At 52.1% G+C, this 70,163-nt stretch overlaps 2 protein-coding genes across 3 annotated transcripts in view; one reads left to right on the top strand and one right to left on the bottom strand.

Annotated features, from left to right (window-relative positions):
- The window catches only part of Cyth4 (cytohesin 4), a 23,952-nt gene extending 4,052 nt beyond the window's left edge, over positions 1–19,900 (bottom strand). The window contains exons 1-9 of one of the 2 annotated variants that reach the window (XM_052160556.1): positions 19,763–19,900; positions 14,190–14,272; positions 12,277–12,341; positions 11,187–11,253; positions 9,881–9,999; positions 8,835–8,915; positions 6,969–7,081; positions 5,265–5,413; positions 1,196–1,307 (exon numbers count right to left, since the gene is read on the bottom strand). In XM_052160556.1, coding sequence (XP_052016516.1) covers positions 1,196–1,307; positions 5,265–5,413; positions 6,969–7,081; positions 8,835–8,915; positions 9,881–9,999; positions 11,187–11,253; positions 12,277–12,341; positions 14,190–14,272; positions 19,763–19,781 — 808 coding nt within the window. In that variant the 5' untranslated portion in view covers positions 19,782–19,900. The remainder of the gene's footprint in view (positions 1–1,195; positions 1,308–5,264; positions 5,414–6,968; positions 7,082–8,834; positions 8,916–9,880; positions 10,000–11,186; positions 11,254–12,276; positions 12,342–14,189; positions 14,273–19,762) is intronic. The other variant, XM_052160557.1, reaches the window with a different exon arrangement.
- A 24,636-nt stretch (positions 19,901–44,536) lies between these two features.
- Positions 44,537–56,907, top strand: Rac2 (Rac family small GTPase 2). The gene is made up of 7 exons (XM_052160560.1): positions 44,537–44,696; positions 46,621–46,692; positions 51,220–51,337; positions 51,760–51,822; positions 52,259–52,418; positions 55,716–55,848; positions 56,274–56,907. The coding sequence occupies exons 1-6, from the start codon at positions 44,662–44,664 to the stop codon at positions 55,844–55,846; spliced, it is 579 nt and encodes a 192-aa protein (XP_052016520.1). The 5' UTR covers positions 44,537–44,661; the 3' UTR covers positions 55,847–55,848; positions 56,274–56,907.
- Positions 56,908–70,163: the final 13,256 nt, after the last annotated feature.

The raw sequence follows: 70,163 nt of genomic DNA, 5'->3' as shown, positions 1-70,163 counted from the left end.
TCTCTCTCTCTCTCTCTCTCCTCTCTCCTCTGTCTCTTCTCTCTGTCTCCTCTCTCTCTGTCTCTGTGTCTCTGTGTCTCTGTCTCTGTCTCTCTGTCTCTCTGTCTCTCTCTCCTGCTGCTTCAGGGACACCAAGGCTGCTGCCCTAGATAGGATGCTTGCTGTCTGTGTGGTCTTGGAGAAGTTGCCCTAACCTTGCGACTCTTAGCTTCCTGAGATTGACCACCCCAAGGTCCTGCTGCAGTTCAGGGGCCAGCACCTCACAGTTAGTAGTCCTGAGCAGAGCTACTCTGCTAGTCTCTTCTCTCACCCCTCAGGGAGAGAAACATCCATGGAGCCTCTGTCTCCACTACCCCCGAGCATCTACCCCTTGCCCCCTGCACCCCTAAGACTGGAATGGGTGGAAGGGGAAGTGTTTTTTATGTATTTATGTGTGGGTGGATATATGGATGAGTAGATACACGGATGTGTGGCTATATGGATGAGTGACTATATGGATACATGGATAGGTTGATGGGTGAATGGATGATGAACAGGAGGAGGAATAAGGAAATGTGTGGATAGATTGAAGGGTACATGGATGGAAGAATGGATGGATGGATGGATGAATAGAGGAGTGGGTGGGTGGATTGATGAACAGATGGTAAATGGATAGATAGAGACAAAATGGATTGGTGGACAGATGAGAGGATGAAGAGGGCAGTGGGTGGGTAGAGGGATGTGAGTGGAGGGGTGGGTAGATGGATAGATGAACGGGATAGGTAGATAGAGGATGAGGTGGGAGGCTGGACAGATGAGTGGCTAAGTGGACGGATGAGTCGGCAGATGGTGGATAGAAAGACAGTGGGTGGGTGGATGGGTGAATGGGTTGATTGATGGGTTGGTGGATAGATGGGTGGGTAGACGGATAGGTGGGTGGGTGGTTCGGTAGACAGATAGGTGGATGGGTGGTTCGGTAGACGGATAGGTGGGTGGGTGGGTAGATGGATAGGTGGGTGGGTGGTTCGGTAGACAGATAGGTGGGTGGATGAGTGATTGAGAGGAAGGATAGAAAATGTAAGCAGACTGCTGGGTTGTAGGTTGAGAGACCCAGAAGCTGTGCAGGTCCACTCCTAAGGTAGGTGTGTGTGTGTGTGTGTGTTCCACATGTGTGTAAGCAGGCAGGCGTATCTGAGTATGTGCACAGAGGTCTCACCCAATTTGAGCAGCCAGCCTTCACGATCGGGGTTGAAGAAGGTGTGGGTGAGGTCGCCGCCATCATCCTCAGGGATGGAGAAGGGCTCGCTCTTGATGCTGTCAAACAGGTTCTGCGAGAGGAGGAAAGAATGACTTCAGTCCACTGGGTCCGGGGCCTGGGCAACCAGGCTTGGGTGACCTTTGGTAAGTCAGCCCTCTCCTGAGGCATGCTTGTGACCTCTCCCCACCAAATCCCTGTCTCCTCAGGTGACTGTCACTCTCCTTTGCATTGGCCACACCTAGACGCTTTGTGCCTTCCCCGGTGTTGCCCTCGGGCAGAGTAAGCAGGGTGGGTGCCTCGGGCACCCACATGCCTACCCTCCCTGGGCACAGCAGCTCAGGCAGGAACTGCTTTGGGCAGGGCTCATGATGGGAGATGCCCCTCTTCTTCTTAGGCAGACAGTAGAACCTTCTAGATAGCACATGCTAGGGTGAGGCTGGAGGTGGCCCAGTGCTCGCCCAGCTGAGTGATTGAATCTATGGAGGTGGGGGCTGGACCATCCTCCAGCCCAGCCTTTGTGCCCCCCTCAATCTCACTGTGATGTAGGGGTGGAGGAAAGTGGGGACCGATTTTTTTGGCTGGAGTAGGGGCAGGGGTGCATGGGGGTGAGGGTGGCAGGCTTTATGTTGGGGACCCCCAAGAGGCCTGGCCAGCGGAATGAGCATCTGGGACAGGAAGGCCACAGATGCTGAGCTGTCAGCACAGACAAGTATTAGTGAGCCCAAGGAGGCTGCAGGGCGGCAGACAAGGTTTCAGCCTCTGCTAAACCCACAAGGGTACCTCGAAGTTTCTGCGGTCACAGTAGCGATGTTTGTATTCTGCCTTGCAGAGACAGTGCAACACGCCCACGCTTCCTGTGTTTTGAAAACACCCTGAAGCCCCTGACTCGGAACAAACCACTGCATAGAGAACTTTCAGGGCCCTGGGTGAATCTGTGGCCCAATTCCTAGGATCCCCTCTCCTCTCGTTTTTGTCTAGGTTTGCAGTGAGTTGGATACCCCACTCTATCCCCAGGTTCCAGGGAGGAACCTCCAATTGGTTATTTAGAGCCTTGTATCCTATATGCTATACTGACTAGTTTAGACAGAGACACATGACCCTGGCCAGTCAATAGGAATTAACTCCAGGAGGTTAGTTTTCCAGGAGAAACTGACAGCCTGGACCTACTTGGGTATCTCTGCAGAAGCCAGGGTCTAGAAGTTAGCCAGGGTGTGGGGTGGCCTTGATGTGACAAACCATCAACCCCTGGATCTAGCCACACCTGAAGCCAACCATCTGAGGGAAAGGGAACCCTCTGTTTTTTAAATTTTTAACTAACTAACTAACTAATAAATTATATGCATGTGTTGTGTGAGGGTGTTGTATCCCCTGAAACTGGAATTACAGAGAGTTGTGAGTTGTCATGTGGGTGCTAGCAATCGAACCTGGATCCTTTGGAAGAGCAGTCAATGCTCTTAACTGCTGAGCCATCTCTCCAGCTCCATCCCTGTTCTTTCTAGTGATACTGGTTGTGATTCTCCCAGCCAGTGTGGCAGGACAGGAAGGCATGGAGAAAGAGGTATCAAGATTTACATATGATGGACAAGCAGGATGGCTCAGTGGGGAAAGGCGTTTGCTGGCAAACCTAATAACCTGACTTGGATTCTTTGGAAGGAGAACCAGCTTCTGCAAGTTCCTCTGACTGTCACATGTATACTGTGGTCACATGTAAGGGACAGAACTCACAGGAGACGAACCTCCATTTCCAAACGCTGAAGAGGACATTACTCTGTGAGGGCCCCGGAACGGCGAGCACTGGGGCCTGCGGCTTTTGACTCTTGGTCCTGCCCCAGATCTCTAGCCCTCCTCCCTTCTCAGAAATGCCTTTTTCTTCCTTAGGAAACTTTATTTCCATCACTGTCCATATGTCCCTGGTTCTGTTCTTTGTTTTAGGACACGAGAGTCCAGACACCTCAGTGGGTGTCCTCTAGGACCAACCTCTCATCTGTGACGGCTGAAGGTAGCCGGCTCAAGCCCTCTCTCCACAAAACCTTCTAAGTCTTTGCAGGAGGCAGCCTCTCCTATCAAACATGAAGCCTCCGGTCAGCTAACTCCTGTGGTACCCTGTGACCTTAGCTTGGCCCTGGGAACGGGGTGGAGGGTTTGGGGGGGGGGGAACACAGCTGCAGACTAGGACACTGCCTGCTCTGACAGAGAGGCCTGGAGAATGGCCCAGAGAAGAACTGGTATCGTCTCCTGCTTGTGTCCAGCCCCTACCTCTGCACCTAGAACCTTGTAAGTACTCTGTCCCAGCCGGTCCCCTACACACACAATACACCTCTCATAGTCTTTCCTATAAGCATAGGCTCCGGGGCTGTGTGACCTTGGGGTGACCTCTCTTGGGGCTTGTCTCTGTGTAAATTCACTTCTGTCTCTTGGTGCACTTAAAAGCATTTTGTGGCTTCTTTGGCAGTTGAGCAACAGAGGTCCAGGGAGAATTCACTTCTGCAAAGAGACAGTGTGGCACTGGGTTCTTGCTTTTTAAAAAAAATATTAAAATGCCAGGCAGTGGTGGCTCACACCTTTAGTCCCAGCATTTGGGAGGCAGAGGCAGGTAGATTTCTGAGTTCGAGATCAGCCTGGTCTACAGAGTGTGTTCCAGGACAGCCGGGGCTGCACAGAGAAACCCTGTCTCGAAAACCCAAAAAAACAAAACAAAACAAAACAAAAAACCCCTAAAACCTAAAACAAGGCCCGGGAGAAGAGGAGCGGAGCCTGCGTCCGTGTGGCTGCCCACGAAAACCTGGGCTGGCTCTCGGAGTGGGCCCGAGTGCTCTGGGACACAGCTGGGGAAGATCTGAAATCAGCACCCTGTGAGCTCCGCTCACTCCTGCCGGAGGGACTCCAGAGCCCAGCTGGGCTGAGACCGCTCATGCTCACCCGTGAGCCCTGCTCTTCCCCTGGCTCTGTGCTGCTGACCAGGGTCCCTGACCCCTCCCAACCTCCCAGACAGACTGGAAGCTATCATTTCCAAGAAAGTTCCAGCCTGGGGGCATGAGGAGGGGGAGGGGATGGCACAGTAGAGGGAGGAGACCCCCTCCCCCTCTTAGGAGGCTTGCTGGTTCTGCCCCCAAGCAGACGTGTGCAATGTTCCTGTGTTCCAGCTAGAGCTGAGGGCTGGGTTTGTTTGGTTTTGTTTTGTTGTTGCCTCCCTTTGCTTGTTTGTTTTGAAACAACATCTTCTCTTACCCAGGCTAGCCTCAAACTTGCTATGTAGCTTTTGAACTCCTGTTCCTCCTGCCTCCGTGCTGGATTCTAAAAGCAAGCACTAGGGACTGGGCCAAGGGCCTTGAGCACACTTGGCCAGGTTGTTTCTGGGGTGACATCTTTGCCTCCCCTCCCCCACCCCCAAGATGGCAGCATCACATCACTCTGTATCGAATCTCTCGAGGTCATCATGGGTGATGTTAGTGTGCTGTGTGACTATAGACGTGAGTCACGTGTGGACCCCTTTCCACCAGACCTTGGACCTCTAGGCAGGACCTGTGTGGAGTTATCCCTTGTGCCAAGAACAGGTTTCGGTGCCGTGTGTCAAGGACACCATGTTGGGGACAAGAGGCTTGCTGTAGAGCCAACAGGGACTTGAGGGAGACTGGCCTTCTCCCTTTGCGCACTCAGCCAAGCATTTCGTCCCCGTGGCTTGCAGAGAGGCTGGGATTCTGAGCTTAGGAGGTACTGTCCCCTGTACTGGGGTGCTGGGGACGGATCCCTGTAGCCTGTGCGCGCCTTTGAGCCACACGCTGGGCCTAAAGTCCCATTTGAGGCAAGCGTGCATAATGGCTGGCCAGGGTCCCCCCCCCCAATCTAAATCTGACGGACTTCCCGTGGTCCACCGGCTGACATCCTTGCTGAGAGGAGGCCGGGCTAATGATGCCCACCTAGGAGAGCCCACCTCACAGTAGTGACCAGCGCGGTGGACCGCCGCGCCCTCTGCCTCTGCTGTCCTGCCGCCCCCTGAGGTCAGGGAGGGAGTGGTGAGCTCACTCACCCGCAGCTGCTCCTCAGGCAGGTCACTGCCACTGTTGATGCCGCGATTCATGGACACGAAGCGCTCGAAGGGCGGTCTGTCCCGCACGTTGGGGTTGTGTAGGCCGGTGTTGAGCATGATGACGGAGAAGGACAGCACGTAGCAGGTGTCTGTGGAACCTGGCACTGGTCACAGTCCTGGCCCAGGTTATTGTCCTGTCCTCTGTCCCAGCCCTGGCAAGGTCCAGCCCGCCCCTCCCTGGCTGAACTTGGCAGATACTCGAGGCCCAGCCTCCCACTCCCACTCCCGAAAACATCAGCACTGCTCCCCCCTTCCCTCCCTCCTCCTCCTTCCCTTTCAGATCCTCTTTGCTGTCAGCTGCAGCCCTTCCAGGCCCGCCCACTCTGTTCTCTGCCTCCTGGGAACTCGTTGTTAGCCGCCCTGTTCATTAGTTGGTAGCTTGTTCTAAGCTGCTTGGTAACCTGGGCGCCTTTTCGGGCCAAGCTGCCAACAGCCTGCCATGATGTACAGATTTGTGTGCAGGCTTTGGGGCTGACTGCTGTCCTGGGTCTCCTGAGGATCTGGAACCTGACGGGCCTAGTTCCCAACCCCTTGACCTGTGCCAAGCTCTCTACACCCCCAAGGCCTGTCCTGGGAGACAGGTGCAGCTGCACCTCCATCTTGAAGACCAGATACTGAGACAACAGGAAGTTGAGTCTAGGTGACACAGTGACAAATTGATCGGATGATTGAAATACCTTCCTTTCTATGTGGCTTGAATGACTGGATTGATTGAGAAAGGGTCTTACATGAAACCCAGGCTGGCCTTGAACTGACAGTGATCCTCCTGCCTCAGCCTCCCTAGTGCTGATATTATAAATGTATGGCCTTCCCATACATTTTATTTTACACCCCTGGCCAGCCTTCCACCAGTGTTTATTGAGCATTGCACTGTTCTGGGTTCTGGGAGTCGCAGGTGAACATGGGGCTGATGATGTGCTCCCTGCCCTTGCTGGGGCTGATGTGCTCCCTGCCCTTGCTGGGTGTTTAAGTGTATAGAAATCAGCAAGTTAGCAAATGCAAGTTCACAGGTCATGGCCAAGTACAGCAAAGGCTTCTGGGGACCCTTGTCCTAAGCGCAGCAGAAAAGGAACAGTTTGACATAGGGCGAAGTTGCTTCCTGTCTGTCTCTAGCTCTGTGCTTCCCCAGGGACAATGTGCTGCTGGACTTAGATCCCATGCTGACTTGGGGATCTGAGGATGCTGATGAGAGGGTCCAAAGGCCTTGTACGTATAAGGCACCAGGAACACAGGGACCCCCTCCAAAACTTAGCTTGTGGTATGGTGGTTCCGCCCTCACCGTGTCCCTATCTCAATATCTGGTAACCCTTGGAGACACAGATATGGGTGACAAAGATCACCTGCTCTGTCCTTTGCCCCTTGTCTGCCTTCCCAGGATGTTATATGCACTGGAGCCTTTGTTTAAGTGGAGACGTTAAGGCATTGCCCCATTCTAACTTCTTAGAGAACTCCTACTCATCCTTCAAAACCTCACTCGGACTTTGCTTTCTCTGAGCAGCCATCCTGTACCCCCACATCCCAGTGCTGCTCTGTCTTTCTCTGTTCCCTCTCCTCAGACAGACACGGAGTTGGTGCTCAGTGAGGGGTCAGGAAAGGCCTGATTGGGTGCAGTGCTTCGGGGGACATGAGGAGCTTGTCTGTCACCTGTGGACCGGAAGACTCCGGGGTTACAGAGGCAGTAGCGAGCGGCGAAGGCCTCCATCATGCGGTCAATCTTCTGGGCCTCGCCTGGCAGCCTGAAGCTCCACAGGAACTGCCTGGCGGGACAGGACAGTGGTCAGTGAAGCAGGTATCACCAGGTGGTGAATGGGAATCCGGCGACCGCGGGCCCAAACATGGGGTGGTGAGGTCAGGTGTGAAGATGCCAAGAGCACAGGAGGACGCGGAGTCTCACAGAATACGGTGCGGAGCAGCAGGCTCTGCCTGTGGGGCCCTGGGCAGCATCTCTCCCCCATGGGCCCCCCTCTTCCTGGGACCTACATTACCCCTACATTCTGGAAACGTAGTGTCAGCTAAATTCTCTTATCTCCTCAGGTCACTAAAAATCCTGCTCAGCAGAAGCTTATTGAGTGAGAGAGAGAAAGTAAGAAAGAGAAAGCAGAAAGAAGGAGAAAAGAGACAAAAAAGATTGATAGATAGATAGGTAGATAGATAGATGATAGATAGATAGATAGATGATGGGTAGATAGATGATAGATAGGTAGATAGATAGATGATAGATAGATAGATAGATGATGGGTAGATAGATGATAGATAGGTAGATAGATGATAGATCGATAGATAGATAGATAGATAGGTAGATAGATGATAGATTGCTGCTAGACAGACAGAGACAGACAGGTAGGCAGACAGGCAGACAGACAGATGAGTGATTCTTAAGCCCCTCCTCCAGGAAGCTTATACAGCTAATAGTGTCCTCTTCTTAGCCTTGCAAACTCCTACTCATCCTTCAAAGCCCAGATTAAATCCCCCTCTTGGGATCTGACTTCCAGGCCTTCCCAGCAGCAGTTTTACGACTTCCTAAGTTGACACGAAGTCTCAGCAAGACTTAAAGCTGACACGTGACACCAGCTGTGGCAGGTTACAAGCCCTTCCTCATCTAGTCCTCCTGCCCTCCCAGCTTGGCCCTGATTTCCACGTTACAGATGAGGAAATAGAGGCCTAGGGAACCCTCCTTCCTTTCCTGGTTTTTGTTTCATTTTTTTGTTGTTGTTTGTTTGTTTTTTTAAGAGAGGGTGGCCTGCCAGCCAGGCGGATTTCTGCGTTTGAGGCCAGCCTGGCCTACAGAGTGAGTTCCAGGACAGCCAGGGCTACACAGAGAAACCCTGTCTCCAAAAAACCAATAAATAAATAAATAAATAAATAAATAAATAAATAAATAAATAAATAGAGAGGGTGGCCCACGTTAGCCTGGAACTCTCTGTGTAGCCCATGCTGGCCTGGCGCTCACACAGTGTCCCTGCCCCAGACTTCCAAGTGCTACGATGACAGGTGTGAGCGCCAGGCCAGCTTTGAGATTTCTTCTTCGTGCCTTGCTCTGGGTCACATGGGGATGGAGGGGCAAAGCTGGAGTTTGGGGAGGATGTTATGGGGTACATGCTGCTCAGGGGGGTACCACACCGTGCCCATGGACGGGAAGACACACATGGAGGCAAGATTACTAGAGTCAGGCAGCCACGAGCCATAGCCATTGTATTCTACCCAGAGCTGGACACAGGAAAAAGTAAGTGTGTGCTAGCCTAGAAAGTGCTAGAACACGGTGCTAGAGCTGTCAGGTGAGGCCAGCGCCTGAGGGGTGGCAGTTGCAGATATCACAGTGGTGGGGCAATGAGAGGCAGCTTCAGGCTTCTATGCCTGGAATCCTCCTGCCTCAGCTCTACAGGGCCATGGGCCTCTCAAGTTTCCTCCTCTGCTTGCAGCCCTGGGTAGGACCCCACCCTTACCCTACCCCCCACCCCTACCTCAACCCCTACCCCCACCCCCACCCCATGCCCTCCTTACTCCACTCACCGGAGGGCCTGGACGAGGTTGAGCTCGGCAAACTCATGGCAGTCCACAAAGGCCTGCAGGACCTGCAAGTTGATAGGGTCCCTGGGGAGGGGCGGGACAAGAGGGTACACTTGTCAACTTGCCATGTCCACCTTCTAGAGAGGGAGGGAGAGATGACAGCCTCCCAGCCCAGTTATACAGTGGGGGCACGCCTCTGTCTCTTTCCCTCTGTCTCACTCTCTTGGACACACACACACACACACACACACACACACAGACAGTGGGCAGTGGGCTCTGGGCCACTGAGTCAAGTTCTTCCTTGGTCACTTCCTGCCTGGTGACCCTGCTCCAGCTCCTGCACATAGCCCCCACCCCACCCCACCCCTGCCTCCCCATTTCCTCATCAGCGCAGGAGACGCAGGCCTCTCCACTTCCTCTCTCTCCCCGGCTCTCAGGTCAGCAGTGTGTGAGAAGGGCTGGTGACTCACTGAGCCGCCTACGCTGTGGCCCACCCCTCTGCCAGCCAGAAGGTGGTCCCAGACACTCCCTGTCTAGAGCCTCCACGGATCCCCCTGCCTCGCACCCTTTCTTCCTGCCTCCCTCTCAATCCTTCTTTTTGACCTGCTGCTGAGTTGAGCTGTTCCTGCCTGAGGGCCTTGGTGCTGGCTGTTCTCCCCGCCTGGAATCCTCCTGTGTCCACAGCCCTCGCTTCCTCGCCAACAGAAACCAGAGCCCCAGCTCAGAGCCCTTCTGTTTGCCTTCTGTGTACCCAACAGAGCTCATTTCTGTCTCTCTCCCATGCAGAAAGCACCTGTCCCCGAAGACAGGCATTTGACCATCTTGTCTTATACAGCCAGCATTTGGAAGAGATCTGAGAGCACAGCAGGCACAAACAACATGCGTGCATGCATGAATGATTGAATGAATGAATGAATGAATATACCAGAGCCTGGGAGCCAGTGCTCACCTCGAGTCCTAAGCATGATGACTTCCCAAGCACTGTGCACCCTGAGCGGTATGTCCACCCCACACCCTCACTTCTGCTCCTTCTCTGGGGATCCTCTTACTTTTCCCCCAAGTAGGTGCCAATGGCTGTCTTGTTGAGACCGTCACCCTTATACAGGAACTGGGCGATGTCCTGGACATCGGATGTCAGCAGCTTGTGCTCAATGAGATACTGGATGCCCTGGAGGTGACACAGAGTTCATGAGCAGCCCCTATTCCATAGGCCCCCCGGTGGCGGCGGCGGAGGGAGAGGGAGGGGGACCCGGTGTGTGGACTCCCCACAGCCTGTTCTGGGATGGTGTTCTCAAGCCGCCCTCGGGAGGTGGTGATCTCCCCGTCTCTGGAGGCGTGCTCTGCTCGGGGAGCTAAGTGCAGCAGTGCTTCCTGGGGTCCCTCCAGCCTGGCACGCGCATGCGCACGCTTCGACTGCAACCTCCTTCCAGTGGTTGCTGGAAGCCGCAGTTCTAAGCCTCGGTGAGTCACCCTCTTATTTCATTAGCTCCCCACTCTTATTATTCCAAATAGTTTCATTTCGCCGCAGGAGCAATCGACGCTCATTGTGTGAAAGTCACACAGAACCAGCTGAACCATAAAGGGAGGGGACTGTGTGAACCCCACCTGGGAGGAAGTCAGCTTCCACGGCAATGACCTTCGCTGCTCCCCTCCAGTGGGTGGGAGGGCACACCCCACCTCCCTGCACCTTGAAGCCAGCTTTGCTGGGCGCCCCCGTGGCCAGAGCTGGCGACGTGTGCATGTTTGTAAGAGGCCGGATAAGTGAGGCAGTGGTGCAGGCCCTGTGGGGGGTGAATGCACAGCCAGGGCGGTCCCAGCCCGAGTTCCGCATTCCCTGTGGCTGCCTGGACTCTTGCCCTGGTGTGGTAGGTGGCTTCTTCCTATGGCTGCCCCTGGTAGAGAGGGAATCCATGGCCACCTGGCAGGGTGAAGGGCAGCTGGCTGGCTCTGAAGCCATGGGCGACAAACATTCAGAATGAGTTCTTGCAGCCCCGGTGTGCTAGGGACAGGGAGAGTTCAGGGTCTAAGAGCCTCACAGCCCTAAGCCGGTTCCCAAGTGGAGCCGGGAAAGCAAGGGCACTGGGCCAAGTCAGGGGACTTCACACCGTTCCTGTCTCCGGGCTGCAGTGTGAGGGAATGAAGACGCCAGCCCTAGCTGGGGACCAAAGGCTTGTCCCTGAGGGGTCTCAGCTCTCTCTTCTGTTGGGTGGTTGGTGGGGTCGGCCACAAAGGTGCTCAGAAGGCAGCTCCCTCTCTTAGGTCATCTGTGCACCTCAGTGAGGCCCATGTCCTCCTCCTGTGGCCACCTAGATGCCTACTCCGGTGGGATCCATGGTGCCTCCCCTGGATACGAACCTTTGCAGGGTCCATGTTGAATTTCTTTCTCCCGATGCACATCTCTTTCTCTTTCTGCGCCATCCGGCTGTGAACAGAGGAATATCAACATGGTGGCTCTGGATACCACTGTCCCCCATAAGCCCCGAGGGAGGACCAGCATGCCCTTGGAACTCCATGTGTGGCCCCGCCCCTGGACCACCTGAGAGGGCAAGAATGGGCGGGGAGGGTGTCAAGGGGCAGGGCAAGCCGTAAGCTGAGCACTGAACTCTGGGCCTCTCCAGAGCTCAGCAGAGCTTACTGGGAAGGAGACAGGGGCCCCAAGGGCTGCTCCTGAACATAAGTCTTGCTATATATATACTCTTGGGCCAAGCCATGAGACTAAGTCCTTTCATTTCTCCCCCTTCCCCCAGGTCTCTGTTTCCTTCTCTGCAAGAACCACCTGCTACCTTCATGCAAGAGGTGTGTGTGTGTGTGTGTGTGTGTCCATGTGTATACATGAATATGTGTGTGCATGATTTGCTTGAGAAATAGGGATTTTGGAGGCTGGGCAGGCTCAATACTTCAGTGCCCTAGAGTCCTAGTGCGCATGCCCAGCCTGCTGGCCGCAAGTGGTTGCATCTGGCCCAGAAGACCTATGAACGCCAACCAATACATAACTTACTTAAAACGTTCAAAGATTTTTTTTTCTATCTGTAGCTCAAATGTCACGTGTAGTTTTACAATGTCAAGAGTTTGGGGTCTAGGAGATTGTGTGGGAACCCAACCTCCTCCTTATACAAATGGGGAAACTGAGGTCCAGAAAGAAGACTCAACCCTAGGGCAAAGAGCCAGCAGGAACCTTCTTGTGTGAGGAATGAAGTGGGCCAGCAGACGTACTCCAGGCCAGGCGTCTGGTGCCCAGATACCAGAGCTCCCTGACCCTTGTCCAGGGTCGTGGGTGTGTGTGTGGAGAGGTCATAGTGTGGGGGCTGTTTGAGAATCAATGGGGAGTGGTCCAGACAGTGCATATGTATGAGACTGTGGTCAAATCCTTGGGTCCTCCACCATCCATGGCACACAGGGAGCTAGATGTGCCCGGGAATCGTCTGAGATGGGCCAGGCCCCTCACCTCTCCTCGGTGCTCTCAAAGCAGTCAATCTGGGCAAACACATCTGCAATTTCATCCTTCAGTTTCTGTGGACGGACACACGTGCAAGGGTCAGCCTGGAGGTCCCGCTTTGCTTATCGTTCCCGCTCTTCCCTCAGCCTGCTCAGCCCCACCCCTTTCCTGTGCCTTTTTAATCTTCAAAGCAGGAGCTCAATACCTCCGTGTGCTCTTGTGCGGGTACCAGCCCTCATCTCAGGGGTGGGAGTCCCTGTGCACACACCCGACCCTATTCTCAGCTTGCGTTTTCCTCCCGTGTGACCAGGAAGTCTCCTGCACGCTGTTTGCACCACCAAGCCCTCACTCCACCTGGCCGGCAGCTTCCCATAGAAGCTTGGTGCTGCTCTTCCCTGTTCAGAAGTCCTCTGTGGCTCTCCATGGCCACCTAGGGCATGGATGCCACCTCTTGTCCGGCATCACATCTTCCCAGTCACTTGTCAGTAAGTGCCTTTCATATGCCCAGTGCTATGGGTACCCCAGGGCCAGGGCAGCACAGGCCTCTCAGGAGCTGTGTAGTTCATTGGAACAGAGGGAACAAGAGACGGCCACAGCGGATGGGGCATTCACATGTCAGCAGAGCAGATTCCAGGCCTGTGCTGTTCTCGATCCCATCCCAGCATGCCTCTGCCTGCTTCCGGGGCTTGCCCAGTACAGAGGAGGTCCCCTCTCCAGCTTGCCCACTAACCATATTTGCTGGACTGCTCAGAGAGTAGCTGTCCTGGTACCACCCTGCAGGTAGTAGATCAACAGGGCAAATGGCCCAAGAGGCAAGCACCCTCTCTCTACAACATGAGGGGTACTGAGACGTGGTACTCCTGGATTGTTCCTAGGGATCAGAACTGGCACGGGACCCCTTGCTCTGAGGGCTGACAGACCCGGTCCCCAGGGATCTTGGCTTTGCTTCCATCCACAGGCATAATGGGGACACTCTCAATAGTATTAACTGAATACCTATATGCTATAGCTATGGGGCCAGGGGCCAGGGGTGAACAAGGCCCAGGTTCCGTTTTCATGGAGCTAGAGTTTGGGGATATCAGGGCCATGGGTGCATGGCAATAGGGTGAACTATGCAGAAAGTGACCACAGGAATGTCAGAGAAGGAGTCGGACATGTGTGTACTCAATAGCTGTGTGGGTGCTTTTGTGTGGAATCATGTGTGTGTGTGTGTGGTGTGTGTGTGTGTGTATGTGTGTGTGTGTGTGTCTAAGTGTCAGGCAGCCTGAAGGATGAGGTAGAGCCTTGTTTGGGAAGAAGAAGGTGTGGGAATTTGAGGAGAGCTGAGAGGAGCCCTAAGTGGAGGTAAGAAAGTCTGCAGAGGCCCAGAGGCGGCACTGAGCAAGGCGAGGAATGGACTCCTGTCTCTGGAGGTCACTGATAATCATGGAAGTGATCATCTAAGAAACAGGTGAGCTCCCCAGAGCTGAACCCAGGGTGGGTGTGACCTTGTCCAAAGGGCACATGAGGGAAGAGTCCTTAGCTCGTGCCTGGCTGCAGAGCTGGTGTGGGCAGTCCCTGACAGGTTCAGCCCATTTTCTGTTTTTGAGGTGGGATTAAGACTGGGGCTCTGGGACCTAGTATTGAGCTGAGAGGAGCCAGGGATCTAGGACTCGGGGTGGGGGAGCTAATGCTTGGATCTTGAGGGGACGGGCAGGTGCCTGGGGCTTCAGGGAGGAGAAGACTGGCTTTCTGAACTTTTGGTCAGGAGAGTAGGAGATAGTGTTGAGGGCTGGCTTGTGGGCATGTGTAGTTTAGCCATTAGTATGAGGGTATGTAGGTCTCAGTGTGAGCATGTGTGGATCTGAATGAGATCAGGTATGAGTCTGTTGAGTGTGAGTGTCTGTAGGTCTATATGAGTGTGAGCATATATGTGCACATACCTGAATGTCCTCCAGTAGTTGCTTCCTATGCCATTTGATCTGCTGTAGCTCCTTGGTCTCCCCACTGCTAAGCTCAGATGGATCTGGAGAGAGAGGAGGATTGCTTGGCTCTGCATCCCAGGGCTCCTCCTAGGGAGACCCCTGAAACAAAGTGACACCCATGGTGCTGGTGACACTTGCTGGTACCACTGGAGCCTGACTGGATGCCACCGCCACAGAGAGGCATTCTTGGACATCCCTTTCCACAGTAGCCCTACTTCTTCATCATAATTCTTTTTACTCCCTGGAGAGAGATTTCCTGTGGCTGTTGTGGGGTCACCTGCCATACCTAGCTGCAAGGGAAGCTGGCAAATGAGCGTTACTAGGATGATTTGTAAGAACGGAAAACAGAGCCTTTCCAACTTGAGCCTGGCAGAATGGCTCCCACAAAGAAGGGTGGCAAGAAGAAGAAGGGCCACTCTGCCATCAGCGAGGTGGTGACTCTGCCATCAGCGAGGTGGTGACTTGAGATGTACTGTCAACATTCATGAACACATCCATGGAGTGGGCTTCAAGAAGTGTGCCCCTCAGACACTCAAAGAAATCTGGAAATTTGCCATGAGGGAGATGGGGAGTCCAGATGTGTGCATTGATATCAGGCTCAATAAAACTGTCTGAGCCAAAGGAATAGGGAACGCTTCATATTGTATGTTTGTCTAGAAGACGTAATGAGGATGAGGATTCACCAGAGGCTCTACACGTTGGTAACTTATGTCCCTGTAACCACATTCAAAAAATTCTACAGACCACCAATGTAGATGAGAGTGTGAAACCTGCTGAATGTCAAATAAAGTGGCAGAACTGCCAAAGAAGGAGGACGAGGAGGAGGAGGAGGAGGAGGAGGAGGAGGAGGAGGAGAAGGAGGAGGAAAGAGAAGGGGCAGGGGGTGGTTGGCACGCCATCAGTCTGCACTCCCAGACACTGTAGCTCTGAGAAGAGATGTAAACTGGGACCCTGGAACGGACTGGCTCCTAATCCTGTGCCATCCATCAGCTCCCAAAACAAAGTGAGGCCCCTCAGTGCTGGAGCCACAGCAGGACACTGTGCACTCACCCAGCCTATCACACTCCAGTCAGAACCTCCACAGAGCCAGGAACAGCAGCTCGTCATACTTGTAACCCTAACATTTGGGAGGTTGAGGCAGGAGGATTACAAGTTTGATGGCAGCCTAGGCTATAGGGTGAGATGCAGTCTCATTGACAACAACCAAAAAGCCAACCAATCAAAAGCAAATTACAATCGCTTCTTGGCCTTTTGGCTAAGATCAAGTGTAAAAGCAAATTACAGCCAACAATGTGGGCAGCTAAGGATCTCCAAGCCATCCCAGGAAGACCACCGTGGAGAACCGGGGTACCCGATTCACCACTTCCTGTGGTTCAGGAACTTAGCAGTGACTCGATGAGACCAAGGCCAAGTGAAAGGACGGTGGAAAGACTGGGGGGCAGGCACAGGTTGAGAGGAGACCTGGGTGGTTTTATAGAGGATGGTGAGCAGAGATTTGCAGGGGTCACCAGCAGGCAGGCACCAGGAGGGGCATGAAGACACAACATGACCAGTGACCACCTCAGCTGACTCACCAGCCTCCTACAAGGCCACCTTGGCCCTGGCACAGTGAAGGAACTAGCCATATAGCATGGCAGGAAGCTGGAGTCCTTCCTGGGTCCCCTGACTACCACCTCTTGATGTCTAACCAGGCAGGTGCAGATACTGGCACTGGGCCACAGTTTCCCTTGGACTGAAACCTTTGCTGTAAGAAAGATCAGCCAGTCCTTTATTTTTATTTTTGTGTTGCTAAGGATAGAACCAAATGCTTTGAACATGCCTGACAGATTCCCAACCACTGAGCCCCATCCTGGCCCAGCTATTCATGTTGGCTGGAGCGCACACAGGTTCAGAGAGATACCGTTCCTCTACTCAAGGCCTTTCAAATGCCACAGGACCATGTGAAGCCAAGATCCCCTTCTTAGCAAAGGCTGTGTGCAGTAGGACCTGAATGTCCCCACCCTTTGTCACCATCAAGGCCTGCTAGAGAATGGAGAAGCCTTGTGGGGATGCAGAGGAGCAGGTCTCCTGATTGGACGGTCCCTCCAGGACAGAAAGCGTCCCTTCCCATTGCACATGCCTCTGGGTGCCGGGCTCCTTAGGCAGGAGGGCAGGCCCGGTGCCTCAGTGGGACTTTCCCTACAGGGGTAGAGATCCTGTTCTGAGGGGGAGAAAGGAGTGTGACACCCAAGGGATCCAGTCAGTTAGTCCTCACAGGTAGTTCTCAGTTTAAGACTCTGGGACTCAGGAGGTGAGGTGACATATCCCAGGTCACACCACTGGGAAGGAACAGTATGGGATTTCAGCATAGTTACTGACACAAGGCTTTGCCCAGGAGAGCCAGGTGTGTGTGTGTACATGTATGTGCATGTGTGTGCGCACATGTGTGTGTGCATGCATGTGTCTGTGTTAGGAGAGTGGATGAGCATGTGTGTTCACCCCCTGTAGAGGCCAGAGGCTGGCACCACCGTGTGTCCTCTTCACTTTCTTTTTTTTTTTTTATTTGTTGTTTTTGTTGTTGTGTTTTTTGTTATGGTTTACACACACACACACACACACACACTTTTTTTTTTTGGTGACAGGGTTTCTCTGTGCATCCCTGACTGTCCTGGAACTCACTCTGAAGACCAGACCAGGCTGGCCTCAAACTCTACCTGCCTCTGTGCCTCTCTGCCTCCTGAGTGCTGGCACTAAAGGCATACACGTCACCGACAGCATCTCTCACGAAACCTGGACTGGTTTCCAGGCTACCAAGCTGCTCCTGGACCTCAAACAACTCTGAGAATTCCCCTCTACCCGCCTCTTCTGAGCTCTAGGAATGTACCCCAACCCCAGGCATCTTGGCAGCACCTCCCTCTAGCCTTTGGGCACCGCCATTGCCAGGTCTTGTCAATCTTCCTTCCATGTCCACGCCCCCCACTGACTTCTGACCACCTTGCAGTAGGTAGAAGCTGGGCTTCCCAATGTCGCTCCGCCTCTGTGTGCTGGCCCTGAGTGCTCCCAATGCCCTGAGTGCTCCCAATGCCCCCTCCTCAACTGAGGACCCACTGTGTGTACTGTTCCTCCTGTCTCTCAGTCCTCCGTGCTCTGAGGAGGGAATTTCAAATTCCCTGCTATATGTGATACTTTTGGGGTTCAGAGAGGTAAAATGATCTCTCTCAGCCAACATAGCTGGGTGGTGGTGGGGTTGGGGGTTCACGCCCTACCCCCTGGGGCCGGAGTCTACAACCCTCCTGGAGCCTTGTGAAATTCACAACCCTGGGTGTTCTGACCCTGTGCCAACCACAATGGTGTGAAAAGTGGTCACCCGTCACCCCTGCCTGCTCTGTCTTCTGTGCCCCAGGCTCAAACCGATGAGTGCCCAGTGCCCTCTGCCCGGCAGCCGCCACCTCAGCTCCTTACCACTTCCCCCTTGGCCTTCCTCTTTCCCGTCTTTATTTTTAGTGCCTGCAGCTTGGCTTCCAGGCCAGCTGGCTCCACTTCCCCTTTCCTGGTGAACGGGGTACCACTGGGCACACAGGGAGGGGGCTCCTGAGGGGCGTTAGGTAGAAGGGGAGGGAACTTCCTCTCCCTGCCAGTGCCCTCTAGCTTTAGCCTGCCTACCCCATGCCCTCCACCGCTGGCCTTCATCAGTCAAGACTCACCTCTTTGTAGGCTCTGGGGAAGGAAGGGCCTTAGCCTGCTTCCCTATAATAGAGGTTCATGGCAGGAGCCAAAGGCAGCTTGGGAGAGCCTTTGCCTCCATCCCCATCCATAAACATCACAAGGGAACCCGTGCCTGTGCAGAAGAAACCCAGCCCTGGCACCTCACAGGACTTCCCTCTAGCCTCTGACTCTGGCTCTGCTCAGAGCCAGGCCAGGAGGACAAAGGAAATCTGAGACAATGAATCTGAGGAGAGCCCCGGCCAACATGGCTTCCATGGAAAGATCTCCATCCTTCCCAGATGCCTCCCCCAGGATGTCCCCAGCCCCGCTTCTCATTCTCCTCATTTGTGGGTGTGGCCGGGTGAGGATCCCAGTCCTCTGCCCTCTACTCAGTACCTGGAACATCGGCCAGCTCCCCTTTGGGCTATTTGTAAAATGAACGAATAAAGGAACAAACAGAAAGATGAAGCAGTCTGTGGAGAGCCTCGCCTTCTTGTCGGCCTTGAGCCTCAGCCTAGTCCCTGGGTCTTTGTGGAACTTAACTCACTGCTCCTTTCTCCTCCCCCACAAGGCCCCAGAAAGACAAGGAGAAGTTATATTAAGGAGATCTTTGGTGGCCATAGCCACCCCATACAACCTCCTGTGTTCCGTCCATAAATGAATGGCTGTTGAAAGAGTCTGAGGGAGCTAGGGACAGTGGCACACACCTTTAATTCCACACTGGAGAGGCAGAGGCAAGTAGGTCTCTATTTGAGGCCAGCCTAGTCTACAGAGCTAGTTCTAGGACAGCTAAGGCTATATGGAGAAAACTTGTCTCCAAAAATCTGGAAGAAGAAGGAAGAGGAGGAGGAGAAGAAAGAAAGAAAGAAGGAAGGAAGGAAGGAAGGAAGGAAGGAAGGAAGGAAAGAAAGAAAGAAAGAAAGAAAGAAAGAAAGAAAGAAAGAAAGAAAGAAAGAAAGAAAGGAAGGAGAGAGAGACAGAGACAGAGAGACAGAGACAGAGACAGAGACCGGGATTCAGAACAAGGCATAGCATCTGGTGCCAGTGGGTGGGGCCCAGTGCCAGTGGGTGGGGCCTGGCTGCTCTGGGCTAGGTTTCATCTGGGGAAAGGTGACACTCTGGACCAGTCATATAGACCTGGGGATCCAGGCAGGTAGAAGCTGCTGTTCCTCAGAGCCTAGAACTCCAAGAGAACTCTCTGAGGCTCAGGGTGCAGGGACATGGCTCCTCCCACAGCCCTGTTCTTGGCTCCCTGAGAGCTACACCAGCCTGTCCCTCCTGTCCTTTTCCTCTGTCCCTCAGACACACCACCCTGGCTACTGAGTGAATGAGGCTTACTGCTCCAGAGCCTCACTGAATATGTTACTCCTTCAGGCAATGTCCCCAGCCTCCATTAACCGTCACTAGGCCCCAGGAGCTGAAAAGGCTCTGTAGGGCCCTCACGCCGTCCAGGCAGGTGTCGCGACCGACAGTACCCACCTTCATCAGAAGGTATTCTATCCAGCCACCTCCAGGCCCTTGCGGAGGACCTTCCCTTCTGAAAGCTCTTCCTTGGAACTCCCAGAACCCTCTCTGCTGAGCTGTGTTGGCCTGTGGCCTCCTAGTTTGTCACCATCCATCCCGTAGCTAGTGCAGAGCCCAGGGGGTCAGCGGCCACTCAGATCCCTGTGGGACCCTGAGACCCGGAGTCCAGCCCAGCGCCTGCCTCTCTGCACATGCAGGTTGATGTTTGGGACTGGTTAAAACCAGTTTTGTTTCCAGGCCTTTTGGGCAGGGCTGCCATTGCTTCTCTGTTCTGCAGGAGGAAAGACTGAGGGAGGCCCCCACGGCTGGGACCTATTGCTTACCTGCACGACACACATCCATTCTGAAGCCCCAGGGGACGGTGGCCCAGCTGCTCCTCTCGCCAGCTCAGCTGCTACTCTGGTGGGTAGCCAAGAGGACCAGTCATGGCCCCTTCCTGCCTGCCCCGCCCAGACCCTGTGGGAGGAAGTTAGCCCTGGCCACAGGGGTCTGTGCGCAGGCTCCTGGTGCAGAGCACACTTCCTAAAGGCAGTTGAGTCTCACCAGTTAGCTCAGTCCCTGGTATCTGAGTACTTGGAAGGCGAGGAAGCAGAAGAAAGGCAGAGGTGGGGCGGGCACTGGTAAAGACAGACAGACAGACAGACAGACAGACAGATGGATGGATTATGGGCACCCACAAGCTCAGTCACAGGGGAAGAAGGTCCTAAGGACAGACCTTCTCTGGGGGGGCACGGGCAACCTCTTCATATACAAGCCATAGGATTTTCTAGCTTCTGGGGTCCTCTCTGAGCTCTTCACCAAATCTCACCCAAGAAAAGGCAAAGGCATTCAGCGATGGGCAGGGCTTTGCTTTCCTTCAAAGAAAAGTTGCCCCTCCCCCAATCTGTTCCATCCTTCCCTGTGACTTTGCGGCCAGATCCTGTTGTTTGAGCCTCAGCTTCTCCGCTCTGGGGGCATGTGACCTCGGGCTAGTCACGCATTACACCCGGGTGTCACTTCACATGCGTGCAAAGGGACTGTGTGCACACTCAACCTTGGGAGTGTAGAAAGAGCAGTGTGAGATTCTTGGAACGTAGTAGGTACTCAAAAAAAAATGCTTTTTCTTTAGGATTTAATTTTTTTCCTCCTTTGTGGGCTGCTTTGTGGCTCAGGCCTTTTCTGGCGGGTTGGTTCTGATCCTAGAGGGAAAGGGCATGGCTGACAGACGTGGGTCAGATGAGCGCTTACTCTTTGGAATTCAGGGCACATCCTGGCTCACTGGTCTGTTTCTAATCTATCTGGAAGTCCAGGGAGGACAAGGTCACATTTGTGTCCTAGTATCTTGTAAAATGTGAGGAGAAAGGGGTGTTTGAGTGAGAATGAATTAATGAATGAGTGAGTGAATGAATGAATGATACACTGAGGGGAGATAGACATGTAGTCCCTTCATTGAGTGATGCAGACATTTCTGGCCTGTCATCCTGGCTTTTTGGGAGACTGAGGCAGGAGGATTAAAAATTCAAACCTGATCCAGTGAAAACCTGTCTTAAAATAAGAAACAAGAAGAGGGTTGGGGACATAGCTCATAGGTAAATAGCCAAGGCCCTGCAGAGACACACGCGCACGCACACACACACACACACACACACACACACACACACACACACAGTGGGGTCTGCTCTTCTCCCCTGGGGTCTGGGCTCAGCCCTGTGTCTTTGACCCAGAGTCTAGCAGAGGAGATGGTGTAGTTTTGTGTATCACCAGCAGGGGCACGCCTGAAGCCTGGACTAATCTGACTTATGGAGCAGAGCAGGCTGGGCTCTGCAGCACTTTGGCTTTCCCGATGCCCTATGTCTCCCACATCTGTCCTTTCTCATCCAAGTTTGGCCACAGGACGTACTAAGAAGCAAGCTCCTCCACAGGCAGCAGGAAGCTGGGTGCTGGTGCTTGGGGGTGGGGTGACCCAGGGGCTACAGCAGGGGCAGAGAACTAGGGTCAAAGGTCCCATTGCCACATCTAAATTCATTCTTAGGAATTGCTCCCACCCCTGAGACCCCTTCCATGATCACTGGCCATTAGCTAATGTGGGACGAATCTGACCGCAATGGTGATCAGTTACATTACGTAGGAGGAGCCAGTGCCTGTCATTAAAGGGGCAATGACCAGGGTGATGATCAGGGTGGTTAGTGTAAATTGTCAACTTGACAGAGTCTAGAGCCACCTGGGAGAGAAGCCTCTGGACATGTCTGTGTGTGTTTGGGGGGAGCTGTCATCTTGGCTTTTGTTAATCAGGAAGGGAAGACGTGCCCACTGCGGGTGGCACCGTCCCCTGGCTGGCTTCCTGTATTGCATAAACACAGACAGGGAGCTGAGCAGCAGCGTGTGTTGTCTAACCTCCTCAGCTTCCTGACTGGATGGGATGTGACTGGCTGCTTCAACCTACTGCCTTGACTCCTCTGTCAGGGTGGGCTGGACCCTTGAGCTCTGAGCAGAATAGAAACTGAGTTGCTTTTGTCAGAGGATACTGTCATAGTAACAGAAGAAAACAAACAAACCCCAAGACAGCAACTAGGACCATGATGGCAAACCACAATTCTTCCCTGCCCTAGTGGTAAAGATAACCCCTCCGGAAGGAGGGACTGACTGGCTCAATCCTACAATGCCGGGACTGGGTTTGGACTGGGGCCTTTAAATAGCAGAGATGAAGACCTGAACTTGGCTATGTTGGCTGTATTAGTGAATTAGGGGCCAGCCTGGGCTACGTGACACCCTATTTCAAACACTGAAAAGGCACAGGAAGGAGAGCAAGCAGGGTGGGCACAAAGAAGCCACAGCCACCTCATTGCCACTGTGTCACCAGAGAGCCTCTGGGGAGGGCAGGCAGAGAATCACTGTGGGGTCACAATGCTGGAAACTGAGGTCCTGCCCTGAAGCCTTCTCTGTCCCCATTTCACGGACCCAGAGAGTGAGGTTTATAGACCTTCCTGCTGAGATCCACCCTCCAACTGCTGTTCTCTGTGGAGCCACCTGTCTGGACACAGGGGTCTTGTCGGTGACACTTGTCAGCTGGAGTCGCAGGCTGCAGTGGAAAACCAGAAGGTAGAGCCTTCAGAAATAGTGCTCCTCACACAGGTGCCCACCCCGGCTGCTCCTGTGGCCTTTGTGGTTTGATGTCTTCAGTGTCTGTTGCACTCCGGAGCCTTGGGGGAGCTAGGGCTACCTAGCTGCCATCTTAGCAGGCCCCGTCTCAGGGCAGTTCCTAGCACCTCAGCTTCAAAATCAACTATGTGCACTGGGTCTGCAGATGCTGCACACACTGGGTCTGCAGATCCTGCACACTGGGTCTGCAGATCCTGCACACACTGGGTCTGCAGATGCTGCACACACTGGGTCTGTAGATCCTGCAAACACTGGATCTGCAGATTCTGCACAATGAGTCTACAGATGCTGCACACACTGGATCTGCAGATCCTGCACACACTGGGTCTGCAGATCCTGTACACACTGGGTCTATAGATCCTGTACACATTGGGTCTGCAGATGCTGTACACACTGGGTCTGTAGATTCTGTACACACCGAATCTGTGGGCTCTGAGGACAATATGGGGTTAGAGCATGCCCAGAACTCTTCTCTCCTTCAGATGTGTCAGGCGCAGAGATGAAGGGTCTGTTGCCTCTGAGAGACTTAAGTATGGGGCCTGTGGAGACATCTCAGTAAAGTACTTTTTATGGAAGCAGGAAGACCCACCTTCAGCCCCATGTGTTTTGCTACTTTTCTGTTGCTGTTACAAAATTCCATGGCCTGGAGCAGCTGAAAGCTCAGATCTTCATCCATAAGCAGCAAGAGAGAGAGAGAGAGAGAGAGAGAGAGAGAGAGAGAGAGAGAGAGAGAGAGAGAGAGAGAGAGACTAGTAGTTCTGGTCTTCTACCCACTGGGGACCAAATATTCAAGCATATACACCTATAAACCCAGAAGAGGGCAGGTGGGGCTGGGCAGAGCTCAGGGGCCAGGCTAGCTGAATCAGAGAGAGAGAGAGAGAGAGAGAGAGAGAGAGAGAGAGAGAGAGAGAGAGAGAGCGCCTGCCTCAAAATAAAAGGTAGAGAGAGACTGAGGAAAATATCCTGGCCTCCACTTATGTGTGTGTGTGTGTGTGTGTGTGTATGTGTGTGTGCGAGCATGCGTGCTGTCCTCAGAGCCCACAGACTCAGTGTGTGCAGTATGTCACACACATAAACACACACAAAACAAACAAACAAACAAATAAATAAAATAAGCAAATAAGGGCTCACCAAATGGCTCAGTGCAAGCCCGATGGCCTGGACCCAATCCTAGGAATCCACAAAAAGGTAGAGAGACCAGAAGTCACAGTGTTGTCCTCTGACCTTCGCACGTGTGAGGGCGCGTTCCTCCCTCCCCACCACAAGCAATGCTAAACATAATTGTTTTAAGAAAGAAGAAACATAAGGTATCACATGGTTCCCTAGAGGAGGACCCCCAGGGGAGGACCCCCAGAGCTATGCAAGGGCGGGCCCTGGGGCAGAGGGCTCAAGTGGGGAGACGTCACTGGGCCTGGGCTATGGGGAGAGGGGTCACTGTGTCTGGCTCAGGCCTAGGCTGTCAGAGCAGAAGAATTCCAGGCTTGAGAGGGACCCTGGGGTCCCACAGCACGTGAGAATTGATACCAGAGTTCCTTCCAGAGAGACAGAAACCTCCACCCCCTTCTCCTATAGACCTGAAGGCAACCCAAAATATGGTCCCCCTGAAGGTTCCCCTGAAGAACCAGTGAGTTTCTTGGGTGAATTACAGAGCCAGGGTGTGGGGTTGTCTGCAGGAATAGGGGTGACCCAAAGCAGCTGCTTTGAAAGTCTTCATCTGGCATGGATAACGGCTGCCCCATAGCAGGAATCCCCTCTACTTCCTCATTCTGTACACTCTATCCCCGGGGCCATGTGTGATCAGGGCACGATGTGGTTGGGAAGAGCGCCGGAACCTCAGGCCAGAACAGCTTGTCCATCCTCACTCCTCTGACGTAATGTCAGCTAACCAGCTCAGCGTGATGGTCTGCTGTTAGCAGGTACAGCTGATCCTAAGAGGATCAGCTCGCCCAGGCTGTGGAGGGGCAGGAACGTGGTGGCTGTGAGCTACGGTGTCAGCCGCAGCTCATGAAATCCTTCTCTCTAAAATGGGGCACAGCAGTGTCTCATCAAAGCTCTGGTATGGGGTGTGGGTGCCGGTGGTGATAACATGACCCTGGTCCCTGTCTCTGCTGTGCCTTCCTTGGGCCCCCAGCCACTCTGTCCCTGGTCTTGCTTGCTTTCATTAGGACTTAGGAAAGGTGGTCAGGGCAGACGACTGCATGCTGCTGCAGCCATATTCCATGAGGCCCCCGTGAAGGTATGTTTCTCCCATGAGTGGTCTGGAGCCCTTTCGCGCCTGTGCTAGGATGGAGGGAACCCAAGTGCCTTCCTGTTTCTGTGGTGATGTCACCAAATCCTGTGGGCTATAGCCGTCAGCAACGGGTATGACATCATCCGGAGCCTCCCACCCCAGAACTTTCCTCTAGCATGCTGTCAGAAAGTCTGCCTCACCAAGGCTCCAGCAGGCTTCTCCTTTTGCACTGAGGAGAACTGAGTCACTTGGCTCTGTTTCCCCTTTCGCCTTGGCTGCCAGGAAGCTCAGGCAAATCAGAAGGTCAGCCTCAGCACCCCCAAAATTTGGCGTTGCACCCTTCAAATTCCCTGTGGCTAGCTTCTGTGCATGCGTGGGAAGCGGCCATACGGAGGCAGAAACTCGGTATCCAGAGACGGGAAAGAGGAGAAAAACCAGGTTAGATGTAACAAGGTGGTCGTGGAATGTGAGGCCAGACCTGAAGCTCTAGGCATCGAGATGCTGTGTGTTCCTGGGCCACTTACCTTCCCTCTCTGATTCCCTTCGACTTCCGACCCTTTTCATCCTTGACCTCTCTCCAGTTCCCCAGGCCTCCTGCTCAATCAACATGTATCTGTGAAATCGGGGTGGGGTGGGGTGGGGACCCAGTTTCCTCAAGGGCAGTGACCCAGAAGATGGAAAGGAAGGAGGCTGCCCCCCGGGCCTCCCCCCCCATCATCTAAGGGGTCTCAGGTCTGCAGAAGGTTCTCATGGGAGGAAGGGGTGCCAGGGCCAGGGCCACTGGGCAGCAGGCTCCGGGTGGGTCATTGTTATTCAGGGCCTGTGTCTTTCTTGTTCTTAAGCTGGAGTGTCCTTGAGATGCAATCGACTCTCATCTCCTGAGTCAGTCCCCTAAAACTCTTCAGACCCGCACGGCGTCTCCCTGCAATGAACATCATCCAATTCTTAATTAAAGAACAAGATTAGGGAGCCCTTGGGCCACACTTCAATGTCATTTGGAGACCGTCGGATGAACTGGGTTGCAAGAGGCAAAGGGGATGGGAGAAGATGGACGGGGGTGGGGGGTGGGGAGCAGTTGGCTTGTTATTTATGCTGTGATGATCAGTTACGGCATTCAGCATTTCCGTTGTTCAGATATTTCACCTTAGGATTTATGACATGGGGCAGAGAGAAAACAGTAAGACCAGGCAAGAGCAGTGTGCACAGAACTCAGGCAGGAGGATGGCCATGCAGCCGCAGCAGTGGCTGCTCTCCCAGAGGACCTGAGTTCGGTTCCCCTATGACAGCTCTCTGAAACTCCAGCTTTGGGAATCTAACGCCCCCTTCTGGCCTCTGCAGGTACTGCATCCACATTTCCATCTTCATACAAACACATGTAAATATTTAAAAGTAAACCTTAAATGAGAATGAAGTGGAGTGTTCTGACACATGGTTTGATCACCACAACTGCTGCCCCAACCCTGAGGCCCACTGTCACCTTCCCAACTATGACAGTCCCAGCAACCCCTTGGTTCCTAGCCTTGCCCCACCCCATCCTATATCCCCACTTAATAGTATCTGAAGTGGTTGTCTAAAACTCAAATCTGATTAGACTTAAAACCCTCCTTCAGGATTGAGAGTGGGGCTCCAATGGCTACTTAGCCATAGATGCTCACAGTAGCCAGAAGGTAGAGTCAAGTGTTCATGGATGAATGAGTACATGTTTGGACTGTGGCATATGGCATGCACATATACAGAGGAATATTATTCACCCATGAAAAGGAAGGCATTTGACATGGGTCGTGGTAAGGAAAAGCTGTGCCCACAGTAGGCCAAGGAAGTAAAGCAGCCTCAGAAGACCAGACTGCATAAGATCCCTGGGGTATCAGATCCAGAGACAAAGGCATTCCTGGTTTCCAGGGTAGGGGAAGAAAACAATGTAGAACATTCTAGAGAGGGTTGGTAGGGATGGTTACTTGTAGTGAATGCTCCCAGTAAGGAAATATACATTTCAAACTAGTAAAAACTGGTAAATGTTATACCTGTTTTGCCACAATTTAAGCAAACTCAACTCGGTTACATTTTAAATTATTTTTGTGTACGTGTGCAGAGGAACATGTGGGCCTGGTCATGTGTATGATGGTCAGAGGACAACCTGTAAGAGTTGGTTCTCTCCTTCTACCATGTGGGCCCTGAGGTTTGAACTCAGGTCATGTGGGTTGGCAGCAAACACCTTTCTGTCTGGCTAGCCCATTCTTGTGATATTTGGGGTGCCTATTGAGTAGGCAAATGGCTTTTGGGTTCCCACAGCCCACAGCTGCCGCATTCCACCCCAGCAAAAGGCAAGCGGTGGCTTCAAAAGGTCGGGATCTCTCTTCCCCGTGCACTTGTGGGTGGTGACACTCGTTCCCAACATGGCCCTAGACTGCGCTGGGAGCTAAGCCGCAGGCTTCCCACTTCCTGGTGTGAGGCGGGGCTCTAACACGCTCACTCTGAGGCTGTTGGCTCTACTGTTCTCGCTTGCTGAACAGACTGTCTTTGCCAGGGTTGGGGGAAGGAGGCAGTCCCACCCAAGGGTGTCAAGAAAGAGCCTGTGATGTGGTCAACTCTATGGGATCTCGAATCACATGCGAGATGGGCTCTGGCCACGCCTCTGGGGGATTACTCTGAATAGGTCAATTGAAGCGAGACAGCCCGCCCACTGTGGGCGGCACCATTCCCCACGCAGGGGGATCCTGGGATCCTGGCTGTTTAAATAAAAAGGAGAAAAGAAAACCAAGCCAGTGCAAGCATTCACTGCTCCCCACATTGACTGCGTGACCAGATCCACTGAGCTCCAGTCACGTCGACGGCTCCTCTGCCACAGTGGACTGCACCCTTGAATTTTATAACAGCAACAGGAACATGACTAAGGCTCTGTGACGGCAGTGGGCTGCAGGCCTCTAACCAGCGCATCCCACCGGAGGAGGCCTGACCGCTATGCAAGTGTGTCCTCTATCATTACAGAGGAGGAAGTTGCGGGGAGCACTCCACCCAGCACCGCCATCCCTGTCAGGTTTCATTTCCTCCTCTGTGGCCCTGGGCTCTGTACCACTGCGGGGTCATCTGCTCAGCGTGGCCGTCTCTGTCTCTGTGCCTGCCAGACCGTCAGAATGCTGAGGACCACAACTGACCTATAGAACAACTGTCTTCTATATAACCTTAGGTCAGTGGTTCTCAAACTCCGTAGGGCTACAACTCTTTAACACAGTTCCTCATGTGGTGGTGACCCCCAACCACAAAATTATTTCGTTGCTACTTTGTAACTGTAATTTTGCTACTGTTATGGACCATAATGCAAATATCTGACATGTGAACTAGTGAAGGGTCATTTCAGCCCCCAAAGGGGCCGTGACCCACAGGCACTGACGGGAGGCATCTTACCTGCTCAACCTCAAGGAGAATGAGGACTCATGAGCTACCTGTGGATGGAAGCTGTCTCAGTCAGGGTTTTACCGCTGTGAACAGACACCATGACCAAGGCAACTCTTATAAGGACACCATTTAATTGGGGTTGGCTTACAGGTTCAGTGGTTCAGTCCATTATCATCAAAGTGGGAACATGGCGGCATCCAGGCAGGCATGGTACAAGAGGAGCTGAGAGTTCTACATCTTCGAAGACTGCTAGCAGAATACTGGCTTCCAGGCAGTTAGGATGAGAGTCTTAAAGCCCACACCCACAATGACACACCTACTCCAGCAGGGCCACACCTTTCAATAGTGTCACTCCCTGGGCTGAGCATATGCAAACCATCACAGAAACCATCCTTACCTGACCCCTCAGGAGCCTGTGGCCCTCACAGATGTGGTACAGAGACTCCAGACAGGAGCATGGGGTCCAGGGATGGGGGTCAGACATCCAGGCCTCTACCAGGATTCTGTCATAACAGTGAGGCAGAAGCTTTACTGCACAAAATGGAGAGACTTCATGCTGCAGACACGGCTCTGCTGGTAGGGTGATTATTTTGCATGAACAAAACCCTGGTTTTTATCTGCAGCACTCCAGAAACTGGGTAGGGGGTGTCCCCCATAATCTCAGCACTTCCTCAGTGGAAGCAGGAGGATCTAGTGTTGGAGGTCATCCTTGACTTCATAGTTACTTCAAGGCCAACCTATGCTACGTGAGATCCTGTCTCAAAAGCAAAAAAATAAAAAAAATAAAAATAAAATAAAAAAGGAAGGAAAAATGAAGCTGTTGTAATGTGGAGATGATCTGTCATTTATCCCCCAGACAGCCCGGGGTGCTCTGTGGTCCTGGGGTGGGGGTGGGGGTGGAGTGCCATGGAAACCGCAGGGCTTGGGACCAGGAAGCCAGCTCTTCTCCCATCCCAGTGCTTACCCCATCCCAGCCCCCATCAGAGGACAAGAACCAGCTTCCTGTCTGTAAAAATGAGAATAAAACTGCAGCCTGCACAAGGAGAGGCGACTAGTTTAAACAAGGAGAGTTCAGAGGGATCTTGTGAACAATGTCCATGGAATGCAGGTAGCAGAGAGCCAGTCACGGCCAGTCGCAGTAAGAGAGCAGAGCCTGTCTTCTGTGGGCAGCTATGAGCCTGGGCCACCAGGAAGACAGGGAGGCTGAGCAGGTCTATCCTGAGCACAGCTGGCTCGTGGGCGCCCTCGTGTGGCTGATGTGGGAACAACACCCAGAAATACTCCTGGCCTCCAGGGCAGTGCTGACTGACCTCTCTGTAAGCTACTTCAACCTCAGGTCTCTGGGGCTGGGCTCTATCTCTCTCTTGCTTTCTGTATGCCAGAGATTCTCCATTTCAAGAGAACAGAGCATTGTGTCCAGACTCACTAGGCAACTAGTAACCTGGTCTGAGTCACATGGGCAATGGTGTCCCCACCTTGCCTGGGTGCAATGACCACCCCACCCTGGGAGCAGACAGTCCTCGAGGTAGTCCACTATCACGTGGGACAGTACGAAGGGGATGACAGGGACAGTTCTCTTGGGGAGGACCTAGGAAGGGCTGCAGACTGGAGGGGGTCTAAGGGCCTCCTTGGGAGAGAAGAAGAGAGGGTGGAAATGACCTGTGTCAACTCTGTGGGGAAGCTGTGAGCTCAGCATGTGGGTCATTATGTGCCCGTGGCTTGGGTGTGTGTGTGTGTGTGTGAGTCTGGGGGTGCGGTGTGTGGGAGGAACAAGTCTTAAAAGGGAAGGGGGCTGAGAGGCCAGCCCCCAGGGCCTGTTTACATCTCTTGTCTCCCCTGGCTGGCAGAAAAGGAAGGATCTGGCTTGTCAGGAAATCTCTCAGGCCAGATCCTTAGAGCCGTGCAGGCTTTTACACCTTTGTCTCAGAGTCATTCTCCAGGAACTCCTACTGGTCTGTGAGCAAAGCTGGGCCTGAGAGAGGTTCTGTGATTTTCCCTGAGTTACACAGCCAAGGGAGTGCTGGGGGTGAGGTGGTGGTGGTGGTGAGCACTGTGGCTAGTTGTGGGCTCCAGTTTAAAGAAGGCTGCCCCAGGTTGTGTGGCCAAGGCCTTAATAGGCATTCCCAATGCTGTGTTCCGGATCCCTTGCAGCTATGGCTCTGCATAGGCAGTCCCAGCACTGTGTCCTGGATCCCTTGCAGCTATGGTTATGCATAGGTTGTACAGCACACTGCAGCACTCTGGCTGCTTTTGGCAGTAGATGCTGGGCAGTGGGTCAGAAGTACGGCAGAGAGTGTGGAGAAGAGGTGAGAGTAGGTGGTGCCCTGGGCACTGTGGCACATGCCTTCTGAGGGATGATTGATAGAGATGGCAGTGGCAGTGGTGTCCAGCCTCTGGGTGGCAGCAGGAATGGCAGTTTCAACTGTTCCCTTCCTTTTCTTGGTTATGCCTTGGCGGCTGCTCCGTTGGCCAATCCTAGGGTTTTCTGGAAGCCTTCCCTGGCAGCCTCTCCTGGTGCACTCTCCTAAGTGTAGTGCGGAGCTTGTGCATGTTCAGGCGTGGGTGTTTGTGTATATGTGTGTGCAGGTGCACCACAGTGCACACATGGAAGTCAGAACAAAGAACAGACAGCTCTTGGGAGTCAGTTTTCTTCATCTACATGTGGTCCCCAGAGTCAGAACTCTGTGATCAGGCTTGGTGGCAGTCACCTTTGCCCACTAAGCCATTTTGCCGGCCCCGGATTGTTTTTCCAAGGCATCTCTGTGGCTCTTGGCAGTTTTCCCCCCTGGGTCTCCACGTGCATACGACTTGCCCTCTCTGCTCCCCACCCCCCATGAGTCTCAGGTACCCAAACTGTTACATGCCTATGTAGCTGAGGCTGGCTTTGAACTCCAGATCTGCCTGCCTCTGTATTCTGAGAGCTGGGACCACATGTATGGGCCACTGTGACCAAATTTCACAGACTTTTCTCTCCATGCGTGTCTGTGTTCTTGTTGCCTATTGTAAGATTCTAGTCAAGTGGAATCAGGGCTGACGCTACTGGCCTCAGCTCAGTTTAGCTCCTTCTTCTCAAAAAGGTCTCCCTACCATTTATAGCCATCCGTCTGGGAAGATGAGCGCCTTGGCTGCGGGTGGGAAGGGACTCAGAGAGAAGGCCTGGGCTAGTTCTCTGTACGCTGTGTGAGGTGCGTTGGAAACTTGCCTCTTCCTGTGGTAATGTTAGACAGCACTGGGGCCCTGAAGAGGTGGAGCCACCTGTGAGTTCTGTCGGCCTTGGTTTCTGGAATCAGGAACGAAACTGAAGACAGCACAGGAAGCAGAGTTAACCCATGACCTCAGTTCTCCTGCTATCAAAATACCAGTACTGGGCTGAGGATGTGGCTCCGTTGGTAGAGCGATTCTGTAGCATGCACAAGGAGCTGGGGTCGAGTCTTAGCAGCCATAAACTGGTCACGGGATGTACATCTGTAACCCCAAAACTTGGAAGGTGGAGGCTGAGGATCAGAAGCTCATGGTCACTTGACTGTAAAGAACTCTGAGGTCAGCCTAGGCTACATGAGACCCTGTTTCAAAATCAAACAATCAAACAAAAAATGGCCCACTAATCAAAGTACCTTATAGATTTGGGCTGATCCTATCAAAATTTAAATGTTATCTTTCACAGAGATGAAAATGACTAAGCAACCTCTTCCTCCCTTCCACACAATAGAGTTTCACCTCCACTATGTAGTTCAGAATGGCCTCCAACTTGTGATCCTCCTGCCTCAGCCTCCTCAGTACTAAGATCACAGGCTGGTGCCTCATGCCCAGCAGAAGCAATCTTGAACAGGAAGAACTGGAGACATCACAATACCTGATTTCAAAACACACTGCAAAGCTATGGTAGTCAAAGCAATATGGTGCTGGATTAAAAGCAGACACACAGGCCGACCAGGACACAGCAGGGAGACCAGAAATCAATGTACACACATTTATAGTCAACTGGGTTTCAGGAGTATTGGAGGAAGCCAGGCTACTCTCTTGACTAGACAGTGCAGGAAACACTGTATGTTCACGCGTACAAGGTTAGGGATGAGAGGCCAGAAAGATGGCTCAGTGGTTAAGAGCACTGGGTGCTCCTCGAGGGGACCCAGGTTCAATTTCCAGCACCCACATGGCAGCTCACAACTGTCTGTAACTCCAGACAGGATTCCAGGTTGTTCCAGGGGATCCAACACTCTCATTCATGTGTGTGTGTGTGTGTGTGTGTGTGTGTTTATGTGTATATGTATATATATGTATACACACACACATGGTCAAAACACCAATGCACAAAAAATAAAGAGTAGAAACGAACTCATCTCTCATACCACATTTCACCATGGACTCAAAACGGATTAAAGACATCAGTGGGGCCAGGAAGTGCAGATGTGCTAGTAGATATTTTTAAAAGGAGGCTCTGAAAAGGCAAAAAACAATGGAAACAAAGACATATCGGATGCATCAAAGAGGAAGCGTCCATACAGCAGAGCCAGAAATCACATGAGAGGAGACAGTGAATAAGATTTGCAAGGCACATACTGTCAGATGGCTGCTATCCACAATATATAAAGAGCAAACCCAACCAATAGCAGGACAAACAATCTAATCTTAAAGCAGGCAAAGGCTCAAACAGAAACACAAGCCAAGAAGAATGGGCCCAGACACGTGGACACACGCTCATCTTTATAAGTCTTTGGGGAAATCCAAATGAAAGCTGCAGGAAGACTCCGCTTTCCTCTCCAAAGGGCGGCCATCAGCCAGGGAGCGCAGCATGTGTGAGATCTGTGGCGGAGGATGAGAGGGAGGTTGCCCTGAGGTACTGGCAGGAATGTGAATGAGCAGCCCTCGTGGAAAACAGCCCAGGGCTTCCTCAAAACTTAAAAATGGAACTGTATGATCCAGCAATATTCACTTCTTCATAGGCTTGCTAAGGACACAAAGACAGCTGGCCACAGATCCGTAGTCAGGCCCTATGCGACATCGCGCCATGTGGCACAGCCAAGTGCTGGGAACCGGGAACAGAGAGTTGGGGTGAGCGGGCGAGCGGGTGAGCGGTGAACCCTGTGAAGGGGAGGAGGGTTCTACAGCATCCACTGTGTATTTGAAAGTTGCTGCAGATAGAGCTGTAGTGTCCTCACCCCCAACACACAAGCAAAACCAAAAGACACCTTGTGGATGATGGACACGTTCATTCATTGGATGTTATCATGTCACCATGTATACATGGTTCAACATACCCCAACAGGCCGGCTGAGTGTATATAATCCTTATTTGTCAACCATACCTTACTGTAACTGAGTGTGTGTATGTTTGAGCAAACCCCAAGTACTTTACCAATTCATATCACTCACGCACTCACTCAATCACTCACTCAATCACTCACTCACGCACTCACTCGCTCACTCACTCACTCACTCACTCCCTCACTCACTCCCTCACTCACTCCCTCACTCACTCCCTCACTCACTCACTCGCTCACTCACTCACTCACTCACTCACTCGCTCGCTCACTCACTCCCTCACTCACTCAATCACTCAATCACTCAATCAATCAGCCAGTCTGTCAAAGAACCAGTCTGTCCTCTCTGCCTTTGGTCACTGTGACGAAGTGCCACAGACTGAGGAACTTATAAACAACAGAAACTCAGCTCCTGCTCCTGGAGGCTGGAAGTCCTGTCTGTGTCCAGTCAGCTTCTGGGGAGGGCTGCTTCCTGGTTCACGGCTGACCACCCTTCTGCCGTGTCCCATGTAGTGGAGGGGACGGATCCTTAAAGATACTACTTCTGCCCATGAGGACACCACCCTCTAGACCTAGCCACCTCCTAAGGACCTGCCTCCAAATGCCATCATTCCCAGGGCACAGGGCATGGGTTCAGTACTCACATTTATTTCCTAGGAATGGCATGGGGCGGGGCCACACAGCATCTCTGGTGTGGACCGTTCTCCTTCAGATTTATCTGACAGGTCTCTCAGCTGAAATGTCCAGGATAGAAGACCTATTCTGGGGGTCAACTCTTCCCTCTGGTTACTTTTGCATATAGTTAAGTAACACCATATATGTGCCTGCCACATTACTAAGAATGAGCCTGGTATATATATATAAAACTTTAAAATTTTTATTTACTTATTGTGTTTGTATGTGACCACATGTGTACAAGGGTCAGCTCCTTCCTTCTACTGTGTGGGTCCTGGGCATAAAACTCAAGTAGTCAGGTTTGGCAGCAAGTGTCATCTCACTAGTCAGCCTAGCAATTTGGACAGCAGATAGGAATTTCTACTACTATCAAGTTCCGCAGACTGTATAATACATCTTTGCAGTCTGTCTGCATCACCTGTCCTCCACAGCTTCTCCTTGGTCGCAGCTCATCCCCACCCTGGAGGTCCCTGTAGCCTATTGGGCCTTTCTCCTGACTTCTGCCCCACCCACCCACCCTGGCCTATTCCTCATGTGAGCACCAGAGGGCGCAAGTGGAATTCACATCCTACGGTTTTTCGTTTTGTGTTTGGAAAAAAAAAATACAAAGTAACATCAAGAGTGTGTTTGTGGGGCCAAGCACTATGCAACTGGTGTGATTCATTCCAGCCCTACTGCACCCTCAGTGGCCTTGAAGACACCCTGAGACCTACAGTTGAATCCCCACCTTCCTTTGCTGGCGCCCCCTCCCCCCATCTCCCTTCCCCAGGGAGGTTTAAAGGATTTAACCTACTGTCATGTCTGTCTGTCTGTCTGTCTGTCTGCCTGTCTGACTGCCTGCCTGTCTCCCAGGGAGCTCTTTGGGAAAGATATGTCGCTTTGCTGGACCCCGCACGTGCCTGTTCAAATATGTTGCCGGAGCCACACAAGATGTTAGCTATGCAATGTACGTGGGATTTTCTAGCAGTAGACCAATCTTTCGGGCTCCTTCCCCTCCCTCCTTCCAAGGTTCACCCTGCCGCTACTCCCAAACCAGGGAGGAACTCAAGGCAGGAGAGAGTGTGCACACGGGCAAAAGCCAATCAGTTCCGGGTTCAATGTGTTCCTGCGGCTCCTGTGTGGGCTTGGAGGAAGCTAGACGGATTGGGACTGGGGCTGCTGTACCTCCACGGGGAGCCCCACCCCCTTTCTGGTTGAGGCCGGAGTGAGAGATGGGCAAGGGTGTTAGACTCTATCTGAAGAAGTAGGCAGGAAGTAGGGACATGGTTGCCGAGAAAAAAACAGGGCATTGGGTAAGGGCCTGTCTCGGGGTCACGCCAGAGTCTGGGGAGAGAAGCAAGAGGCAGTTGGCTGAGGGTTAGCAGGGCCGGTAGGACAGTCCTTAATCCTCGTGAGAGCAGCATCCACAAGGAGGCTCACTGCCTCCCCCAAACTCAAAGCTCACCCCCCAAAACCTGTTCTATGTTCGTCGTAGAAAAGCTTCAGTCCCAGTTAAAGGGTTTTTGTTGTTTTAAATGGTGTGCCTCTGTGTGTGTGTGCGCGTGCGTGTGCGTGTGTGTGTGTGTGTGTGTGTGTGTGTGTGTGTATGTACCTGTGGCTGTCAGAAGAGGGCACTGGATCCTTCAGCACTGAAGTTAAGATGGTGGGCGTGCATGTGTGTGTGTGTGTGTGTGTGTATGTATGTATGTGTGTATGTGTGTACCTGTGGAGAAGGTACCTGTGGCTGTCAGAAGAGGGCACTGGATCCTTCAGCACTGAAGTTAAGATGGTTGTAAGCCACCTGATGTGGGTCCTAGGAGCTCAGCTCAGGTCCTCTGCAAATATATATAATATAAATAGTATGTAGTGTGTAGCATGCAGTAGGCAGTATGTAGTATGTTATATAACATATAACATACAACATATAATGTATAACGTATAATACATAATACATACCATATAACATGTACCATGATATGTGATATGTAATGTATAATGTGTAATATATATATATATATATATATATATATATATATATATATATATATATATATCCAGGCACAGTTATATACTTTCATAATCCCAACACTTGGGACACTGAGCAGGAGACTGAGGTTAAGGCCAGCTTCAGGGTGACACCTTGCTTTCCACCCCTACCCTAAAAGGATATGAAATACTTAAGAGAGAAAAGAGTCCTGGGTGCTGGGACTCAGAAGGGGAAAATATGAAGAATGGCTTAGGCCAGCCTGACTTTAAAAGTAGTTTAGTAGGAGGCAGGAAGCGTGTCACTGTGGAGACACACATCATCAGGCTAATAGGTGGCCATCTGGAGAAATAGGAAGTAGGATGTACTCCGCATGGATGGGTGATATGAGCTGTCCCGGGCAAGCAACTGTGAAATGTTAAACCGGGAAACCAGGCAAAGAAATGACAGAAGGATTGCTTCTAAAACACGGCCCAGAATGGTTGAATCCTTTCTGGGAAGCTCGTGCCCACCCAGAAACCATTAAGGAAGAGATTGGTTAATTAGCCCGCGATCCATGAGGCTAGAACCGAGGGTCATGCTGGATACTCGGCCATAGAAAGAGAGCATCGCCCTAGTAAGGCAATCAGTGGGGAAAACCGATGGAAAGGTTATAAAAGACAACACAAGAGAAAACACTGTGGTGGAGGAGAAAGGAAACTGGGTGAGCTCCAAGCCGACTGGAAAAATGCTAGCTCAGAGGAAGCCGAATGCAAATCACAACCAACCCACTCTGATTTTCTTTTTTGCCTGCCCGACTGTCAAAAACAGTCGCGCCTGACCCTCTGAGATGGTGGGAGGGAAGAGTAAGGGGCTGGCTAAGGCACTGCCTGCAGGAGCTTGACCGAGTCCTGGAGTGCAGCTAAAAACAAGCGCCTAGACCCTGCACTCAATCCAATGACCCACAGGATGGGGCAGGGGTGGGGTGGGGGGAAGCAACCTTCAGATGCTACACGCGCCGCGCCATGCGCGCTGGAGGGCGGGAATCCTCCTCCAGGCCCAGCGGGAACTCCTCAGACATTCCCTTGCTGGTACTTGGGGCGGGGAAGAGAGGAAGCTATTCACAAATAGGGAACAAAGATCGCGGTGAATAATGGAAACTGTGGAGGTGTGGAGGACAATATGAAGAGGAAGTAAGGAATGTTTTATTCTCCTGGATCAATCCTGATGGGTCAGGAGGAATCAGCCACGTAGGTCACCTGATGAGGGGACTCAGCTGGGACACTAGCCTGTAGCCAAGCTTTTGACTACTTTGTGGGTTCTTTATTCCACCCTTCTGCACCCCCATTTCACCGTTTCAACCCCTAATACTAGGTAGGAGAGAAAGAAAGGGGAGAAAGGGGTAACGTTATCTTTAAAATACTTCCTGCCAATTAGGGCCATGGAGTTCCTTGGGGCGAGTTTGATCTTCCTATCAGGATATTTAACAACTTCCTCCTCCTCCCCCTCCTTCCCCTCTTCTCCCTCCTCCCCCCTCCCCTCCTCCTCCCCCTCTCCTCCACCTCTTTCCCCTCCTTTCCCTCCTCCCCCTCCTCTCCCTCCTCTTTCTCCTCCCCCCTCCTCTCCCCTCCCCTCCTCCTCTCCCTTCCCCTCCTCCTTTTTCCACACACAATTATTTAACAAACAGTAACCAATCAATAGCAACCCACCGATGGCTCTTTGGCATATATATATATATATATATATATATATATATATATATATATATATATATATACTCTGAAAAGTCCCTAGAATTCCAAATATCACACAGTTGCAGAAACTATCTGCAGCTGGCAAAAATCAGAACCCTGCTAGAACACAAGGCAAATCAGTCAGCTGCTGTGGAGTCTGAAACAGCCCCATATCCCACACATGGGATTAAAATGAAAACATGTTCCTACAGTATTTCGGTATTTTAAAAGTACCTAAAGTTCTCACTACACTAGCCAGAGGTATTCTTTTGAAAAGACTTTGTTTTATTATTTTTAAGTTATGTGCATTTGAGGAGTCTGCATACATGCATGCAGTTGCCCCTGGAGGCCAGTAGAGGACGCCATCCTCTGGCGATTACTCCCTCTTAATCCCTGAGCCTTCGCTTTAGCCCCTTTAAATACGGTTGAGTTTGGACTGTGTGAACATATTTCCCACTCAAATGTGACAGGGAAATATCAGAATGTTGCCTAAAGCTTTAAAAGCCTTTAAACAACATTGCTTAGGGTTCAGCTAGTGGGATGGATGAGCGGAAGGCTAGAGCGATGGATCATGGGGGATCATGGAGTGAGGTCTCAGAGCCCCACTCTGAGCCAGCCTCAGAGTGGGAAAGGCTGGGGACCAAAGAACAACAGATGCAGCAGATAGAGAGGTGATGTAAATGAAAGAGGGGAGCTCCACCCACCCATCCATGCATCCATGCATCGATGCATGCATCCATCCACATCTCGGTGCATCCACTCATGCACTCACCCGTGTGGGCATCCATTAGCCATTCCTCCATCTCTGTGTCCATCCATCCATGAATGAAACCATCTATCCGTGCATCAGCCATCTGATCCACCCCTCCATTCATTCATCCTTACAAGCATACATATGTGTATCCATCCATGTGTGCATCCACTCATCCATGCATCTTTGTATTCATATAGCCTCCACTGCATCCATCTTTGTATCCATTTATTCATTCATCCATACACCCATGTATCCACTCATTATATATCAGTATATCCATTCACCCATCCCTCTACTCACCCATCCATCCCTGAACTCATTCATCTGTGCATCATTCATTGGATCCGTCATGTGTGTACACATGTATCTGCATCTAGGGTTCACCTATCCATCTGTGCACGAACCCATGCATCTATTTCTCTGTCTTAGGGTTTCTATTCCTGCACAAACACCATGACCAAGAAGCAAGTTGGGGAGGAAAAGGTTTATTCAGCTTAAATGTCCATGTTTCTGTTCATCACCAAAGGAAGTCAGGACTGGAACTCAAGCAGGTCAGGAAGCAGGAGCTGATGCAGAGGCCATGGGATGTTTCTTACTGGCTTGCTTCCCCTGGCTTGCTCAGCCTGCTCTCTTATAGAACCCAGGACTACCAGTCCAGGAATGGCACCACCCACAAGAGGCCCTCCCCTCTTGATCACTAATTGAGAAAATGCCCCACAGCTGGATCTCATGGAGGCACTTTCCCAACTAAAGCTCCTTTTTCTGTGATAACTCCATTGTGTCAAGTTGACACACAAAACCAGCCAGTATACTGTCTTTCTATCTGTTGGTCTGTCCGTCCATCCATCTGTCTGTCCGCCTATGTGTCCATCTATCCATGTATCCACACATCCACCCATCTACCTGAAGTGGGCTAGGGGAGCTAACTGCAGGGGAGCCCCTGAGACAAAGATGTCGGATCCCGGCTCGGCCACTCGTCTCGGCTTCTGGTGAGGAAAGTCCTTGATGGAGAGAACGGCCTGCATTCTTCTGGGGATTTCCTGGTAGAAAGTCCCCTCACTGCGCCCTGCTTGGACCTGGTGCAGCCTCCGGGGTGGCCTCTCTTACTGTGGAGAGGGAGGGGTAAGCCCAATGGCAGAGTGGCTCAGCAGGGAGCTGTAAGGGACAGGGAGGGACAGCTCGGTCACCCTGGGGGAGGTCCTGCTGGCTGATGCCTGCCTACCACGTCTCAGTTCTCTGGGTTGGTCATTCAGGGTAGAGGGGACTTGGACCCCACCTATGCTGCCCGGCCTGAACTCGATCTCACACCCACTAGGGTTAGGGCAGCTTTCCATTAAAAAAAAGTTATTTTAAAAAATTATTCCACTTAAAAGTTTTTTTCTAGGGGGGGGGGTGCTGGAGAGTTGGCTCAGTGGTTAAGAGCATTAGCTGCTATTCTAGAGAATTGGGGTTCAATTCCTAGCGCCTACAGGCAGCTCACAGCTGTTCAGGACCAGGAGATCTGACACTCTCACACAGACTTACATGTAGGCAAAAAAAAAAAAAAATCAATGTACATATTTGTTGTTGTTGTTGTTGTTGTTTTGGATTTTGGTTTTTTCGAGACAGGGTTTCTCTGTGTAGCCCTGGCTGTCCTGGAACTCACTTTGTAGACCAGGCTGGCCTCGAACTCAGAAATCTGCCTGCCTCTGCCTCCCAGAGTGCTGGGATTACAGGTGTGCGCCACCACCGCCTGGCTGTACATAAAATTTAAAAAATAAAATTATTTGTTTGTTATGCGTGGATGTGCCTGCGCATGCTATGTGCAAGCTTGGAAGTCAGAAAACAACATTTCTTTGAGGGGAGGGGAGTCACCTGTTTTCTTCTACCGTGTGTGGGTTCTGGGAATTGAACTCAGCTCATCAGGCTTGACAGCAATCACCTTTACCCCCACTGAGCCATCTTGCCAGCCCCTATTTATTTATTTATTTATTACTTATTTTAATCTGTGTGTGTGTGTGTGTGTGTGTGTGTGTGTGTGTGTGTGTGTGTGTGTGTGTGAGGGAGGGTGCACCATGGTGTCATGGTGTAGGCCACAAGGCAAGCTCAGGACTCAATCCTAGTCACGCCTTTGCTTTGAGGCAGTCTCGAAGGCTAGGTGGCAGTGAGCTTCGGGTGTTCCTCCTTCCGTCTCACAGTAGGAGTGTCGGTATTGCAGAATCGTCCCCACTCTGCCTGGCTTTTATGTGGCTTCTAAAGACACGAGTTCAGGTTCTCGTGCTGTGTGGCAAGCTTTCTACCCACTGAGCCATTTCCTCTGCCCAAAGTGATGTTTTTCAAACCTCTTAGTTCCACAACAATTTAAGTGTCAGCTCTGGGCCAGATCTTGAGATAAAGATTAGTTGGCTATGTAAGGTGAACATGTTTAGGGAGATATAGCAATTTTAAAGGTACGTGTGTCTGATGATATAGCCTCAGGGTTTAGAAAGCAAAGATTGAACAGGGCCTTGGGCAGAACGATGACCACTATGGTGGAGATATGACATCTGGCCTTGGAGTTCTAGCCACTCAGTGTCTTCTTTGTGTCATTAAAAAAGACTGGACAGTCTGAGCAAGCATTTCTGATGGTAAATAGTCTGCAGCCAACTTATACCCACTTATAAACCCGTCACCTCCACAGGCCCCCTTTCGGGCATGGTGTGTGGTTCTTTGTAAGAAAAGCATCTGAGTGAGGCACAGTCTTCCTTCCCCTGGCCAGTGGACATGAGTGATACACCTTCAAAGGACACACTATGGAAAAGGACATCACAAGTCTAAAGAGATGTAGAGATAAAACATAAAATAAGGCACATAGAAATGTCAAGATTGGTAAATTGTGTGTGAGTGTGTAGGTGTACACGTGTGGGCATGTGTGCACACGTGTGCAGGTCCCCACCCGGGAGCACGTGTGGAGTCAGAGCGAGAAGGCTGCGTGAACTGGAGAACGGCTGGGGACAGCCAAGCAGGTTGTCAGGACTGTTTAAGCAGGGCGACAGGACATCAGAAAATCATCGTCATCTGTGACATCTCCGTTCATATGGGGAAATGTTCGGTAAAATTCAACAGGATAAAAACTGAAGCCACTGTTAGGAAGAGCCGGAGCGAGCCGGGGCGAGCCGGAGAGAGCCGGAGAGAGCAACAGCTCTCTCACGCTTTGTGTTACAACATCAGAGCGTCTTCTTCAGGCTGGGACTGAGGCCCCACACCCAGCACTGTGGGCTCATGCAGCCCTCCTATAAAGAGTCCAAACAAGCCAAGGAATGAATATCATGACATTAAGAGGAAGAAATAACACTGTCACTTTTTTTTTTTTTTTTACTAGTGACAAACTGTCCTCAAACCACTGTCAGGTTTGTTAGCAAATCTCAAGGTAGACTGTAGCAAGAACCGGCAAGGAGGCTCAGAGGGTAAAGGCACTTCCTGCCAAGTCTGATGACCTGAGTTTGGTCCTCAGGATCCCACAGGGTGGAAGGAGAGAATTGACTGACCTCCATAGGTGTGCGCGTGGACACACACACACACACACATACAAATACTTTTTTTTTTAAAGTTTTAAAAGTAGTCATGAGTCTCTCTCTGCCAGGTTTCTGCATGTACAAATCCAATATGCAAAGGCTGACATTTCCCCGTCATACAAGGAGCAGAGAGGAAATTCAATTTGAAAATTATTAGCTACAATAGTGCTGGGGGTAATAAGGAATCAGGAGGTAAATCTTTTGAGAAATGGACATGACCTTTCTGGGAGGAAATGGTAAAATTTTATTGAAAGACATAAAGGAGAAAGAGAAGATGCTAATAGGCAGGTAGATTGACTATTACAAGGATGCCAGGTCCCTGCCCGCTGCTGTAGGTTGAACGCAGGACTGCCCAGGACAGTTATGCCATTTGCTTGAGCCTGTTTCACAGTGTGGATGGAAGAGCAGAGGTTCCTCAACACCTAGAACAATCCTGAGGGAGTTTAAAGGGAGGCAGGTTTCTCCTTTGGCGTATAAAGGCTTGGGGCTGGAATAACTGAAGCAGGCTTGTGCCAGCCCCTGGGTGGGCGGGCAGAGCAGCAGAGAGAGAGGCCAGGGTTTGGTTTGCAGGTGATGGTCTTCGTACGTGAGACTTCTTGACTTCCCATTTACAGGAAGAAGACAGGTGGAGCACTGTTAATAGACCACACTCTGTGTTGGTCTGTGTGTCCATGGCCAGCATGACAGAATCACCTGGGAGAAAGGCATCCGGATTACGTTGACTGAGGTGGGATGATCGGCCCACTGTGGGTGGCGCCATCCTGTAGGCTGGCAAGCTGGACTGTGTTCAGTGAATATTGAAAGGATCTGCGTGGCAATGCATTCAAAGTTGTTTCCTGATTGTGGTCGACCAGCTGCTCTAAGCTCCTGCTGCTTTGACTTCTCCACTGCGATGGATTCTAACCTTGAACCATGGACCAGGATAAACCCTTTCTCCCTTCTGTTGCTGTGGTCGGAGTATTTTTTTTTTCACAGTGATAGGAAAAGAAACTAAGAAAGTACTAGAGAAATCAAATCAACATCTAGCGAAAACTACAAGCAGTCCCTGTGTCATCTAAAATCCACTGTGCGTGTAAAGGCCACTGTTTGCAGACAGAAACTGTACACACTTTGTAGAATATCTTTGTGAAATTGCATAGGAATGCTTAAGAAAGAATCACTCAAAGAGTATAAGTCATTAGGGAAGAAAACAAAGTTGATCACATACAAATAAATATCACACATTATAAAATCCCACATACTGGAAACAAACTATGAAGTAGTTATAGCGATCCACACTTGAAAGACCAAACACTAAACTTCTTCAAATGACTATAAGAGACGGAAAAATACTCCAGTAGAGAAGTGGACATGGATCAGTAACTTATGAAATAGGAAAGTCAAAAGTCTAATAAACAATTAAAAACACAAATGCCCAACAAGACACCTGCATACACCCAACCAAACCCTTGTAAACACACATGCCCAACACAGGGCAAGTGTTTTAGTGCCCCTAACAATCAGTTGATGTAATCAAAATGGCAGGAAGCCTATGACACTTTGTAGGTGGGATTTCCGGTTTGGGGTGGTTTCCCAGCTAGGATCTTGCTCTAGCATCGCTCTGGCTGTCTTGAAGCTCTCGTTACCCTGGGTCCTGTGTCACCCTGTGTCCCGTGTCACCCTGTGTCCTGTGTCACCCTGTGTCCTGTGTCACCCTGTGTCCTGTGTCACCCTGTGTCCTGGACTCAAGCTCACAGCAGTCCCTTCATCTCAGCTTCCCGAATGCTTGGATGGCATCGTGCAGCGAGTTGGTTTCAACTTGCCAAATTTCTGCCAGCTTGTTCTACTGCATCCTCCCCTCCTCCCACTCCTCCTCTCCCTCTTCCTCCCCTTCCTCCTTTTCTCCTCTACCCCCTCCCTTCTCTTTCCCTCCCCCTCCTTTGCCTTTTATCTGCACACTGGCCCCTGCCTAGGCAACACCCCTACCTCACATCCCCCCCCCCTGCCACCTTTGTTGGACATCACATTTCACAGCCGCCAGCTTTCCCTGCAGGTGACTCTGAGGTCCCTCTGCTGCTCTCCCTCAGTCCATGTCTCCTCCTGCCTTGCTCACGGCACCTGATGCGGTTTGCCTTCTCCACAGAGCAGAAACTCCAGAACACCCTGGCTTCCTGCATTTTAGAGTCACCAGCTCCCAACACAATGCCTGACACATAGTAGGCACTCACATGCTTGCGCATGGGATTTAGGCCAACTCTCAGATTCTTAGAGAGCAACTCTGTCCCCTGCCCTAGGTCAGGAAGTGAATCTCCAAACCCCAAGGGTGCCTGGGTTCCCTTTGGAGTCAGGTGCCCTGGGTGGCCAGGGCCCAACCTAGCACCTGTGGGGCCCCAGGTCCTCTTCCAGACCGCATGCTCCACCCCCCTCAAGGCTGTGGGGCAGCAGCTTGGGTAAGTTCCTCTTCCGTTTCCTCCTGCCTCCTGAGCTGTTGCTCCTCACTGCCGGGTACCTCCTAGCCACTCCATACCACTGGTGTCCACAGCAACTCTCCTGGCCCCCGACTGCCGTCACTGGCCTCAGATGCAATGCAGGCCATCAAGTGTGTGGTGGTGGGCGATGGGTAAGTACTTGGCTGAGTATCTCCCATCCCCTACCAGGATGTCTGTGAAATCCTCCCTGGTACATTCTCAGGTTCAGGGCTCTCAGGAGGTCCTGGGGAGAGTGGCTTCCTCTCCTTGTAAGGGCTTACAAGGGACATTTGGGGTGGGTCTGGACAGCTCCTTCTGTCCGCCGCCCATCCCACTCCGGAAGCCACTTGGGTGAAGGGCCTGGGACGGTGGGTGGGGTGCTGCTACTTGCCTGTACCCCGAGAGCTGGGGCAGGGCTCCTGTGGGGGCCAGTATCAGGTTTCCGTTCAGGGTGCAGGTGTGAGGACAGAAATCAGCAACTTGACCTTTGGACCTTTGTTTCCCAGGCTGCCCCAGGCTCTAGTTACTGTCTTGTCTCTTTTAGGGGACTCCTGGGAAGCTCCACTCCTGACTCTCAGTCCGGGCCTCTGCCCCAGGGGTGGGCTGGACTAGCTTGAGACAGGCACCTGACTGTACTAGCTGCTGTGTGTGTGATTGAACTCCATGTGGTAGGGAGGAGCTAAGGGGATGTCCATGGGGAGCACTGAGGCTGGTGTAAGGGAAGGAGGAAGGTGAAGCGATTGTGGAGACTCCAGAGGACAGACTGGCTGCGGTCCTGCTGAGGGCTCCTAGTCATTGTCAGATCTTGGGACCACAGGCCTGGGTTTCCTCATGTGCCCTAGGTTGGTTTCCCATGCATTCCGGCCCTACTAGATCCAACCTGATGTGGTATATTGATGCCCAGCTTCAGTTCGAAAGGGGGAGGCCTTGAGACCTTTCCTGGCATGGGCCCCAAGGTCACACATTTCAGCTCTGCTGGGGGCATAGGCTATCCACACCCTCAGCGGACTAGGTCTGACTTGGTCGCTGTTGCTGCCGACTCCGCCGCTGCTGGGGTGTCAGCCGTTATCTGCGGCTGCCTTGCTCACTTCTGCTTTGTGACTGATCTTGGGGGCAGGGATGGGGGGGGGAACGGGGCGGAAGTCAATGGTTCTACACATTCAAAGTTACCTTGGTGGCAGGCTGGGGCTTGCGGGCAGACATTTAGGGGGAGGGAAAGCAGGGCAGCCTCCTCGAGTGGGAAGTGACTTAACGGAATTGAACTGGGGAAGGCCCAGAGCTGTCCCTCTGGCCTCTCAGCTTCCTGCTGAATGACCTGGGTGGCCTCCTGACTTGGCAGGGAGATGGCCTAAATGGTGGTCACCTCCCTTTGTCCCATTCCTCTTTCACTTACTGTGTCACCGGGCCCTGGCCCTCGGTCTGATCTGTCTTCCACCAGCCCTACCATCCTACCATCGTAGAGTTCATTTTACCGAAACTCAGAGAAGTTAAGTAACCTTCCTCGGAGGCAGAGGATTCGAACCCAGGCCTCTCTGGCTTTAAAGAGGGGCTACGGGCAGTCCCTAGCAGTCATGGGCTGATGCCGCTTCTATGGCACTGGGTTCAGTGTCTTAGAAGTATCATTTAGTTTACTGGGAAGATGGGTTTGTCCTTGTTGTCTAGATGGGGAAACTGAGGTACAAGGTGCTTAGGTGGCTTGCAAAGTTGTGTAGATGGCAACTGGTGGAGGCAGGATCTGAAGCTCAAGCGAGACATGTGACAACCTTACCCAGGTCTTCAGGGTCCTTGCCTCAGTCCCACAGTCCCACGGTCGTCTGTGTCTATCACCTGTACCCCACACACCAGCCCATGTGCAGTCCCCAAGTTCTCCTCAGATGTGTGGCTCACACCTGTAGCCAAGACTGAAGTCAGAGTGTTACGGGCACTGTGTGGGGTAGAGCACACTGGTATGGGGAGTCTGGGATTGTGGGGTGTCTGGGATTGCGAAACTGGAACCTGGGTACAGTTCCGGCCTCCCTTTCTCTCAGACTCATCTCTGACCTTGGTCTCTCCCACATCTTGTCTCTTGTTTTTCAGAGCTGTGGGCAAGACGTGCCTTCTCATCAGCTACACCACCAATGCCTTCCCTGGAGAATACATCCCCACTGTGTGAGTGACTTCTTGGGGGCTGTCCTCTGTGGGCGCCTGAGGTCAAGCAGGCTGGTAAGGCTAGAGAGACTCCATCATGGGGAAGCTGCCTTGTGATCCAACATGAAATGCCGTGACTTATGCTAAGGAGTCCCTCCAGAAGAGGGACTTTGGAAGGCGTAAAAGGACAGGAAGGAAGATATCCTTCAAGCCAGCCAGGAGGAGAAAGAGGGGTAGAGATAGGGTATGGAAGAAAGGGAGGGGGAGGACCTCAGAAACTTAGACAGCAGCAACATCTGGGGACCCATGCGCTAGGGTGGGGCAGTTCCAGCTGCAGTCTGTGAGAAATCTGTCTTCTGGTGCAGGATGTAGCCACTGGCTGCCACATGATACACAAGGAGTCTGCAGGAGTCAGAAGAGACTCAGGGCACCCTGTCACTCACAGGGCAGCTCCCCAGATCCATGTATAGATTTCAAACTCTTCAAAGACTCCCCAGTCTTCCCTTCTAGAGATGTTACCCACTCTTTTGCTTTTTGTGGATCAATGATCCTTAGGCAGGCCTGCCACAGGCCCTTTGCACCAGCTCTTTCCCCTGCCAGAAATGCCCAGGGATGATTTCCTGTCTCATCCTCATACCCACACCCTCCAGGCCCATCCTTGGTGCCCTCCTGGAAGCCTTTGATCCAGCCTAACGGCCTGTCATTCCCCAGAGGAGCTTGCCAGCTCTCTCTTAAGACCATGGCCCTGTGGAGGGCAAGGAGCCATGTGTTTTTCTTGGGTTCTCCCTGGCTTCTCTACAGGGTGGTTGACACACTGTGTAATAATCACAAGGTCTTATACGTGATCTCTGTGCTTTGAGGTGACAAGGCCCAGGGGAGTCTTCACTACTAGTTAGAAGGCCTTTGGTTTGGTGGCCGGGTACAGGGTGCCAAACTAGTGATTGCTTTCGGTCCTCAAGGGAAATGGGTGTGACAGTATCCTGATGGCCCATGGGGGCTGTGAGGCTTGTCCCCAGGGTCACTCAGCTTCACTGGCTTCAGCGCTTCACTGGAGCCCTCATCTTTATCTTCATGGGAGCCCTGCCTGGAGCAGAAGCAGAGTTATACAGAGGGACAGTGACCAGAGCCCAAAGCCTCCCGCACTATCAAAGGAGCCACACCCAACCAGTGCCAAACCAAGGCTCTGCTCCAAGTCCTTAATATGGCTCTGTAGGGATATCTTTCTGGGAAAGAGGGTTTGGCTGCCTCTAATACCTGGCTAAGCTGAAGGACCCAGCAGAGGGCAGGCAGACGGGCTGGGCACTGATTTCTGCCCAGCTGCGTCCTGATATGAAGACTCTAGAAACTTCCCTGCTACACAAAGCAGGGCTGATTCCTGCCATCGGCCTTATAAATCAGGGAGGGCTGGAGCGAGACCTGAGCAAGAGCAGGAGCAAAGAAGACCATGGCTGAAGGCCACCATCACCAGGGTGTGTTGATGATGTTCTCGTCCCTGAGTCAAGACCCCATCCTGCCTGTCTTTACTTGCTCGGGCAGCCCTGTGGGACCCACTTGCTCAAGGATTTCAAAGCAATCACTTTTCCTCTGTGCCCATGAGCTCAGTTTCCTTTTCCACAAGAGACAAGCCCTGGGTCTGGAGATCTGAGTCGTGTGACACAGTTTCCCTGTGAGGAGGTGGGAGGTGGAAGCCAGAAGCCTTCAGTGTCCTAATGGCACATCTGACAGACTGCACTGCTGGCCGGCCGGTCAGATGCCGAGACCCTCAGGTCTGTCCACGATGACCCCCGCCCCCAGCCCCGTGTTACTGTGTAGATGGTTTCTGGTGCCCGACTGCCACTGGGATTCCCTCCTCTGAGAAGAACTTGTGTCCAATGAGGTTGGCACACATATTCTCAGATGGGGACACCATTGGAGAATGGTCCCATGCCAATGACGTCAGCCCTGTGCCTTCAGGGACTGTGATGTGGGCTACCATCCTGTCTCCTTCCGGACTTTGTCCAACTGAAGCCCACAGTAACTTTTTTTTTTATCTATTTATGTATTTTCATTTTTGTGGTAGGATATATATACTGTAGCCCTGACTGACCTGGAATTCATAATGTAACTCAGGCTAGCCTCGAGCTTGCAGCTATCCTCCTGCCTCAGTCCCCCCAATACCAGGTTCCAGGTAAATTTTGTAGGGTTCTTTTGGTTTGTTTGCTGTGTAGCTCAGGGTGCTCTAAAACTCATTGTGTGGATGAGGATGACCTTAAACTCCTGATCCTCCTGCCTCCACCTCTGGAGTGCTGGAATTACAGATGTGTACCATCACACCTGGTTTTATGGGGTACTGAGCATACACAGGTTCAGTCCCTAGATAAATATTATTGATTGATTGATCCCCTAGATGAACTTTCAAAAGTAGAACTTAGCTAGAGCCACAATCTGGCCCAAGTCCTTCATCTGGCTCCCCTTTATTCTTAAAACCCAGGACAAGGGGACATCGAAGCTCCTCAGGTTCTGCCCCATTTGCCCGTCTCCTCCAGCTCTTCAGTCCTGTCCACAACCTCCTGGGCTCTCTCAGCTCCCTGCTCTCCCTCAGAGAGACCCAGAGCATGCCTCCCTTCCTGACAGCATTCCCTGTCTGCTGCAGCCCAACCCCTCCCACTTCATGTCCTACCCACTAGGAACTCTTCAGGGCGGAGACAGAACCGTGCGGGACCAGGAGGCTGGTGTATTTAGCTCGTTCTTGATTCTACAACCGAGTACCAGTTTCTAGACTGCCACATAGCGACTGCTGGCAGTGGGCGGAGCATCCTGGCTGGTGGGTGGAGCCTGTCCAGGGCTCTCCCAACCCTCTCCTGTTCATTTGCTGGTGCCCCCTAATGGACGTCGTAGGAAGAGCTGATTGACCTTTGTTTCCTACCTGAGTTTCCTCCCTTGGCTCCTGGGTCACGTGAGACTTCTAGACCTAATGTATGTAGGGAACCCCCTTCCACCTAGCCAAGGGAGGTACTAGAAGGGTGCTTTGGAAGGTCCTGACCATTCCCCACGTTCTCCGGGTATTCCGAAAGCTCGGAGGAGCCAACATGACAGATGTCTTTGCCTCAAGGCATCTTGGGACGATCGAGGGTCCTGATGTCTCCAGCTTGCCAGAACCCCACACAGCTAAGGCACCTGCCATCTTAACTTGACCACCCTCGCCCCCCAGAATGTTCTTCTGAGACTCGCAAGGACGCTTCCCAGAGTAGTCACACAGCAGACCTGTGTGCCAACCCCCTGTTCTGGGCTAGCCCCGGGGCAGAGAGGAGCAAGCCGGGTCCCCTTGCTCCCCAAGGAGTGCAGTTAGTGGGACTGAGCTGGCTGAGGCAGAAAAGTCTTCCTGGAGTGTTCCAAAGAGTCCTGTTGAGGGTGAGAAGCAAGTTAGGATCGGTGGGACTGTTTGGGTAAGCTGGAGTCAGAAGGGGCATTTCTCCAGATGTCAGTGTGGGCGACCTCGGGAGGTGGGCGCAGCGAGCCTGCCGTGTGAAGGAAGAGCAGATGGAGACGCTAGGAGCTCGAGGTCTCAGTGGACCCGGTCCTGAGACAAGGAATGGGTACTTGTGTGAGCTCAGAGAGGAGGCCGGATGGTCCCTAGCCCCAGGGGCAGGCAATGAAGGAGTCCCTAAAAATCACGGCTATGGCATAGTGAGCCTGCTGGACACGGCTTGTCCCCTAGCTCGGTCACTCACTGGCTGTGTGACCTCAGGTGAGTCATAATGCCTCTCTGATCCTGGTTTTACTCCACCTCCCCCATCCCACTATGAGGAACCTGTTCCTCTCCCCTAGGTATGAGATTTTACTTTCTAAAGCCCCCCATCCACTTAGCATAGAAGACTGAGCTCCTGGTCCAGCGTTTGGCCTACACCAATGTGAGGCTCAGGTTTCTATGGGTTTGCAACTGATGTCTCTCTGTCTGTCCCCTAGAGGTGGCCCTAGCACAGTCACCTGTCACATGTGTGGATAGTGGATCATCCACAGCTTCCCGCCCCTCCAGGAAGCTCAGGGCACAGTCCCTTCACCTCCCAGATAGGCCTGGCAGGCAAAAGCTTAGGGGTGCTGACCTGGATTGGCTCTGTGTCCTTCCTGTGTCCCTCTGACAGCTTCCCAAGTACACCTGGCACCGCCTCTTTCACTCGGGGTTGGCTCCAGGGAGACCGGCTTAACTCGGGGACAAGCAGTCACTCAATAGACAGCGTGTGACATATGCTAGGTGTCCAGCATAGGAGGAAGATAAAGTTCATTTTGATTAACCTCAGAGGGAATCACACATAACCCGGCAGTCACCTTTCCCAGGGACGAGTGGGGGCAGCAAAAACAACCAAAACAGTCTTCCTCTTTGCTTGTATTTAAGGCATGTTTAATAGTATCCATTAGTTATGAAGACAGCCAGCTGCACAGGGCTGTGTGACTTTGGGCTGGTCACAGTGCCTCTCTGAGTCCTGGCCTCTGGGGAGGACAACACTGGCCTAGGCTGGAAGTCCGAGGCTCTGGGTTCGAGGCTGATCCTTTCCCTCCTGCTCTCTACAGGTTTGACAACTACTCAGCCAATGTGATGGTGGACAGTAAGCCCGTGAATCTGGGGCTGTGGGACACTGCAGGCCAGGAGGACTATGACCGCCTGCGGCCACTCTCCTACCCACAGACAGTGCGTACCCCGTGCCTCCTTGTGGCCCCTGTCTTGATCCTGTTCCATTTGCTGCTGCTGGCCTTCAGGCTGGCAGTTCCTGCTCAACCCTGAGTCTCCCTTTGAGGCCTGGGGGTCACAGCTAGGGTGTCCCCAGACTTGCTGCCCCGAGTATCCCCATGCCCTCTAATGCTAGCCTTTCTCAGAGTGTGCCAGGCAGGGTCGTGTGAGTGAGTGGCTAGTGTGCCTGGTGGTTGGGCAGGTGGCCTGCTGCAGAGGACTCTGTGGCTTCTGGGTCCCCAGACCGGGACTCTCTACCCACAGTGGCAAAGGGAGTGTCTTGTATGTCAGGTAGATGGTTACACAGTGGGTGGCGGGAACCAAGGGTTCCCTACACAGGGCTCTGGCCTCCCTGTGCTGACCCTGCCCTGTTCTGTGTTCAGGATGTGTTCCTCATCTGCTTCTCGCTAGTCAGCCCGGCCTCCTACGAGAACGTGCGAGCCAAGGTGAGCCTCGAGTGGGCCGGGGGATGAGGGTCAGGCAGTTAAGGTCTATTCTGGGTTAGGAGAGTAAAGAGAAGAGAGGGTCACTAGGACCACACAGAGCCAGTGTGTGTGTGGGGGGAGTCTTCCTGGGCTGGCAGGGAAGGGGGAAGGGCGAGGAGTTGTGGAGGGGGGAGGAGGAGCAGGACAGTGAGCGGTCCTCCTGCCTCTGTGCCCTGTCCCTTTGTCTATCCAACCTCGTGCCTCTTATCAACAAACTTGCTTGACTCTTATCTCCAAAAAAATTCTTGCCATTTTTTTTTTGCATGCCTGCTCAGATCCTGCTGTGCCTTGTGACCCTCCCGTTGGGGGCTCTTAACCCCCCTTTTCCTGGTGCCTTGGGCGTCTTTGTCCCACTCTCCACCGCTCCCTCTCACTCTCCCCTCCCCCACACCTCCAGTGGTTCCCCGAGGTACGGCACCACTGCCCCAGCACCCCCATCATCCTGGTGGGTACGAAGCTGGACCTTCGAGATGACAAGGACACCATCGAGAAACTGAAGGAGAAGAAGCTGGCTCCCATCACCTACCCGCAGGGGCTGGCACTGGCCAAGGATATTGGTACGGGTGGGGCTCGAGGCCTGAGGGGGACCTGGGGGGTGGAGGCGCCTGGACACAGCCTTCTCCTAGCGCTATGCTGCATGGTCAAGCTCTGTTCTCCAAACCATTGTATCAGCTGTGTGACCTGGGCTGGTCCCTCGGCCTCTCTGTGCCTGTGTGTCTCTGTCAGGAAGGTAGAGCAGCAGTGATGGCTTCTGCCATGTCAGTTTCTGGGTAAAATGGCTTGGTTCACGGTGCCCACAGCAATCACTGCTTGGGGGATTCTATGTTAGAAGGTCACGGCAGCAGCCAGGTGCTTAAAGCGAGGGGTTGATAGGAGCTCTGAAGCAGGGGTGGGAGGCATAGCCTATGACTGCTTGGAGCACTGGTAGTCAAGTTAGGTTGGGCTGCTTCTGGAAGGCTTCCTGGAGACGGTGTCCCTGCTGGGGACTTCAGGGTGACTCAGACTCTGTGCCTGGTCCTCACCTCCCTTTCTTCCCCCATTCTGACTTTGCTATCAGTCACCGCAGAGGAGGCTTGACCCTTCAAGGTCATCCGGCTGGGGAGGGGTGGCGGCTGAGATTAACAGGATAGAAGATGGTTGTGGCTAGGTTAGTGAGTGGGGACACCTCGCCCCGGCCAGGCGCCCCATCCCCAGGGGACCTGACTCTGGGTCTAGCCTCTCCTGTGGTGTCTCCTAAGGCAGAAGGACCAGCTTAGGCCTGGCCCCCACCCAGCCCTGCACCTCTTCCTCTGCAGGAAGCGGGAGGGAGGGGCTCCCCACAGGAAGAGAAACCACAGCCTTCTTGTGACTGTTGTCACCTCCCCAGGGGCTTCTCGGCTGCTCCGCCCAGGGCCTCAGCTTCACGCCAGTGCCAGCCTTCTCTTCTCAACCAGCCTGTCTGTGTTGATAGGGGGTGGTTAGGGCGCAAGCCTGGGACTTCACTCACACTAGGCAGGCACTTACCACTGGGCTACCCTCCCCTTCCCCTCAGAGTTGTTCTCTCACCTCTCAAGGCACAGTCCGCCATGTGGGAATGACACAGCAGCAGGGACATGAGGCAGCTCGTCACAATTCACACACACACAGATAGGATATTTTAATTTATCCTTTGACGATTTCCTGAATGGTGAACAACCTGTCTTGATTATATCCATCCTGAGCCCTCCCCCCACTCTACCCAGACACCTGACACATGCCCATCTTCCTTTCATGTCTTAGGTATGTGTGTGCTTGTGTGTGCTTGTGTGTGTGTGTGTATGAGTGTGCGCACACACGTGTATATGTGTGCTTGTGTGTGTGTGTGTGTGTGTGTGTGTGTGTAGTATGGTGTGTGTATGGGGGATGATGTGTGTGGTGTGTATATGTGGGGTATGGGGTGTGGTATGTATGGTGTGCTGTTGTGTGTGTGTGTGTATATGTGTAGTATGGTGTGTATATGGGAGATGATGTGTGTGGTGTGTATGTGTGGTGTGTGGAGTGTGGTATGCATGTATGGTGTGATGTGTGTGTATGATGTGGGGCATGTGATATGTTGTGTGTGTGGTGTGTATGTGTGAATGTGTATGTGGTATGTGTGAGATGTGTGAGATGTGTGGTATGGTATGGTGTGTGTGGTGTGATGTGTGGTGTGTGATATGTGTATTGTATGTTCATGTATGGGGTGGTGTATATGTGGTGTGGTGTGGTGTGTGTGATATATGGAATGTGTTTGTGGAGTGTGTGTGTATGTGTGTATGGTATGTGGAGTGTGTGTGTGGTATGTGGAGTGTGTGTGTGGTATGTGGAGTGTGTGTGTGATATGTGGAGTGTGTGTGTGTGTGTGTGTGTAGTATGTAGAGTGTGTGTGTGTAGTATGTAGAGCATGTGTGTGTGTGTGTGTGTATGGTATGTGGAGTATGTATGTGGAATGTATATGCATAGTGTGTATGTATGAGTATGTGGTATGTGGAGTGTGTGTGTAGTATGTGGAGTGTGTGTGTGTGGTATGTGGCATGTGTGTGTGTGGTATGTGGTATGTGGTATGTGTGTGTATGGTATGTGGGGTCTGTATGTGTGTATGTGTGTGTGTGTGGTATGTGTGTGTGTGTGGTATGTGTGTGTGTGTGGTATGTGTGTTGTGGTATGTGTGTGTGTGTGGTATGTGTGTGTGTGTGGTATGTGGTGTGTGTGTGTGTGTGGTATGTGGGGTGCACGCGCTTCAGCCTGTGACATCTTTCCCTGAGGCAATGTCATCCTTTGTGAGGCGCTGAAAGCCCCTCCCTCTCAGTTACCGTGGGGATGAGCAGGTCACTGTTCCATGCCTAGGGACCCAGGTGCAGACCCTCACTACTGATCACCACAATGATGGGGAACCCCGAGGGACAGAGGCCATGTGCCGCCACCCAGAGTCATCTCTGGAACAAGTGGCTGGACACCAGGGCAGGACCCTGGCTTCATCTTCCCAGTGGGAATAGTAAGCCTTGAGAACTTTCCAGGACAAGAAACACCCTGCCTGGTGCGACTGCGCAGAGTCTGGCTCCCTGAAGCGCCATCTCCTCCTTGTTGCCACGACCCATTTCCCAAGCCCTGGCTTCAGCGGCTTCCCCTGCAGGGGTGACCCCTCTTTGCAGTTCTGTGCCTTTGGGCCTGTGGCTGCTCTGCTCTGGGCCTACTGAGGTTCCTCACAGCTGTCAGGAGCGCCTGCCCCAGAGAGGTCTCAGACTCCCTTCCTTCTCCTTTCCTTCCTCAGGTATCTCCCAGCCTCTGTGTCAGGGCTCTGGGTTCAGGTTGCTGGGGTGGGCAGTCGTGCAGATGCCTCCAGGGGCCTGTCCTCCGGAGGCCACAGATGAACTCAATATTTTCTTCTCCTCACTGAGTTGCCCTGGGGCAGGCAGGTCCCTCAGCCTCTGTTAGGTCTGGTTTTCCCATAAATTGTGGTGTGACTAAATGATAGATGTGTTGGGGTGTCCCATACCTGCTCAGAGGTGTCAGCTCCAAGAGGAAGGCTGTGGGGGATTTGGTCACGGAAGCAGGTCCTGTCCACCTTCCAAACAAAGGGCTTTGTGTCCTGGGGGCCTTTGACTGTCCCCACTGAGTCTACAGGAGGAAGACGAAGTACAGAGAGGCATATTCCCATTTGGGTGATACTCCTCAGTTAAGTGATACTCCCAGTTGAATGATACTCCCTACTTGGGTGGTACTCCCCATTCAAGTGATACTCCCCACTCAAGTGATACTCCCAGTTAAGTGATACTCCCTACTTGGGTGATACTCCCCACTCAGGTTGACACAGCTTCTCCATGACTCAAGCCCCTGCTCCCCCTGCCCCTCCTCAGATTCAGTGAAGTACTTGGAATGTTCTGCACTCACCCAGAGAGGCCTGAAGACCGTCTTCGATGAAGCAATCCGAGCAGTGCTGTGCCCACAGCCCACACGCCAGCAGAAGCGCCCCTGCAGCCTGCTCTAGGGGTATACACCTCTCCTCTGCTGCTAGAAGGGCACCCTGCCCCTGGGGGCAGCCCTCAGGTCACTGAGAATAGAGTTAGGCCAGGACAGAGGGCCACGGGAACCCATGTAGTCTCAGTGCTCCTTCTTTGTCACTGCCCGTGAAGCTTCTTCCTTGACGGATACAACCCAAGCAAGCCAGAACCTGCCCACTGACCTAATCCAAGACACAAGAGCTGCCTGGCTCTCATCAAACCCATCCTTGTCACAAAAACCTAATGACACCAGGGAACCCCAACAATACCCTAGGCGGGATATGTGAGGGTACGCGGGGAGGAGCGTAAGAGAGCTCTTGGGGAGGCAGAACTTGAAAGCAGCCATGGGCCTGGATGGCCCTGAGCTGGGACGCGTCTGTCCTCGACACTGACCTCCTCCTGTCTCCCTTCCAGGTGTCACCTCAGTCCTCCCATCCCAATGGTCCTGACCCTCCAAGGCCCCCACCAGAGCCCGGCGACATGCTGGCGGGACATGCGGTCCCCTTCGTGTGATGTTTCTTCCCAGTCAGCTGCAGAACTTGCCTCTCTCCTCCACAGAAGTGCCTGGGGATGGGAGGATGTTGATAGGCCACGCCCTCCCTGGGATGCTCCTGTGTGCCCAGGGACCAGAGGGGAGCCATCCTCATGTCATACGACATCATATGCCCGCCCGCCTGCTCTAGGCCTTCCTGATGCCTCTCTCGAAGCTTCCGGTCTCCATGGCTGTCACTACTGTGTTCGGACACCTCCTTCCCTGAACCAAAGGGAGAGATGTGGACGTCTGCTCCTCTGTTCTTCTTTTTCAGAAAAACACAGAACACATCTTTTTCTGTCAATCTCTTAGCTGCCCAGCCAAACGAAGGTCTGAGCTCAGCCGACCCCTACCGTCCCTCAAGGCTTCCTACCCTACTTGAAGGGTAGAGCTGCACTTTCTTGGGACTGTCCACCCCACCTGCCAGTCAGGGCCCGAACCATGACAAATGGAAAACACAGCTCTCTTGCTTACGCAGAAAATAAACGTGTTGATTCTTGGTGGAAGGGCCATGAATTCAGCCTCAGCTTGATCAAGGTAGGGCGGAGGGTTCAGATGACACGACGACAGACTTTGCCTTCCTGTCTGTCTGGGTCTGCCTGCGGCTGCCAGGCTCGTTTTCTGTCCATTGATTCTTTGGACTTGATCCTCTGAGGTCAAGTTCAGGAGAAGTCTGCCTCAGGGAAGTTCTAAGGTCACTCCGGTTGGAGCAGCTTGTCCTAGGCCTGTCTTCAGTCACCTGAGTGGCAAAGAGATGCTGCACTGTGGCTGGCCATGAGTTGTGTTAGAGCCAGGGGTAGAGGTGACACCCGGAAGCTGTGGTATAGGGTGAGTGTGTGTGAGTGTGTGTGTGTGTGTGTGTGTGTGTGTAAATTCTCAAGGGAAATAACCTTCCTAGAATTGGGTAGGTGTCCAGTAGCTACCTGAACCTCGACTGTCAGAGGTCATGGTAAGCATCCATTCTACCATTCCCAGGGACAGTTTTTGGCCCAACTGGCACTAAGAAAAGCTGAGTTGATTTTTTTTTCATTTGTTTTTGAGATAAGATTTTATTATATAGCCTGGGCTGACCTCAGACCTGCCATCCTCCTGTCTCAGCTTCCTAAATGGAAGCTGGGTTTACAGATATATACCTCCATGCCTGAATAAGGTTGATTATTTTTTACTAGAGAGTTTAGGCTGCTACAGAAGTTGATGAGGTGCCCATATCAGGCACCCCAGGGCCTGGTCCTGAGACAAACGTAGGTCTTCCCTGAATTATTAATCCATGGCCAAGGGCATAACACTGCCTGAGATTCCTAGTCCTTCTCCCAACACACTTCTGATGACCTGTCTGTGTCGGTGCTACCACAGTATCAGACATGTGGTGACACATAAGTGTTGTTCTCCCCCCACCCAACCCCCAGGGCCCAAGGCTCTGAAAGGCTGAGAGGAAATGGCTCCCCTGACATTGGAAAGCTAGCTAAGAGGTGCTCAGGCTCTGTTTCCTTTCTCCAAGAGTTCCAGAGCTGCTCCCCAACTCCTCAGCCCCCCAGTTAAGGGACTCCACCTCTGGAGGGGCCCAGTCCAGTGTGGGAAGCCTCTGTCAGTTCTTAACTTATCTCACATGAGGGAAAGATTTCTCCAACACAGAAAGGTTTTAAACCTACATATACCTAGCTCTCCAACATGGTCGGGAGGACCTGCGTCCCTATCACGTTGGGGTGTTAAAGACCTGGGGTGCAACCAGAGTCCAAGGGTCTCTCTTTTAGCTCCCTGCTCCTTTCTGTGCATGACACTAAGCAAAAACTTACATGATTCAAATCAGTAGCTCTAAACCCTGAACCACTCAAAGCAAGCCTCTAAGTAGCTGAGCCCCTCCTCTCTGTAGGCGGCAAAGCTGGGGCTGTAACCTTGAGCCTCTGTGTGAGTTGTCCTTCACACTGTCACCACTGTCACCTGGACAGCCTATTTCATCCAGATCTCAGCTTTTGCTTTAATCTGAATAAAGTCGTCCCCCCTCCCATTACTTTTGCAGTTCCCGTGAAACTTTATTTCAGTTCCTTGACTAGGAGGCCAAGAACCTAGAAAACCCTGACCAGACCCCACCCACCAGTAACAACCTTCCTTCTCCCTCTGTTGCCCACCGACCTGGGCCCTGTCCCTGTGTGTCTTCAACTCCCCTGAGTGCTGGGGTGGGCTCCAGCTGTGGGTATTCAGCTCCCCCCAGCTGCCCTGGGGTCCTTGCCTTACACCAGGAGAGTGTAATGAACTACTGCTCTGGCCCCCTCACTGCACATGCAATCTCAGTCCTGCATTAGGTCCCTGGGGATGCTGCTATGCACTGCAAGGAGGAAATGGTCTGGAAAGCCTAGGAGTCAGCCTGACCCCTCCCGTACCTCCCCCTGCTGCCCCTCCTGGCCCTCTCATCCCTCCTTCACTCACCCCTCCTCCCTTCTCCCATCCCTCCTACCCCTCCCACCCTCTCCTATCCTCTCCAGCCCCTCTTGCCCCTCCCCCCAACTCTGCTCACCTTGCCAACAGAATCCTAGCTTAGAGCAGTACAGCAGTGTACTTGGCATTGATGAAATACTTGATTTGGGGGAGAGGAATGGCTGGAGAGATCCTGTCATAGTCAGGGCTTCTATTCCTGCACAAACATCATGACCAAGAAGCAAGTTGGGGAGGAAAGGGTTTATTGAGCTTACACTTCTGCATTGCTGTTCATCACCAAAGGAAGTCAGGACTGGAACTCAAGCAGGTCAGGAAGCAGGAGCTGATGCAGAGGCCATGGAGGGATGTTCCTTACTGGCTTGCTTCCCCTGGCTTGCTCAGCCTGCTCTCTTAAAGAACCCAAGACTACCAGCCCAGGGATGGCACCACCCACAAGGGGCCCTCACCCACTTGATCACCAATTGAGAAAATGCCCCACAGCTGGATCTCATGGAGGCACTTCCCCAACTGAAGCTCCTTTCTCTGTGATAACTCCAGCCTCTGTCAAGTTGACCCCAAACCAGCCGGCACTGGTCCTCAGCAGTCAAGAGTGCTGTGCTTGCTGCTCTGTCAGAGAACCCAAGTTTTGTTCCTAACTCCAGCTCCAGGAGGATCTGACACCTTCTTTTGGCTTCTGTGGACACACACAGACACACACAGACACACACACACACACACACACACACACACACACACAGAGAGAGAGAGAGAGAGAGAGAGAGACCATTGAAAATAAAACTAAATCTTTAATGTTTCCTCAGCCTTTGGGGCTCTGAGGTCACACTTGTTTTCACCAACCACACACAAGGAGAGTCAGTGAAAGACGCTGTTTCTTGGGAGAAACATAACAAACGTGGTCTCCATGTCCTCTGCTCTGAACACTGGTGGGATGTCTGGAGCAGCTGCTGATGAACTTGCAGTCACAGCGTCAATAACAGAAGCCAAAGGCTTCAAACACAGGACGGAAAGATAAGCTAGGCCTGGCGCTGTTAGCCTGCGTCAGCCTTGTTTCCGGGATGGATGATGGGGAACCAGCTCCTTGCTTCTACCACACTTGGCCAGACTTTCTGCTGATGTTCCCGGTTAGAACCTGTGGCCCTGAGCGCAGTGGCTGAGGATCAGAGGCCTTCTGAGTGGAAAACAAGCTGTGAGGTGTTTTGAAAACACTAGATATTTTGAAACAGGAGGAAGTGCTTGCTAGGTAGACTCAGGAGTGAGGCTTGCTCTACAGTGGTCTCTTAGAGCATCCACCTGGTACTAGACCACGCAGTGAGTGGCCTGGGAGGGGCCAGGGCTCTTTATACTCAGATCTCTTGTCTATGACATCATGGCCGGAGAATGAGGCAAGCGCCTGTTGAACCGGGTCTCCTCCTCCTCCTCCTCCTCCTCCTCCTCCTCCTCCTCCTCCTCCTCCTCCTCCTCCTCCTCCAAAGCTCTCTGTCTCAAACCCTGGCTGCTTCCTGCTCCTTATTCCAAAGCAAGGACCTCTTAGCCCCACCATCTCACATCAACACCACTAGTCAAGTCCAGATGATTGCCACCCTAGGTCCCCTAATTCGAGCTCCCGACTGCACTGCCCCTCCTGTGCTTGGCCTTGCCCCTTCCCCCTGGTCAGCAGTGACGTCTTTCCCAGGATGCCTCCTGTTTTCCCTCTCTCAGCCCCCACTCCAAACGCACTGCGCAATCTGGGTAGGATCTCGTGTCACAGACACAATGTGCCACCCCAGTGTCATTCTAAGATCCGTTGTTCACTGGAGCCTGGACTCATCTGGCAGGCTGTCATGGAGTCTGGGGGCTGTAGCATGTCCTCAGGAACTCACAGGCTATCTAGAAGGTTCTCATGTCAGCAGAGAACAGGGAAGTGGCTGCTCTCTGTAGATGTCCCCTGTGCTTTCAGTACCATATGTCCTGTCAACATAGATACTCAGTCCCTGATTCAGGTTCTCATCCAGAACGGTGACATCATTCTTTTTGTTTGTTTGCTTGTTTGTTTGTTTTTTCAAGACAAGGTTTCTTTTTTTTTATAGGCCTGGGGGGGGGTACAGATCAAAATGATACCAAGCACCTACCTTCTGGGACTCCAGGGGGTAGCCCTACTGGATCCAGACACTGTAGTCAGTCGGTGACAGTGATGTCATAGGACACTGAGGAGCTTGCCCGAGGAGCAGTTGACCTTCTGAATCCTTGTCCTACGCTGGGCAGGTACCATTGACCTTGACAGGGAAAATTCGTTAACCAGGAATCTCTGGCTTCAGGAGTGCCTGCTTCAAGCAAGCCAGGAAAGACCCACACTGAGTCTGGAAGGTGTGGACTTGATCTCACTTATCCAACCCCCTCAGGGACAAGATAGCCAAGTTACAGCACTTCAGGGAAGAAAGATTTGTTTTGGCTTGTAATTTCAAAGGCTTTGGATGGTGGATGTACAATTGTACTTCTAGGCCAGTAGCAAGGCTGGAACACCATGTAGGAAGGACACGGTAGAGGAGAGTTTGCTCACCTCTGCAGCCTGTCTGCTAGCAAACACACAGAGAGCAAGGAGCCCGACCAAGGTCTGAACCATGGTCTGAGTGACCCACTTCCTCCCATTAGGGCCCCGTGTTCCACAGTTCCAATTCCAACAGTCTGTCTGAAATTAGACTCTCAGGGGATTAAATCAGTGGTTAAGTCAGAGGCTCCATTATCTAATCCTTTCTGGAAATGATCACAGACACACAGGCTGTTCTTTACTAATTTCCTAGATATCTCTCAATTCAATCAACTTGATAATCAAGATTCACCTTTTCCACGCCAGCCCGTGTCAGTTTGACACCTAATGCATTTCCTTAGGCCACATTTAATCGCCAAATAAAGACAGTTGCAAAGGACGACCATTCTCCTCAACATGGCTGCCCTGTTCACACCTCATACCGCACTGAGGCTTTCCCCAAAAGTCTCAACAATTTCAATATTGATCAAAAGTTCAAACCAAAACTGAGAGTCAAGTCAAAATGACAAAAATCAAAAGTATGTAACACCACACAGTAAACACTCTCATTCTTTTGGGATGTACAAGAGTGTAGACAGAATCTTTTTACACTGTGTGGGATCATTGCCAAAAGCTATTGGCCTATTAGCTTAGACAGGAAATAGGAGGTGGGAGTTCTGGTAGGGAGAGAGGATTCTGGGATAGACTCATCTGTGGGAGGAGATTTGCCTGAACACTGGGGAGACAGATTCCTGAAACTGAGAAGAGGCAGGCAGCCATGTGTCAGGACTTAGAATAAACAGTCACCTGAGTTATGAGCCAGTCAGGGAACAACACAAGCTTATGGCTTAGGCATTTATTTTTTCATGAAGTAATTAAGTCTTAGAGTTATTATTTCTGGAACTTAGGTGCTGGTAGAAAGCTCATGGTTAAACAGGGCAATAGAAAGGAGATATGAGACCAGAGATCCAAAAGGATGAACGTCAAACCCTGTACATCATGTTTTGCATCCAGGACACATGATGTCATGATATGAACTTCACAGCATCTACCTCGCTGCTCTGGTCTTGCCAGCTGCAATGCACATGGCCTCTCTCCCGGGTTGTCTCTGCTCACTGCTCCTGGTTTTCCTTGGCAGCTCTTCCAAGCCTCTGGCATCTCCGGGTCTGCATGGTCTCCACTGCATTTCAGCTTTCTCCCCAGTTTCACACAGGAGGATACTCTTGGGGCTGACCCAGTCATGACCACCCTGTCCCCAGCCTCCAAGGATTTCCTTTGGAATCTGGGTGGTTGCCTCCGTGATCTTACAACCCTTCCATTCTTCATAGCTGCAAACCAGTGTCATTTGAATGACAAAAGGTCTGCCACCATCTCAAGCAATAGCTGCGGCAGCTTCAAGTGCCTGGGCAGATGAGCATGGTGAAAGGAATTCTGGGAAAGTCTTTTAAATGATGATGTTAACGGCCCAGACACTGCCAGTGGCTGAGGTCTGACCAATTCTTGAGATGGCCTTGAGGCACTCTTTCCTACTGTTCAGATACAAGGTATTGGCTTCTTTGGTTGCTGATGTTATTGTTGGTTTGTTCTCTGAGCCGGGTTCTCACTGCATGGCCACAGCTGGCCTGAAACTTGCTTTATAGACCAGTTCCTGGTTGATTTCCTCCTTGCCTATGTCTCCCAGGGTTGGGATTAAAGACATGTGCCATTACACCAGCTATCCTTTTGATGGTGTGAGTCTCTTTAGCAATCTGTTTTTCCTCTTAGAGCTAACTTTAAGCTCTTCTTTTCTGAGCAATCTGCAAGGTTTTCAAATCCTTCTTCTCCAGTCTCACCATCAATATGGCTAAAACCAGCTAGCAATAACCATGCCACAACCTAGATGCTGAAATGCCTTAAATTTTCTCTGCCAGGTTAATTAGTCAGCCAGACTTTAAGCTTAGTCTCACATAGTCTCACGGCATGGGAAAAAATGGAGATAGGTTCTTAGACATAAGGAGACAAAGATGATGTGTGGTCTAGTTCCTAGAGCATTCATGTTCCCATCAGAAACTTCACAGGCACTGACGCTGTCCACATTTGTCTTAGGATTTCTATTGCTATGATGAGGCATCATGACCAAAAACAACTCGGGAAGAAAAGGCTTTATTCACTCACAGTTCCATATACAACAGTTCACCATAAAAAACAATGAGAGAAGGAACTCAAGAAGGAACCAGAGGCAGGAGCGGATCCAGAGGCAGGAGCGGATCCAGAGGCCATGGGGGCAAGCTGCTTACTGGCTTACTCAGCCTCATTTGTTATAGAAACCAGAACCACAAGCCTAAGGACGGCCCCACCCATGATGTGCTGGGCCCTTTCTCAACTGCTAAAATGCTCTACAGCCAGATCGTATGGAGGGATTTTCTGTCCTTTCAAATAACTCTAGCTTGTGTCAAGTTGACATGAAACTAGCAAACACAGTTAACCTCTTGTTAACTTGACATGGAGGCACATTACCATTAAACCATAACCTTTCCTTGACTGTACTTCCCCACGACCACACATTAATATTGACATTACAATATAAACATTCCATATTTTAGAAGCTCCAGAGTCTTTAAAAATTTAAACATTTAAAAGTTTAGTCTCTTTAAAATAGCCAGTCTCTTTTAAAATCTGAGGTCCTTTAAAATTCAAAGTCTCTCAACTGTGGGCTCCTGTCAAATAAAAAATAAATCAAATGCTTTCTTACTTCAAGAGGGAAGAACCAGGGCATGATCATAATCTGAACAAAGAAAAACCAAACTCCAAAGTGTGAATAACCTAAAATGTCCAATTACCTGGGATTCACTTGAGATCTTCTGGGTTCTTTTAAGGAGCTTGGGTCACTTCTTTTGCTCCGCCTTCTGTAGCATACACAGCTTGTGTTCTCGGCTCCATCTGGCTACACCCAGTGCTCTTTCTGTTCTTGGGGATCATCTCATGGTACTGACGTCTCCACAAAATTCTGGAGTTCTGTCTTAGAGGGCTTCTATTGCTCTGAAGACCATCATGACCATGGTAATTCTTGTAGAGGAAAACCTTTAATCGAGGTTGCCTTACAGTTTCAGAGATTTAGTTCATTATCTTGGCCAGAAGCAAGGTGCATGCAGGCAGGCATGGTGCTGGAAAAGGAGCTGAGAGTTCTACATCTTGATCCAAAGGCAGCAGAAGACTGTATGCCATACTGGGTGTAGCTTGAGGATATAAGACCTCAAAGCTCACTCCCATAGTGACATAGTTCCTCTGACAAGGCCACACCCATTCCAAAAAGGCCACACCTCCTAATAGTGCCACTCCCTATGGGCCAAGCATTCACACACATGAATCTATGGGGGCCATTCCTATTCAGACCATCACAGGTCTCTTGCTGCAACTGAGCTGCACTTTTACTAATAGCCTCTCCTGGCCTCTCTTCAGTGACTCCAACCATGCTACATGGTTCCAAACCTCAGCTGCTCTTCATGACCCATTTGTGTCTTCACATAAATAGCCCAGTAGTCTGCTTCCCTCTGAACTACATAAGCTGGACACCCATTACCTGCATTGCTCTCGGTAGGCTTATCATCCAAGCTCCCACAGAACAACTCACCGAGCTCTCAACACTTAATAGCTTTTCCAGCCCAAAGTTCTGAAACTCTTCCATATTCCTATTCGAAACAATACGGTCAGTTCTGTTGCAGCAACACCCCACTCCTGGTACCAACTTGACTTGGCTAGGGAGGGTTTCTATTGCTGTGACAAAACACCATGATGAAAACCATCTAGGGAGGGAAGGCTTTAAGGCTTTATTTACTCCTAGTTCCATATAGCATCCCCATTGCACTCCAGTTTTCTGAGGTTCAACCAGATTGCCCCAAATAACTCTGCTCACAACCATCCAGGGATATATCTGCCCATGTCTCCAAGTTTTAAAAAAATTTCTCCCACAAACAAGTTCTGAAGCCTTCTGGACCACATAGTTAAGAGTTATCATAGACATTATCTCACTTTTCAGCACCAACCTTTCTGTATGATTGTGTGATTTTGGGGGGGTGGGGGAGGAGGTGGTAGCAATGAAATGTCTGAAGTAAATAGCCTGGAGTCAGAACCATGTATCTTGGCTTGTGATTCCAGAAGTTTCAATCCATAATCAGCTGGTTTCATTGCTTTTAGACCCATAGCTAAGGAGAGAAGGGCATGGTGGAGGAAAGCTGCTTGCCTCAGAACAGCTAGAGACAAGAAGGAAGAAAGGGGAAGAGGCGCACAGAATATGTGTGTGCTGTGGTCTGGGGACAGGCACAGTGAAGGAAGTCTAAGACCCAAGAAAGATGGCGTCCCTGAGCCAAGCCAAAGTGGCTCAGCCACAAGTGACACACCCACCCTGGCTGTCCATGACTTCGAGGCATTGACTGTTTCCAGGTGCACACACACCTTCCAGAGGTTCCATGCCTGCTAAGCAAGAGAGCCAAGCACAAGAGAGGAGGGCAGGAACTGGAGAACACACATAGGATCTGGGAAAAGCTGAAGCAACCCATCGTCGGATGAAGACACTGCTCCAGGCTGTCAGCCCAGGGAGAGCCAGCACTGGGGAAAGTGGCTTGGTGGTCTCAGGGATTTCCTCACTGTAGCTGGACTCTGGGGATTTTTTACTGTATGGCTTTTGAGGCACTGTAGGGTCGTGTGGAAATGCTTAGTCCTGTATTTTAAGTATGCAAGTGAAAGAATGAAGAGTGGTAGGAGGGAGTAAGAACTCAAGATCTCTGCTACAGAGGGGTGCGGGGGTGGGGGAGATGCCTCAGCTGGTAAGAGCAATGGCTGCTGTTCCAGATGATGGGTTCCCAACAATCCACTCCTCAACACACACACACACACACACACACACACACACACACACACACACACACAGGCTCACAACCATCAACCATCACCTGGTCCCCTCTTCTCGCCTCTTTTGGCACCAGTCATACATGTGGTACACAGACATATATGCAGGCAAAAACTCATACACATGAAGTAAATGTTTTGCATTCAAGAGAGTGAACCCTGCATCTCTCCAGCGTGGCACAGTGAAGCTGGCCCTAGCGACAGGGACGAGAATGAGCCGGCCCTGAAGGCACGAGTGTGGGAGAGAGGTGACCCCTCCACTTGTCTGCTTAAGGTAGCCTGGGTGCAGGTGATGCCCTCCCCTGAACTCTCCTCACCACCTCCTGAAGTCAGGAGAGCTGGCCCAGCCCCTCATGCTGCCGCATTTGGGAGGGTGCTACCCTCCCTACCCCCAGTGCCACTGTGTATCACAATGGAGCTGCCTCTGGAGGCATGGGTACAAGGAAGCCAGCCGGGCAGAGGGCATGAGCGCAGGAGCTGACCTGCCTCCTACTGATGGCCACATTGGGTGGCCTAGCCAGAGCAGTGCTGGAGAGCTCCCCCTGCTGGCGTGGGTAAGGGAGAGCAGGTGGGCTGACCAGCTCAGCCACCACCCAGGCCCACAGCCAGAGCTTTGACCTGGTGCACCCTGAAATCTACATCATCTGTGAACTGTTGGGGTGTGTGAAAGGGCCAGCCATGCTGAGCCAGAGCTGCAGGACCTCCACGAAACACGGCAACACCAGGAAAACGGGGAGGAGCCAAGATTGATGATGTCATAGAAGCCAGAGACCTTGAACCAGACCAGTGACTCACTGCAGCGAGCATTCTCAAGTGACGATGTGTGGGTGGGCAGAGGGATGGACTGTGGGACACACTGTGACACACTGCAGCTTCCATGATGAGATGTTTTCATGGTGTGTGTGTGGGGGGGGGTGTTTTATTTGGGTGGGGGGAGGTTACAAGGGCAAAGAGTGGGTATGAGGGGGTGGGGAGATGAGCCGGACTGGGGCGCATGATGTGAAACTCACAAAGAATTAATAAAAAGGTTTTTTTTAAAGTACATTTTAAAATGCCTGTTGTGTGGGGCGGCCCACACTTAAGAGCTCTGCCCTTGGAAGGTTGAGGCAGGAGGAACAATCGTGCAAAGTCAATCTGGGCTCCACACAGAAACACCAAGTTTGTGCGTGGTGGGGGAGGGGAGGAGAGAAGGGAGAAGGATGCGTCGGAAGGTGTGTGTGCATAAACGTAACTAAAGGTCAGTGCTGCCTCTGAGACAAACCAGGGAGAGGGCCATTGGAGGATGGCTGGGTCTTCTTTGTTTAAAACCTTTTTTTTTTTTTTTTTTTTTTTTTTTTTTAGCACAACAGGATTCAGAAACAGGTTTGCAAATAATGCTTGAAAAACACAAGAGCAAACCAGAAATGAAAAATACTTGCATTACAGACAAAGAAGGGAGGCCCAAGGGAGGAAACTTCCCTCAGAACAGGTGATATCTAAGCTTGGGGGGGGGGAATGGGAAGGGAGGGGAGGGCAGAGGAAAGAAGGAGGGAAGGGGAGGGGAGAGGAGGGCATAGGAGAGAAGGAGGAAAGGGGAGGGAAAGGGAGGGGAGGGGATAGGGAGGAAGCCTGGGCAAAGGGTTCAGGCTTCGGGAGGGTGTACTAGAGCAGGAGGAGGGTGTGCTAGAGCAGGAGGAGGGTGTGCTAGAGCAGGAGGAGGGTGTGCTAGAGCAGGAGGAGGGTGTGTTAGAGCAAGAGGAGGGTGTGCTAGAGCAGGAGGAGGGTGTGCTAGAGCAGGAGGAGGGTGTGCTAGAGCAGGAGGAGGGTGTGCTAGAGCAGGAGGAGGGTGTGCTAGAGCAAGAGGAGGGTGTGCTAGAGCAGGAGGAGGGTGTGCTAGAGCAGGAGGAGGGTGTGCTAGAGCAGGAGGAGGGTGTGCTAGAGCAGGAGGAGGGTGAGCTAGAGCAGGAGGAGGGTGAGCTAGAGCAGGAGGAGGGTGTGCTAGAGCAGGAGGAGGGTGTGCTAGAGCAGGAGGAGGGTGTTCTAGAGCAGGAGGAGGGTGTTCTAGAGCAGGAGGAGGGTGTGTAGAGCAGGAGGAGGCTGTGCTAGAGCAGGAGGAGGGTGTGTAGAGCAGGAGGAGGGTGAGCTAGAGCAGGAGGAGGCTGTGCTAGAGCAGGAGGAGGGTGAGCTAGAGCAGAAGGAGGGGTAACGTGGGATGATAGGTCAGTGGGGTGGGGAGGTTGACACTAAGCACTGTGGCAGTGTCACAGGAGTGTGGCAGGAGTCACAGGTGGCCATGGGAGAGCCCCAAGCAATCAGGCTGTGACTCAGCCTTTCAATAGGGTCCCTGTGCCTCCAGAGCAGGCTGGTCCCACTGTGCTGTCTAAGGGTCTTTGGCCGGGCCAAGACCCAGAGCGGATTAATGGGAGAAGAGCATGTGTGATTTGTATCAACAACAGGGACAGTACAGGAGCGTTCCCTGATCACCTTCCCCATGAGCGGGGCGTGTGTGTGTGTGTGTGTGTGTGTGTGTGTGTGTGTGTGTGTGTGTGTGTTTATCACGGCTGGATAGAGAGTAAGAGCGGCTGCTGTCCCGTGGGAAGGAGAGGGTTAAACAGAAGGCCTGCTCTACAGTCCAGACCTCCCCAGCCCTGCCTGGTAAACAGTGGCTTATGATCCTCCTGCTTCTGGGAGGCTCCTCTCATGGCCTTCAGTCCCTGCTTTCAAAGGGAGAAGGGAAGGTCACGGTGCCCTTCTTGATTTTTAAGTATCTTTTGTTAAAGAGAGAAAATCAGTGTGATAAAGCAGGAAGGGGGTGGTGACATTCTTAGAATCAATCGGGTGAAGGCTGGTGAGGCCTCTGGAGAGTCAGCCAGGGGTGTGTGTGTGTGTGTGTGTGTGTGTGCGCGCACGCACGAGACAGAGAGAGAGAGAGAGAGAGAGAGAGAGAGAGAGAGAGAGAGAGAGAGAGAGAGAGAGATGGGGGTATCCCATGAGCCTCTTCTCTGTCTCCGGTCACACCCGTGGTTAGGTGCCCCTGCAGCCAGGTTGGTGACCTCTGCTGAGGGAGAATACTGAAGTTCCAAGAGGGGGTTTCAGGGTCGTGTGGCTGGGGACAGAGCCAGGACAGAGTCCCTCTGTCCAATGTCATGGTCCTCAGTTTCCTCACAAGCAGGAACTTTGAAGTTAGAAGTCACTGGGTCACAGGAACTGCTGTAGTGTGTGTGTGGGGGGGTGGCTCATTCTGTTATCTGCATAACCCTATGAGGTAGGAGCTGACAGTAGGACTCAGAGAGGGTCAGACGCGTATTTGAGGTCACACAGTCAGTACAAAGCAGACCTGAGACTCACCTCCAGAAGGAGCCAGCAGGGGGTGACAAGCCCAAAGTCATCCTTAATGGCGACATTAATGAGAAGGTTCCAGAGTTGGCCAGAAAGTCATCTCATGCTTTAGAAGACAGGCGTGTTTCTTTAGCTAGGTCCTTCCCTGGCCCCATGGTGATGCTCCTGACTTCCAGTTGTATCTGGGCTCCTGAGAAACTACTTGCCTATTGCTGGTAGACGCACTATTGCTGGCCACAGAGAGCCCTCTAGCGTGAGGGTGGAGACACCAGCATGGTTTTGCCAAAGCCAAGATCACTTGGGGAAGCCAGCCAAGCAGCCTCTGCAGATCTGACAGCCCTGGGGGCCAGGTCCAGCCGAGGCCAGGGATTTGGGACTTTGAGCCATAGGCTTCTAGAACCTTAGACTCCCAGGGCAAGGCCATCCCCGTGGGGTCCCTCTGGATGCCATTGTCCCTTGCTCCCAGAACTCTAGGTATGGATCTACTCTTTCCCCTCTCTGCCCTGGCTCACCAGAGAAAGGGCTCAACAGGAGCCCTGGGTCATGTTTGCAGGCAGAAGCCTCCTAGAGAGGGATTGGTCCCAGTCTGCTGCATAGTACACCTTCCACTCTCTCTCTAACTTCCCACGAACCC

This window comes from Apodemus sylvaticus, chromosome 17, assembly GCF_947179515.1.
Source record: "Apodemus sylvaticus chromosome 17, mApoSyl1.1, whole genome shotgun sequence".
Classification (NCBI taxonomy): domain Eukaryota; kingdom Metazoa; phylum Chordata; class Mammalia; order Rodentia; family Muridae; genus Apodemus; species Apodemus sylvaticus.
This window is presented reverse-complemented; position numbering and strand designations above follow the sequence as displayed.

Excerpts from the sequence above, each read along its gene's own strand:
- Rac2 (XM_052160560.1), top strand. The coding sequence starts at position 44,662 with ATGCAGGCCATCAAGTGTGTGGTGGTGGGCGATGG. Across the intron at positions 44,697-46,620 it reads TGTGTGGTGGTGGGCGATGG|AGCTGTGGGCAAGACGTGCC; the intron begins GTAAGTACTTGG and ends CTTGTTTTTCAG. Across the intron at positions 51,823-52,258 it reads ACGAGAACGTGCGAGCCAAG|TGGTTCCCCGAGGTACGGCA; the intron begins GTGAGCCTCGAG and ends CCACACCTCCAG.